Genomic DNA, 72,089 nt, shown 5'->3' with positions numbered 1-72,089 from the left:
AAGTCATTCATGAATAATCATTTCTTTTTTTCTCTCTTGCCATTTCTTTTTTTCATAAAATTTCTAAGAGGAATATCAATGTCCTCATCATCTCCCTCCTATACTAGTTCTAACACATGTCTCCTCCTCATCCGTTCAGGAACATCATGAGGCCATTGCACCAAAGGGGGGTCCACTGCAATAACAAGTACTCCATGAGTTAAATTCCCACCATTTTATATTAGTGAATTACGAGTTTTTATTTAAGTAAAAGAGCTATAAATCAATAAATTAATTTAAAAGAACAAAACATAGATTTTCTTTACCTGAATGTGTGACATGATCTACCTGCTGATCAGTCTAAACATCCTCCGGCACTTGTTCAGCATGATATGATTCTATATCCTCAACACAAAAAGGTTACACCAAGTTCAATTAAAGATGTTAAATTGTATTAATAATTATATAATTAGTTTTAAATAAAAAATGAGCACCTCCATCGATAGTACAATACACATCAGGGGCTTCATGATGCTGCATATGATCTGTGTCATGATTAACAGGTTGCATTGCAATGTCATGCACATTATTATCAAATAAATTGTTGCTCAAGAATTCAATTTCTAATATATATGTTGGCATATTTACCTGTGCACATGATGCAGGAGACTGTTCGATTGGGGGAATGGAAGTTTGTCGTAGGCATTCAGCCACCACTGCATAGCCTTGCTTGAAGGAAATTTTTTTGTGTTCTTCTATGGCCTCCAGATTAAAATCAGTGCCTTGCATTTTTTTATTAATTAACAAAATTATTTTCATTTTATAAATCATTTTTCTTTGCAATTCATTTATTGCTACTTACAATGTGTGCTATGATTTTCGAATATCCCCCAAAGCCAAGTCTATGCTACCCAACCCTTTCCAGCCTCACCTTTGTTTCCTTTGATGTGTCTTGAAACCTATGAAAAGTTTGAAATATGTTAGATGATATAGATATAAAGATTAGTACTAAATAGTGGATTATTATATGGTATGAAGGTTTCAGCATAAAGTAGCATGTTCAACCAAAAATATGAAAAAAGGGAAGAAATTATAGCATAATACCTTTAATTGACATGTGTAATCATGCTATTTATCCATGGAGTTCATGCTAAGTATTTATCCATATTCTGACATGCCTCTCCATAAAATTACACATCAATTTCGACAGTCTATATTATCCATTGTCACACAAAGTAAACGATAAGCTAAAAGTTGAAATAGCTAGTAGATTTTATAGATTAAATTTTTATCCCTACATTCCACACTCAAAGTTTTTTTAACCCCAAGGCTGCAACAGGTATAAACTTGAGGGTGAATGTCAGATTTTAGATTGTTTTAGTAGCATTCCTTTTTACCCGTAGCTGAAAAGTAAGTATTTTTTTGTTTTCAATTTAAAAGACATCACCTTTGTGCATCAAGTTCTTCTCTAGCCTCCACACTACATGGAACTGATTTTATAAATGGTGGTTGTAACTAAAAAAAAATCCCCACTGATTTGCTAAGATAACTAGCAACTAACAGGAACTACCTAGCATTGTTCCAGCAGAAGACTTGCGACTTAAGACTTGTCTTAATCTATGTTAATTTTGATTGCTTCTAACAATGGAGCACCATTCAGAATGTTTGAGAAGATTAGAAACATTACATCATAGTTTGGAGGATTTTTTGTATATTCTACATCCACAACAAATGATTTAAAAGCTGACACTTGGATAGAAAACTGTTTAGATAAGCTTCAACTATTCTTAAAAGTCACACAGTAAAAGAAGAATTAAGGATAGAAAAAAGTAAAAAGTCAACTTTAACACTTTTACTATAGAAATTAAGAAAATTAGTATGTGATCATGTTTAAACCATTTGCTTTAATAATGCCACATAATTTTGATCCTATAAATAAGGTATAAGAGTTTAAGAAATAGTAAATTCCATAGAGTGGAAAGAAATAGCAGAAATTATCAGCATTATTTATAAGAATGAAATTTGGGTTAGAGTTTTCCAAAAAGAAATTCCTAACTTTAAATGCTTGCAAACAAATGCTTTCATGTAGATTAAAATAACATAAATGCTTACACTTGTAGGGGACACAACCAATAATGGAGAATGCATGCACAACTCCTCCAAATAAGGAAAACATTGTAGAACTTTGACATTAGAAAAATCTTCATCATCAGAACAGGTGATTTTCCTGATCGATTTCACTTTTGCAAAATGTTCCAGAAGTTGAGTGTTAGTTTCCAAATAGAGACATTTAGGTAAACAGAAGCTCACCATTATCTTACTAGGCAAACTGTAATCAATAATTCTAATGATTTCTAAGAGTGGACAATTCACATCTAGTGTCATATATATACCATTGACATGTCAAAGGGGTGATACAATCAAAAGATCAAAACTAAGTGCTAATCAGAGCACTATCAATATCTCAAGTCTCAAAATGATACATCAAATATACAATGAATCTCATGATCAATATAAAGATACAAAAAGGAACAAAAGATAGCATGGACCTAACTACAGCCTTCCCCCTCATCACCAGAAGGAGGAGGAGGAGTAACATCTACATGTGCAGGAGGCACTACACCATCAGAAGCTCAAGCATAATCAAAGAACCTTGAGACATGTTGAGCTAGAGGTACTTCATTTTCATATACTACATAATAATGAGCAGGCCGAGAGGTATGATGACAGGTCTCATCTCGCTCTAACTACAGGTCTCAGGTATGATTACTATATTATATTACAATTATTATATATCATTATATATTACAATTACTGAATATCATTTATCACCTATACTGCTAACACATACAACTATGGTACATGTAGTTGAGCATTATTATATTTTTAAGACATAATATAGCTATATGTGAAGTTATATATCATTGACAATTCACATCTAGTGTCATATATGACTCTATGCCTAGCCATGGTCTATAGGTAACATACATAATGTCATCCAAATGAAGTCTCAAATAGTTTGTCTTACCTAGTGTAGGCTAGATCATCTCTCCACAATACCAATAAATATAAATCTACAAGTGTTGTTGACAGTCCTCAAAGATAGGAACGTGATTGTTGTCATTAACTTGTGTTTCTGGCATTGAACGTGATGCTTATTACTTTTAGGAGACTGGCCATTAGTAAAATTCTTGCAAAGTTTTTCAAAAAAATTGTACTTGTCATTACAATTACTGAATATCATTTATCACCTATATTGCTAACACATACAACTATGGTACATGTAGTTGAGCATTACTATATTTTCAAGACATAATATAGCTATATGTAAAGTTATAAGCGCACTATTTATATCTTATGTAGGATTTATGCCCAGATTGAGATATATACAGTTGTGTTAGCATTGAGATTGAGATTTATAAGCAATTATGTCAACATATGAATTTAGGATTTATAAGAAGTTGTGTCAATTATATCTTATGTAAGATTTATGCCCAGATTGAGATTGAGATTTATAAGCAATTGTGTCAGCATATGAATTACATACCTTTTATCAATAGATAGATTAAATTAAGCTAGTTGAAATTGTTGATACTGAAGTTGAACCCTAAATTTGCTCATTAATGTACTAGTAGTTAATACTTTTGCATACCTTTTCGGATTTGCTAGTGTACTTTCTTTTGGATGTTCCCTTTTCTCCTTTGCATCCAAAATGAACTCATTCCAGTCGCTCATTGAAACAAAGGGAGGATGCTCGTACTTCAGGTTTAGGATGAGGCTCTTTCTATATGTGTCCCTCACAACCTTAAGATGTCTGGAAGCTTTTTGTAACAATTTCTTATGATCAAAAATATTACTACCAAACTCATGCTCTATATCTTTGATGAGCTCATCTTTAAATTTTTTATCTTGGTAGTTCCACCTTTTAAGAAAATACACAAAATTGTTAGATATAGCTAGTATAAGAAAAGACCCAAATGAAAGGAAAAATGTTGCACCAATTAATGATATGAAGAAAAATAGTGGGATAAAATTAGTTCAATTATGATGTTCCACCTTTTACATATGGTGGGCCCGAATCTTCACAGTGTGAGGTCATAAAGCCTCCTATAAAATGTATCGTTTCCTGCAAAAAAATGTCATGAGATAATTAATAGTAAGAACTATTAAAATGAATCATGCAAAGAATACTCTTTATAGTGAATAAAAAATACATAAAATGAGATACATTTCATCTTTTTAGTGATCTATTTTAGGGTTGGAGGATCAACTTGACCAAAATTGACCAAAAAAGAAGTTTGGAAAAAATTTTAAAATGTCTAGAACTAGTCAAACTCTACCAGGGTTCTATTGCTGATGTTCTGAAACTAAAAAATATATTGTGACTATATTAATCAGTATACCTTGAAAAAAAAAATATAGTGCATAATACATATAACTTGCCATGACCTTCATCATTTTTTGTCATTCTTAATTGATGTTGTCACTAATCATACCTGGGATATTATGGAAAAAAAATATTGCTAAAATAGACAGTGACGCTGAAAGTGAGCACTCTAAAACTCTAACAGGCAATAGCAATGATGTGGGAAATCATTGAAAACTGAACATTGAATATGAAAGAAGACTCCCACTTTTGGTTCTCTATACAAAAATTGGTTAGTATCTTCTACTAAAAGGATGAAATTGCAATGTACCAAATTACTAAACTAAAGAATTACTGGTATAGACAAAAGGTCATTGATAATTCAGATGATCCTACCAAACCACTTCCTATCATGTTTACATCTTGCAAGAAAATCCTTATTACAATATAAAACAATATTATTTAAAGTACCTGGAATCTTAGGACATTTCAAAGGCATTGATTCATCATCGTCAATCAACAACGATGTCTGCATAGCTCCCATGCTAGAAATACAGGTAGCTCCAGGAAATGACGGTGAATTATCACCAATACATGCACTATGATCCGCATTTGGCAGAGTACTAGACGGTGCATCTCCTACCACAAAAAAAACAATACACTATGTGATGCACCCAAGATTAAATTACATATTATCAACTCATAATTAACACAAAACCAAATATAGAAAAAAAAAGGATTTACCAGCTAGACGTCCCCTTGTTGCCAACATTGCAATCGGCAATCTCATACAGGCGTCCGTCAACCTCTTAGGAGTCTCCTGCACTGGATGACTTGAACAATAAATTGTTAGCAAAGACATTCTGAAATAATAAAAGTAAGAGTTAAGAAGTTTTGAATGTTTGAAATAAAAAATTCCTTCTAACTTGTCAACTAAAAGATTATTTTACTAGTGGTATTCGGAGCTCTACTACTATCGACATCACCGCATTGTCCTTGACCAAGTTGTGGATCAGTTGCCAAAAATTCCTATATAACAAGAATTTAGTAGTTAAAGTTTCTTACAAATCTTTAAAAAATTTGCATCAATAAAGTATTTTTGCCAATATTACATATTTTACTTCACAACATAAAAGATTATAAAATACAAATCTTTATTAAACTTTTCTTATAACTAAATATTCACTGGAGCTTACTTCATAACGACAAGCTTGCGCTCTCAAATCTGATAGCCTCTTCATCATCTCCTCGGACTCCATATTTGCCTCATCCAAAATTTTCATTGCTTCTAAATTAATTTTTTAAATTTTTTCTTCAACATTTTTATGAAATCGGGGGTTTCAGCAATATCCTCATCAGAAGGCGTAGCTAGTGGCTCGACACTTACTGATACTGCTTTACCCTTATCCTGAACATCAAATTGTGAGAGAAATATCAGTAAAACTATCATAAAAACTAAAAATCTGTAAATAAAATAACGTAATAATATAACATTTTTCAACTATCTAATTTTTACAATTTCAAAAATGTTTACCCTCGCTGAAGAAGGGGCGGGAGTAGCATCCTGGTGACCTCTATCATCTGTCGGATCCATATCGTCCTGTCACAAAGATTAAACATAAAAAATTCAGCTAACTGAAAGCAATAGACAACAAAAAAAAACTTATTAACAAAATGGTAAATAGTACTTACACCGTAAATAAAATAACATAATAATATAACATTTTTCAACTATCTAATTTGTACAATTTCAAAAAGGTTTACCCTCGCTGAAGAAGGGGTGGGAGTAGCATCCTGGTGACCTCTATCATCTGTCGGATCCATATCGTCCTATCACAAAGATTAAACATAAAAAATTCAGCTAACTGAAAGCAATAACAACAAAAAAAAACTTATTAACAAAATGGTAAAGAGTACTTACAGCCCTCATGATAGTAACTTTGTTTGTATCTATGCGATTTAAATGGTAATCGATTAGCAATTCTTCCCCTACACTTATTGATTTTATTGCACAAACAAAAACTTCATTCCCCTCACACGCCTCAAATATGCAATTGGGTTGCCTACTAGTTGAAGAAGGCCGCGTACTATTTATAAAACCTACAATATTACCTATTGCTTTTGGTCTCCCATCAATGTACATAGCAAATCTTTTACTTTGATCATTTTTTTCTGTTGTATATAATTAGCTGATACCCCATATGTACGCATAATTTTTTTATACCGAACAATCCGCATCCAATCATTGTAATTGTAACATGGACCGACATACTTGAACAATTCGACAACTTTGTTGTAACCTACCTTTATCCCATCCATGGAAAAGAGGCCCAAACCATGTAATGAGGATGGAGCAATGTGATATATCCTCTCATTAACACAAAAATCTATGTTAATTGGAGGTAGCTCATTGGGTACCCATTCTTTCTCAATGTGTGAGTATCGAAAGGGCACCTTGATGTCGCCTTTGGTCTCATCATCATAAGAACATGACCCCCCATTAGCAAGGAAAAATTGCATGCGTTTATCAAATTTTTTTCTATTCTTTTGACCTCTAGTTGATTTCCCTATTTTAGCCGTACTACATGTAGAGCTTTCATCTACCAGTTCCTCATTTCCCTCATTCGATGTAGATAGATCTGACAAGTACCTATTTGGTGGGTCCTACAATCCATCAAATGGAAAGTGAAAGTGACAAATATAAAATGTAGTAAGTTGAAAGTGATTATACAATTATATTTCTATACGGACCTTCTTTGTCTATATATGCATTATATGATTATATAATATGTCTATTTATAACATACGTGCTCAATGATAAACAAGAAGAATATAAGAAAATTATGTCTATTTATTGATTATACTTGTTGATCCATGTCACTGTGCACAATCCACGCCAAACGGGTCAAATTTCCTTTAGTCAATTGATTGTTTGCAAAAAGGGTGACAATCAGACACAATATAAACATTGGTAATTATAAATAACATATGTTGTAATCATTAGAAATGAACACAATAAAAATATAATCAAATTTCCTGAATATGTTAATCATTTACTTTAAGGTAGCTAAAAATTACATGATACACATTTGCTACAAATAACTTAGAAGACAACATGAACAATAGGCAACATTGCAAACATGAAAAAATTTCCCTTATATATGGGATGCAAGATCATCAATAGAAGGGGTGATGATGTACTTGTAGTCAATTGACTGTTTGCAAAAAGGGTCATAATTAGACACAACATAAACATTGGTAACTATAAATAACATATGTTGTAATCATTAGAAATGAACACAATAAATATGTAATCAAATTTCCTGCATATGTTAATCATTTATCTTAAGTTAGCTAAAAATTACATGATACGTGTATGCTACAAATAACTTAGAAGACAACATGAACAAATTTACCTTAATATATGGAATGAAAGATCATCAATAGAAGGGGTGATGATGTTTTTAGTCATTGATTATCTTCTTCTTCTTCTTCTTCATCATCATCATCATCGCCATCATCACCATCATCATCGCCATCATCACCATTTCCATCATCATCATCATCACCATCATCTTGATCTTCATCATTTGCTTCTTCATCATCTTCAATATCTTCTTCTTCCATAACATTATACTTTATCGGCCTTCCTCTTGGATCATGTCTAACAAAAACTGACCAACCCTATTTATTTGGAACCTCTGAGTAAAACACTTGCTCACATTGGCTTGGAAGAACATAGGGCTCATCTCCAACTAGCTCAAATGACCTTGTATTGATCATTGTAAATTCATTATCATGTTGAATAACTATTCTATCTGGATCATTTTGATTTAGTCGTAACTTGTACCATTTGAAGATGAATAGAACTACTTTTAAAGTGTTAAATTTACACTCAATTATATCATCCAAGATGCCATAGTATTGATTTTGAGATTTTTGAGGATGTATGTCATTTCTAGATGATATATTGGTGACCTTGAAAACTATAGTTATCCCACAATCACAAGTTTTCTTTGTGTCATCCAACCTTTTTTTGCAGGATTTGTGGCCATGATAGTACATATCTTTGTGGTGCTTGACCTACAATCTTTGAAGTGTGTGTAAATTATTTTCATCGTGATTTGATACGAAACATACATCGAGTTATGATCATTAATAAATTTCTCCGTACCTCTCCACCTCTTAAACCCTTTACTAGAATCAACTACCATCGGCATAACATTGGAATCTCCACTACGATGAGCTTCTATAACCAATGAAGCAAAACCTTCCCATGTTAATGAGCAACCATTTTGTTGACATCGTTCAATCCATTCCATCATCCAATCAAGATTATTCGCAATATACAAATGTATTGCATCCCACTCTTGACCACCTGTTTCAGAAAACTACACCAATTAAAAATAACTTATATTGAAGATTTATATGAATTAATTAACTACAATAAAATCTTAGATTTACCTCTCACTTTCCTTGATCTACCTTTTCCCATCAAGTACTCCCCTTCAAATTTGTTAATTGAGTTGGGATCCCAAATACAATCTACATGGATGTTTGCTGCAAACTTAGGAAGATATTCAGTAATGTACACCATGGTCTAGTATACCATATATCCCTCCACCATAGAACCCTCGAGATGTGCTCTCTGTTGAACCAAGCCTTTCAAAAATTTCAAGTGCCTCTCAACCATCCACATTGACCTGGATGGTACAGGTCCACACAATTCAATCTCCTCAACTTGATGTATGAGGTAGTGTTCTTATGCATTGAAAACACTTGGAGGTAGACACTTTTGCATTTCACACATCAGAAGAGGAATTTTTCTCTTCCAATATTTTATATCTTCTTTATTGATTTATTTAGATGAAAACCACCTCATGTATTTTCCAAGATCATATATAACCTATTTGACATTGTTGGCAAAGTGGTGTGGGAGAGATAGAGGTAGAACGTACTGCAATATTTGTAAAATGATCTTGTCAATATTTTATAAAAGAATGCAATTGAAACTACATGCAGTATATAAATATATAGTGAATACAAAATAACATGAATTACCCTAATAAATGTATGCCAATCGTGTTTTTTCAACCATGGCCCAAATTCACTTTTATTTGATATGACATTGTCTATGTTCCCAGCAAATCCTGTGGGAAATCGTATTTTTTTTATGACTTCTTTTATAGCATTGCTTTGCTGCTCTGACAATAACCAACTAAGGGCACTTGTATCAATCTGGTCTCCATTTTTATTTGGTTGAATACCATTTTTCATTGCATGGTTGGATTTTTCAATGTCACTACAAGTTTTGATAATTTGATCTTTGTCATGCCTTCCATCCAAGATTTTTCATAATGTCTCTACTACATTCTTTCCAATATGCATAGGATCAAACAAATGCACAATTGGGAGTTTCTTGTAGTACAGAAACCTAGTAAATTACGTAGGATAAATTTTTAAGTCCTTTTGGAAGTTGGACATTGATGTCTTGACAACCTTCACAACCATCAATCACATCATCAGTAAACAAAACACAATATTGAAAGATCAATTTGAAACAAAAAGCATCAAATGGAATGAAATTACCTCTACAATTTATTTTATTGTATGCCAACTTCCATAGGTAAGGTGTCATTCTCTATGGCTTTGATGTAGTCTCTTCTAGACCATTGAAAAGATGTTTTTCAGTAATTCGATACTTATGATTTTTGTGCAAAAAGTGTCTATTCTCATCAAACACCTGCTTTCTTAAACTTTTTGAATGACGAGATTTCATCTTTGGACCACAAACTGGACATGCAAATTTACCCTTTGTCTGAAGACCTAAAAGATTGTGTATAATTAGATTAAATGTGTTAACTTTGACATACCAAAAAAGAGGTGTCAAGAAGAGAACATACCACAAAAATGTGTTAGCCCAGGGGCATCGTGTATTGTCCATACAAGCATTGCATGAAATTGAAATTGTCTTTGTTGTATTGGTCTACATATGTCATACATAGTAACCCCATTCCATAACACCACCAACTCATTGATAAGGGGTTCAATATATATGTTGATATCTTTGACTTGGTACTTACCTAGTTGAATGAGCAAAAACATTACATAATTATTTTGACCATTTCATGGATTAGTAATAATAAATTAATTTAGATGACCACTAAATCAAAAAAATACCTGGAATAATCAGTGTCAACATTATGTGCTCTCTCTTTATGGACAACCAAGGAGGTATGTTATTGTTGATAACAAAAATAGGCCACACTGAGTAAGTAGATCTCATCTCTCCATAAGGATTAACACTGTCTGCTGCCAATGAAAGCTTGAGATTACGAGGTTCTTCTTTAAAGTGTGGCCTTTTTTCCTCTATTTCCTTAAATTTTGAACCATCTGCAGGCATTCGCATAATTTCATCTTGACTTCTATTGTGTGCATGGTAATCCATAAATTGTGCCAAGCTATTGCACTTGAATAATCGTTGTAGACGTGGAATAAAGGGAATATGCCAAAGAACCTTGCGAGGCACCTTTTTTGTTAATCGATCTGATTGATATCTACTGATATGACAAGTAGGGCATTGTGTTGCAAATTCATGCTATTTATGATATATAATATGATCCTTTAGACATGCATCTATTGTTTGATACTCCATTCCAATATCTGTCATGATGGTAGATAATTCTCGATACGAGCAAGGTAGAATGTTTGATGGTGGTAAAAAACACTCACCTATCAACCTACGACCAAAAATATAATTTCTTAATTTAAAGAATATTAATTGCTACACAAACCCAATGTTAATTATAAGGGAACTACGAGTAAAATAATGAAAGAAGATGGCATACCTTAACATACGTATCATTGCTACATTGGATAAACCATTCATAACCTTCAAGTTCACCAATAGCAATATAGCGGCAAGAAGAGTTGTTTTGGAGCCTTCATATAGGGACTGGTGTGCCTTCTCAAGTAAAGGTACATCAAACTCTGCATCATCATCACCATCATCATCATCATCATTATCATCTTGATCATCGTGATCTTCATCATCCTAATCTTCTTCCATGGTATCATTACCTTCTACTTTAATATTCACACCTCCATGTTCCGTCGTTTGGAAATCTGCATTCTCCGAATTGCCATGGTCCATAACATGAAACTCAAGGATGTTGACCTATATGAAAATGATGACCTTATATTAACCATGACCATGATATCATCATCAAATCATGTCTTATGTAATTTATAAACTATTAAAATACATACCAATGGATGATACGCGTTTCCCCCTTCAATGTGACCATGTTGCCTACAATGTTGCTCAACTGTTGTTATTAGATATCTTCGAGTCTTTAAGCCCTTACACATTTTGCAAGGACAATAACATTTTCCATCACCTTATCTTTTTAAGTTAAACCATAGTCTAGCAATTGTCTCCCTATTTTTGTGCATGTTGATATCGTCAGACATTGTCTTTCTTGAATGGAATGACTCGTTGGTGGAAGAAGGATGATTTGTTTGCAACCTGCAGATGGAGTAGTAAGAGGAAGACACATATAAAATGGAGTTAGGTCTCTAAACCAAGTAGGATTTAGGACATGTTGGAGTGGGGTCAGCCCAAGATATTTTGGAATCTTGAAGAACTTGGTAAAGGGTATCTGGAAAGGTGAAAATAAACAAGTATTTTTACAGCTACAAAGGAGGAATCGAGAGCATTATAAATAATGAAGAAGAAACTTAAATCCATACAACTTCACCTCTATTTATAATTTGACCTTTCTGCAAGTGAAATATGACAATATACAAAATTTCCAATCACATTTTCACTTTAAAAAGACACCAAATATAACTTTGCTACAATATCTTCTTCAAATTCTTCGCTATCAAATTCTTCAAAACTACAAGCTCCTGTGCAAAAAAAAGATGAGATGTACTAAGTAATTTTTGATGGGCAATATTTAAACAAATCAACTATCCAAAAAACAATTTATGAAATTTAGTTGCTTTATTATGTACTGAAGACTTGGCAAGATGTTCCCAAGTCTATCTATAGAATGCCTATCTACATGGTTGTTTGAAAATAGTCTAGTATGGTGCCACTTTTGAACAACAACAAATGTCACTGGGGCTGGTAATTTGGCTCAAGAGATGTACAAGCCTGTTGACACCACAGAACTTTTAGTTCATCATATAGCATTCAACTGTCTTCTTTAACAAAATCCAAAGAGAATACAAACAAACTAATGAGTCGTGTCTATCTCAATTGAATAGCAAGTACTATAGTGAGTATTAGGAAACTGACCTTGTGAATAGCATCCAGTTCATAAAGTATTAGGAAAGTGACCTTGCTAATTAGTTTAACATAGATTGGTGAACAAAAAATTCATAATAAAAATCTGATTTTTTTTCACACTTGTTCAAACCATATAATGAAACGACAAAAAATGAATTGTATACAAAGACCATATTGTAGGCTATCCAAGTTGAAAGTGAATAGATGACCTTTATGGGGTGTTGTACCAAGTGGAGCAAGTATGTGAGAGCTTGAAGATGGGATTAAATGAAATTGGGAGATCTTAAGAGTTCTCTCTCAAATTTTGAAAAGGTTCTCGAGGTTCACCCTGAGAATTGTGAGAGATTGAAAGCTGTAGGCCATATATATGCTCAACAAGGGCAGCGAGAGAAGGCTTTGGAAATTCTAAGAAAGGTAACTCGCATAGATCCACGTGATGCTCATTCCTTTATTAAGACGGGTGAGTTATTGATATCATCAGACCCCAGTGCAGCCTTAGATTCTCTTAACACAACAAAGTCTCTTCTGAAGAAGAGCAGAGAAGATGTACCCATTGAATTGTTAAACAACATTGGGGTTCTTCATTTTGAGCATGATGAACTAGAGTTGGCTCAACAAACTTTCATGGAGGCATTAGGAAATGGCATTTGGGTTGAATTCATCAATAAACGCCCTAGTATCAATTCTGAAGTTTTTCTTGTGTATTTAAAGGATATGGAATTCTTCCATCGACTAGAAGAAGAAGGTGTTTCACTTGAGTTGCTGTGGGATAAAGTGACAACACTATTTAAATTGAGTTGCTTTTTAAATACTATTTAAATATAATTTAAAATATGAATTTATCCATGAGAAATCCAATGAATAGGTGCTCTTGTATCATAGACAGAGATGTTGATGCAAGGTATGATGTTACTAACTTCCCTCTTAGCGCCCTAGTCCACCAACTCATACATGAAACCATGGGACAAAAAAGAAAAAATGTTGGATTTGAAAGCTTTTTCGATTGGTTATTAGGAGTATGAATGAGGTATGCATGTCAGATTTGAATGAAGCCCTAAGATTCATTCAAATCCCCCACACCAATATCGGCATGGAGGCTTCGAGTGAAGCCCCTTGGGACCTTCATTCAAAGATTTGTCTTCATTTGAAGCCCCAAAAATTTAGCTTCCCCACTTTCCAAATAATTTCTTCATTATGGAAAGTGGGAACCATTATTGTGGCCCTACCCAGGAACAAAATTTAATCACCTAATTTTCCTTTTGTTGACTTCATGATCTTTCTATGAAGCAAATAAAATAATAACTAACATTTTCTATGTTTCAAACTTCTATGTTGACTAAAAAATATCTGTTGAAATAACTTTATTTGACAAATTCCATTAAAAAATTATAACCTTTTTCAACCTAGACTTATATTAGACATTTTATAAGTTACACTAGATTAACATGTTTAAAAGTAACTACACATATCTAAATGTGTGCACTACATAAGTGTGCGATAAAAATATATATGTATATTTCAATCTATCTTGACATATGTTCATAATCACTCATATGAAAAGGAATGTATTCAAATATTTTGAGCTCATCTTTGTCATTTGACTCCCCAAAAATGTGCATACAAGTAACAAAATATTATAGAAAGTCAAGTATTCAAACTATTTGCTAAATGTTACAAGAGAACGATAGATCGTTCATTGTTGAATATATAAAATATTTCATATACCACAGAATAACTATTTTATAAATGAAAACTTTCATACATGGGATGAAGCATTCTGGTTGTTTGAAAGTCTATTGGACATTGTGAGCTTGCATAAAAAATATCACAATAGTCCTTGAATGCTTGAATGTTCTTTTTTCACCTATAAGTAGTGGTGAATATAGAAATAATGAGACATTTTATTTAATCTACTATATGGATTTGAAGCAAACAAAATTATTATAGCAACTCAATGCAAAGGAAAATCAATATATTTAATTTAAAATAGTCTAAATGTGTTCATACAAAAACTATAAATGATTATCCCTATTTAATTGATCTTTATATATTCCTAGTTTTTCAGCTAATGACCAGCCAAATGAAGCCCATAAAGACAACAAGACACAATTTATACCCAAATTAGCAATTTAGAATATTATGAGTGAACCACTTTTCTTTCTTTGTAGCCTATTTTATCTTGGAAATAGGATACCAAATCATGTTGTTATCCTTGATTTATAATCTTATCCTAGTTGATATTTTCTAACAAAAAATTCAATAATCTATTTAGATAACGTGTCTTTTATAGTGTTAACCATTCTCCAAAAATACATATTTTTTTTCTAAAAATATCTTCGAACTCAATGGAAAGCTCATGATTCAACTACCTCTTGTCTCCTATTGAGGTATTTTGGGGATGATATAATCAATAATTCATTCCATCCTACATTGGTAATACTTCTTATTTGGTGAATACATCATTTCATCAAAAAGACTCTTTGTGTGGTGAACCTTTAGTATTTTACCTATACAGTAGATAGATCAGAAGCAACAACATATTTAAATAAACTAAATATCTCTAGAAACATATATGTATATATGTAATAATGTAAATCAAATCAATCTGGAATATTTTCAAGATATAAGTTAAATTCTCATGGATCATTTAGAGGTCATATGTCACAAAAATCTTCAAGTGGGTTACAATTTCTTATTTTTGAAAAATAAATCAAATATTGAATAAATTTGAACCTAAGATTTATTTAAAATAATTTTAAGATATATATTCAATAAAAAAATTTAAAAAAAAAGATAATAGAACTATATCATTGAACATAAGAGGAACAAAATTTCATCACTTGATTTTCCTTTTGTTGACTTCAAAATCTTTCTATGAAACAAATAAAAAACAAATAACATTTTCTATGTTTCAAACTTCTATATTGACTACAAAACATCTTCTCAAATAACTTTATTTGGTGAATTCAATTTAAAAGATTAGAACCATTTTCAGCATAAACTTATACTAGATTTTCAACAATTTTCAAACTTCTATTTTGACTACAAAAGATCTCTTGGAATATAGATTATCCATTGTTGAATATGTAAAATATTTCATATACCATACTATTTAATCTTGCCAGGCTGTTTGAACAACTACATGACACTAAAAAAGCAAATCTTTTGTACAGGCTAATATTGTTCAAGTTTCCTGATTATGTGGATGCATATCTACGACTTGCAGCCATGGCCCAGGCTCGAGATGAGATCCAACTAAGCCTAGAATTGACTGGGGAGGAACTTAAGGTGGATAAAACCTCAGTAAATGCGATTACCATGCTTGGCAACCTAGAACTCAAAACAGATGACTGGCTTAAAGCAAAAGAAACAATTAAAACTGCACAAAATGTATCAGATTGTAAGGATGCTTATGCTAACATTTCTCTTGGAAACTAGAATTATTTTGCAACTTCATGCAATGAGAAGAAGGATCTAGATGTGGAGGGAATACATCTTGATAAGGCTAGGGAACTATATTGTAAAGTGTTGGCTCAGAGACCTAGAAATGTCTATGCTGCAAATGGGGCAGGCATTGTGCTAGCCAAAAGGGGTCATTTTGATATTGCAAAGGAAATTTTCACACAAGTTCAAGAAGCTGCAATAGGAAACATCTTTGTTCAGATGCCTGATGTGTGGGTAAATCTAGCACGTGTTTACTTTGCACAAGGACAGTTTGGGCTTGCAGTGAAAATGTATCAAAATTGTTTGAGGAAATTCTATTTTGGCACTGACACCCAAATTTTATTATATTTACCTCAATCACATTATGAATCAGAACAATGGCAAGATTGTAAAAGAATAGAATCATCAATGTTATAAATTTCAATAATAATAAAATCATCAATATCAAAATGCACCTTATCCTATTATGTAAAATGATGTGGGTGGCTCTCCTAGAATTTCATATTTTGCATGTGATCTATTAGGTAGTTGATTGTACCAATTTCTTCTTTATAAAATATATAAATATCCTTATTTAGGAAATCATATTTCCAATATTAAATAAAAATGACATAATACTTCCACTATTAAATCAAAATGACATACAAATAGCTACAAATAATAACTATTATTTTTCCCATTATCCTTGAGCAGTAATAAAAAATTACTTCAAATTATATGAGAACTCTATGAGGGTGGAATGTATGGTCTCTATAGCAACTGAGAACTTTGGACGGTTTGGTCTGCACTAAGTCATATTCATAGTGGAACAAGAATGTCCATGACATATGAAAGAAATCCAGTTTTGGAAAGTATACTTTATGTGGCTCTATATGGGATGCATTGCATGGAATTACTCAAGGATTTCATAGAAAACAAGAAAGGAACATAATGTTCGAAGATAACTCGAGAATTATATCATTTGAGTTAAAATGATAGTGAATCATCTGATTATAAGGGAAGAGCAATTAATATTACAAAGACGCTAAATTAATTAACAAACATCTGCAATTTTATCTTATTAAAGAGTCAAAATTTGGTAGTATGAATAAGACAAAAGACGAATAGGGAAAATGGGGTATATATATATATATATATATATATATATATATATATATGGGGTAATGTACTCACTATCATGGTCAAATATTAGTTATGCTATAATATGGTAAATCATCAGACCTAATATGGTCACCTTAATAAAAATCTTAGAAACATAATATTTGTGCAAGGTAAACTCTGAACTGATGGTTATTATATCCAATACTAAAGAACATGCATGATTATGCATGATTATTACATCAAATAGTTCTATCTATGAATAATGATAGGGATATTTTAAATGTCATTACATGAACACTTGAATATTCCTGTTAAACCTAAATCAATCTTAAATGACAACAATTTTATCTTTGTCAAATCTATATAAGACTTTGATGATAGAAATATAATCTCTGTCAGCAAGGTATATAATATTCCCATTGTTGGAGAAATTTCTAGAAAAAATAGTAGGATGTTTACTACATGGAAAGACTGCAAAATCTTTGAATTGGCTTTGATGAACCAAATATTATAAGGGTCTTTCCCCTTAGATGAAATAGATAAATTGACCAGTAAGAGGCAAGCATAAAGATGAGTTCAAAGTTATTGAAGATTCCATAATCCCCATTTGGTGCTACAGAATTAGGACCCATCTAAAAAAATAGATGGATAATTAAAGGTGTTGTAGAGACTCGTACAATAATCAAGCATTTTAAAGCTAAGTGCAAATATCTCTGAAGTGGAAGAGAGAAATCACATCCTCTATGTCGAGGAATGAAATAGACCCCATAAATTTCATAATAGGGGTTGAAAAAAAGTAATTTCTTAGCATCTTGAGTGAAACCACAAAAATCACAATCCGTGAGTGTTGCTTTGCCCACATGATTTTGATTAACTCACAATGTCACCTACATCCCATCTCAGAAGACTGTGCAAAGAGGGTCGCTTGAAAGATGTGTTGCACATTTTGTTTACTCTAAATAACACTTGTGTAGACTCTTCTACATATATTCATCTATTATAGGCTTGCATTGGCAACAAAGCCCTTGTAGAGGGTAAGAAAATCCATTCTCATATCAATGTCAAGGGACCTTTATTTTCCAGAAACACATTTTTACAAAATGTGATTATCAACATGTATGAAAAGTGTGGAATTTTAGTGAATGCTTGAAACATTTTTGAATTCATGGGTAAACCTGACATCTTCTCTTAGAATGTTATAATTTCAACTTATAGAAAACATGGGTTTCCTAAAGAGGCATTCACCCTGTTTTACCAAATGTGGAGAACAATTGTCCAGCATGATCACTTCACCTTCTCACAACTCTCCCTATACGTCCCTGTATGGGTTCTCTAAAACATGGTTTATAGATCCACAACAGATTACTTAGATGTGGATTTCAATATAATGTTGTTGTGATGATTACCCGAATGGACATATATGTGAAATGTGGAAACATGCACAATGCACACAAAGTGTTTGAAGAAATGCATCAAAGAGATGTGGTAGCATGGAATGCGATTATTGCTTGCTGAAAATGAGGGTTTTAGTAAATCATTGAATCAAATGCACCTGTCAATCTGTAGCAAACATGGCCTTGTATTAAGTCTTGAGTGTTTATCATGATTTTGTGATTTTGAATTCCATTTGTTGCATTCTGATTTTGTGGTTCCAATTTAAAAAAAATTTGCTAACACAATTGATGGATAGGTATCCAATAACACCATCCTAATTTAGTACCAAGGGTTTTGAAACCCCTTAGAATAATAGGGGTCTATTGTTTCACCCACAATGGTCGACCTGAAACCAAGAGAGGTAAAGGCACCACCAGAAACATTTGAACTGGTCACAACTTATGGTCGATCTGTTGAAACACAAGGTCAAAAGGGAGACCCTCTTCTGGATCATATAAAAAAGGTTGCTTCCAATATCTTTAATAGTAAGATGTCTTGGCCAAAGAAAATTCATTTTGGGGCCAAGCCTAATAAGTTTCAAAGCTTTAGAGTAAATCTTGTTTGAGGTTTCAAGCAAATGGGGATTAAACGAACACATGATTAATGGATTCTTCAGGCTTTTCACATTAAATGCACATGTTATCATGAGAAAATTTTCTCTAATTTAGATTTTTAACTATAATGATTTTACCTTGGCAAGTGGTTAACCCTTGAAAATTTGATGGAGACTAGACTCGCAGCCCTCACTCCAATGTTGTTGGAACTAAAGGAAGTGGTGGGATGGAGATCAGACTCGCAGCCCCTCGTGCCAATGTTGCAATGTTTCGATGGAGACCGAACTCACAACTTCCCTTGCACCAAATGAAATGTTACATTTTTGCCCTTTTTTTTGGTTTTATGCTGTGGTGTGTGCCACAATTTTGACAAAACTAATTTGTCGCAATTGCGACCAACACGGGCATGTTATTAAAGAAAAACAAAAATTTTCTTTATAACGTGACCAACCAACCCATTTAAAAAACTTGGTTGCAATTTTTGGTCGCAATTTAGGGTAAAATGCACTAGTGGGGCTTGATCTTAGTATCGCTATGAATCAGGTAATTCCTTATTTTCACCAATTTCTCCCAAAACCCATACAAGTAAATTATAGTTACAAATACTACTATTGGAGTATGACAACATATAGCAATCTCATTTGTAGTTCCTTTGGACCAACTATTTGATCCAGCACTATGGATTCAACAAAATAGGCCTAATTACCCTTCACTTACAAAGAAACTCTCAATATTTCTAACCCAAGGCCCTATACGGGCTATGGTAATATTCTATCATGATCTAAAACAACATATTTTCACACCCATCTACCTAGCCATGGGCATTCGATAGGCTAACTACCAAACCCTCAGTCTTATGCCCTTAAAACTAGGGCTTTCTCAAAGTACCTTCTCCAACCACTTCCAAATTCAAGAAAAGGTTACTTCACCTTACATGACATATTATAAGGGAAAATATCACCTACAAACCAACAATTTCCATTTTGAAGAAAGAAAGCATTTCCCCTTTATCCCTAGTCATCTTAGTTTCTTGCACCAAAATCACATCCTATTTATGCTACCAAACCACATTTCGCAAAATATCCTTCTTATGAGGAGCATTCAATCCTCTAATATTCTATGATATGATATTCCTTTATAGCTTTTGTTACAACTCTCCTAGATGGTGAATTGTCTCCCATTTACTATATCAACTTTACTTGCCAATTCTTTTATTTCTTTATTATTCTTCCTATCCAAACAATAATTCTTACCTTCCACATTAGGTTTGTACTTTCTCTTAGTAACCCTATTAAAAAGGGGCTAGTAGTCGAGAACTTCTTCTTCCTACTATTGACTTCTACCCATTCGCTTTGAACTTTGTTGGTGCAAGAGCACCTAGGAAATATGCAAAGTTTCCTAAATCATTTTTGGCTTGTAGTGGTATTGGTTTGACCACATGAATAAGGGCTATGGGATAAAGCCCCAAGTGTGTGAGTTGTGTTTGTAAATAGGTTTTTGTTGTGTTTGAGTTCCCAAGTTGCTTCTATGTTGGCAAAATTGCTTAAATTGCTTGTTAGAGCCTAGAATGGTCAAACATTGACCAAGACCCTAGGAGGATGGGAAAGATGGAAAAAATGTTAAAAGTTGTAATTACATGGAAATAGGTTCATTTAACCAAGTTTGAGGTCATGGAGCCATTAAATGCACAATAGTGAAAAAGTTGCTTGACAACATTAACAAAAAGTGCTAAATCTTTATAAGGGCTTCAAGAATCAGTTGGAAACCTATGAGATCTATTGATTCATGTGGGTAAGAGGTATTTAAGACCAAGCCAAGTCAGTTTGAGGGTTGGCACATGCTTTTGTATGAATTTGGCATTGGAATGAAGAGCAAACTAAGCATTTTGATGACAGTTTTCTAATTTCACCCTTCATCCACACCTTTAATGGATTGATAGGGTTGTTCTTTCCATGTGGTTTGATAGTGTATGGAATGTAGATGCTTTGGTAAAGATTAGGATTTTTTTTTATCAGTTCCTTTACTAGTTTGAAAAATCTTTTTAAAGTTGCCAGTTCGCTAGTCTATACAAAGCAATCAGCAAAGAAACCTCTATAACTTGAATTCTAATGGTGGAACCATGATGGCCTTTTGGAATCAAGTAATAGACTGTATAAAAAATGTAAATATGTATTTTGGTCTTGTCTTGCAGAGGTTTTGTTTTTTTTTTCCAAGAGGCCCTAGGCGAGTTTGCATACCCAGCTAGGCAATGAAATCAGCAAATAAGTGTTTGAAAGGAGCATAGAATATAGCCAAGAATGCACTCTTAGAAGCCAGTTGTGAAGAACGGTGCAATGAGAGCACTAGGGAGACCCCATGGTGAAATAGAGTTTTGAGTTGATTGGTGAGGATTAGTGTAATAAGGGAATAGAGAGAAGATTCCCTTGGAATAGGGTATAGGAAAAATACCCTGAGAGGCTAGGAGAAAGCCTGGAGTGAGTTCTAGTAGTTAAGGCTAGAACCTTGTTCAAGATCATTTGTCCTCCAACTCCAAACGATTTCCAATACCAAACTGAAATTGATTTACTAGAACAATCAAAACTGACAACACCAAAAGGCTAGATTACCATGCACCATCCACCTAGTACATACCAACTATTATAAAGACTCAAAACTGGCTATTTTAGTCTGCCTTCTAGGCCTAGTTTAAGGCCATTTACAAAGTAACTCACAATCCCTTGACTTTTGGAACTTCGATGACCCAAAACAGTCTTAAGAGATGACTCAAATGCAATGATTCTTCTATTTTTTTGGTCGCATGATCAACTTTACAATGGTTTTTACAAAACCCTCCTTTCTAGCCCCCTTACCCTAGGTCTTTCTAGAAATCTTACTTTGCAACGTCTCTAGAATCCCAAAATGGTTCAAACACCTTCACTTTGGTTATATTAGACTACTTCCAATGTAAAATGAAACTCTTGTTTAGAGAAAACACTAAATCCACCTTCGGAGCAATCAATTTTGACTACCCAAACTTGTCTCCTGCATGTGGGAATGAGGTTTTAAACTCATTTAGACTCTCAAAACCAAATGAAACCTCCCTTTGGACCCTTTACATGACTTGATTAAGCCCATTTTGGCTTATATTGCCAATGTTGGCAATTTTACAAAATATTGCACTTTTAGTGCCTTTTACATCTTTTAGAGGCTTTGATAGCCTTATTACATTATTTAATACCTTTATAGGTCTTTTCTATCCACCCCTAACCTAGGATCAATCCTGATGCAGAGGATAGGGTGATGGACCCAAGTAACAACCCAAAATGAGAAAAATTGTAACAATGTGCCAAGTGGCCCTTCTAGGTCTTGATGGGAAAATCCTACAAACAGTCAACTCTAAGATGTTTTTAGGCTTTAATAGGTTTTTTCTACCCTATCTAGCATGTTTCCATCAACACCCTTCAGTTTCCATACCCTCCAAGCCAAAATGCATAATTCAACCAAATGTTGTCAATGCAAAAATTGCAAAGTTGCATTAGCAACTTTTGCAACAATTTAGCAACTTTTAGGAAATAACCATAAAACTATCTATATTCCTATATTCCTTTGAGGTTTTACTATTTCTGAACCTTTTCTAAGTCATAGAATTGGAATCAAGTGAAAAATGTAAAAATTGCACTTTTTGTGCAAAGTTGCATTGTTGAAAGTTATAAAAGTTGCTCAAATTTACAACTTAGTGGAAAAAAGGTCATAGGATCGAACTTTCTGCTTCATTAGCTCCGAGTGGCTAGGTAAACCCTATCCTCAACCTCTTCATGTCCCCTTTAGTGCTCGAACATTCTCGAGCATGCCGAACCGGAATGTACCCAAGGGTTACTAAATCCCATAGGGCTGCAAAATTTGACGGGGCATATCTCAAAGCTCGTGTGAGGTATGGATGCGATTCTAGTTCGTATAGGACCATGTTGCAGAGACCTATAATAACCTCTCTCACTTTTTGGAGATCACATTCCATTTTCATTTTACAATGCCATCTCGAGTGATGTTGAAACTTATAGTGTTGGCTAGTACAAAGTTGCCAACTGCCAAATCTCTCTCACCTTTCGTCGTGGGATTGAACTATCTACTCTGTTAGCTCTAGGTGGCCGAGTAAACCCTATCCTCAACCTTTTCATGTCCCCTTCAATGCTCAAAAATTCTTGGGCATGCCAAACCGGAATGTCCCCAAGGGTCACTAAATCCCACACGGCTGCAATCTTTGACGGGGCATATCTTGAAGCTCGTGTGAGGTATAGATGCGATTCTAGTTCCTAAAATACCATATTGTAGAGACCTACAATAAGCTCTCTCACTTTTTGGAGATCACATTTCATTTTTATTTTACAATGCCATCTCAAGTGATGCTGAAACTTGCAGTGTTGGCTAGTACAAAGTTGCGAACTGCCAAATCTCTCTCACCTTTCATCGTGGGATCGAACTGTCTACTCTATTAGCTTCAAGTGGCTAGGTAAACCCTATCCTCAACCTCATCATATCCCCTTCAGTGCTTGAACATTCTCGGGCACACCGAACCGGAATGTCCCCAAGGGTCACTAAATCCCACAGGGTTGCGATCTTTGACGGGGTATATCTTGGAGCTCGTGTGAGGTATAGATGTGATTCCAATTCCTATAGGACAATGTTGTAGAGACTTAAAATAATCTCTCTCACTTTTTGGATATCACATTCCATTTTCATTTTACAAGACCATCTCGGGTGATGCTAAAACTTGCAGTGTTGGCTAGTACAAAGTTGCCATCTACCAAATCTCTCTCACCTTTTGTCGTGGGATCAAATTGTCTACTCCGTTAGCTCCAGGTGGCTGGGTAAACCCTTTCCTCAACCTCATCATGTCCCCTTCAGTGCTCAAATATTCTTGGGCATGTCGAATCGGAATGTCCCCAAGGGTCACTAAATCCCATAGGGTTGTGATCTTTGACAGGGCATATCTCAGAGCTTGTATGAGGTATGGATGTGATTCTAGTTCCTACAAGACCATGTTGCAGAGACCTATAATAACCTATCTCACTTTTTGGAGATCACATTCCATTTTCATTTTACAATGCCATCTTGGGTGATGTTGAAACTTGCAGTGTTGGCTAGTACAAAGTTGCCAACTGCCAAATATCTCTCACCTTTCGTCATGGGATTGAACTGTCTGCTTCATTAGCTCTGAGTGGCCTGGTAAACCCTATCCTCAACCTTGTCATGTCCCCTTCAGTGCTTGAACATTCTCAAGCACGCCAAACCAGAATGTCCCCAAGGGTCACTAAACCCCACAAGGCTGTGATCTTTGATGGGGCATATCTCAAAGCTCGTGTGAGGTATGCATACGATTCTAGTTCTTACAAGACCGTGTTGTAGATACCTACAATAACCTCTCTCTCTTTTTGGAGATCACATTCAATTTTCATTTTACAATGCTATCTCGGGTCATGCTAAAACTTGTAGTGTTGGCTAGTACAAAGTTGCTAACTACCAAATCTCTCTTGCCTTTCGTCGTGGGATCAAACTATCTACTCTGTTAGCTCTGGGTGGCTGGGTAAACCCTATCCTCAACCTCATCATGTCACCTTCAGCGTTCAAACATTCTCGGGCATGCCAAACTGGAATGTCCCCAAGGGTCACTAAATCCCATAGGGCTGCAATCTTTGACAGGGCATATCTCGAAGCTTGTGTGAGGTATGGATGCGATTCTAGTTCCTACAAGACCATGTTGTAGAGACCTACAATAACCTCTCTCACTTTTTGGAGATCACATTCCATTTTCATTTTACAATGCCATCTCGGGTGATGCTGAAACTTGTAGTGTTGGCTAGTACAAAGTTGCCAACTGCCAAATCTCTCTCACCTTTTGTTGTGGGATTGAACTGTATGCTCCGTTAGCTCCGAGTGGCTGAGTAAACCCTATCCTCAACCTATTAAAAAAATATTTGTAGACCACTATTAAGTCTATCTCTCTAATGACTTGTTGAATGTTTTTTGTTGCATGAAAATGATCACCAATTGAACCATTGTTAATTACAAAAAATCTTGCACCCTCTAAAAAAGACATATTCCATTTACATCATTTCTTAACGAAACCAAATTTTATCATAACTTTATGCCAGAAATCCATTTGAAGCCTATCATAAGCTTTCATCATAGTCAGGTTAATGACACATGAGGGAAAGGAGTTTTTTTTAATGGAATGCAATACTTCATGAAAAACTAATGCACCATTCATAGTTTCTCTTCCAAAAATAAACCCCCTTCTATTTAGAAACAATCAAAGGGGGAATATACCTTCAATTTTCTCATCGTAAGATAGAATGCCATTGACATCCCCAGGCAAAATAAATTTATCATCTTCAATGTTGGAAATAGCCTAAGAATAGGAATCCAAAACTTTTGTATTATCATCACATGTAGAAGTAGGGCCATATATATTGAGCACTGTAAATGACATACCAAAATTAGTAACAACTACTTACCACTAGTTAGGAAAAGATTGAATATATAGTAGTGCAAGATTTATGGTTCCAAAGAATACATGAACCACCCGAAGCACGTGCAACATGAACATGAAATGAGTTCCGCTTAGTCAACTTTGCAATAATAGAAGAATATGATTATTGAGAAAATTTTGTTTTTTGAAGCAAAATTACATTAGCACCACCAGCATCAAGTTAGATTAGAGAGCAGATCTTTTTTTTGACATTTCATGAAAGGTCCCTCATTCTTCTAAGGAGTGCCTTTTGCACTCCTTTTCCTTTTGCTATCTATCAAATTTTTATCCAGAGTAGCTTGAATACCAAGGTCAATTTTCTCCTTAATCTTTTAAGCATTAGGTTTTCTTTGTTGTCTCTTACAAGTAGACACTTGAATTGAATCAGGCATGGGAGTTTGATGTGGAGAATAGCTTTTCAAAGGATCAAAATACTTCTTAGAGTCCTTATTTGCAAAATATGACTTACTAATAGGCACCTTATGTGCAACCAAGTCAGAATTAGTTAAATCCTTATAGAAATTATCAACCATTATAGGATAGCAATGAATAAAAGGAAACATTATTGGGGTTACATGGATTAGTAACTATCATTATTCCCTTAAATAATAATGAACACTATTGTATACTCATAGCCTAAACTAAACAAAATTGTTGTTTCAAATGGTGTTATAGGGACACTAGCTAAATAGCCTAATATTTGCACAACAAAAAGTGGGTAAAGTAAGACAAACCTTTAATTGATGAGAAAAATAAGAAATCTAAGGAGGAGATGGCTTTAGTGCAACCAATTATATCACCAAGCACAAGATCAATCACATTACAAGACAAGAAAAAGATGAAAAAGAGTAGAAGAGATTAGGTAATATTAGATGAAGCTATCATACTTTCAACCTATGATCATACAAAATTGGATTCTGATGCTATGATAAATTATGGAGAATTGTGAAGGGGAAAGATGCAAAAGTGAAAGATAGGAAGTGAAGTACAAACAAGTATTATAAGATGTAAAGGACATCTTATTACAAATTGTTCTAGATGCACTAGCCAATGACAAACCTCCAATGATTGATCAGTTAAGTTTACTTGTAAAATAGGTAAATGCACTTGATGTTGATGTTAATGAAAATTTGATACAATTAGAAGAGAAAAGAATATTGAAGAAGATTATGGAGAAACTAAATGAGTCCATTACTGCTCAACAAGTTGAACTTGGTGGTATTACAACCAAGCTAGAAAATATTCTTAAGGAGATAATCGACCTACTCCAATAGTTATGTGATGTAATACATTTGAAACAATATATTTTAAAGAAAGTTGAAAAATATTGATGAGGATTTAAAGAATAGTATTTCTAAGTTAACTAAGGTACCTTAGTTAATCCAGGTTGATTTAAGTAAAGACATGGACAAGATGAGAAGACAAAGTCTTGAATTTCAAACACTCTTGATACCTTACTTGGAACTCATACAAAAGAATGTTAATAAGGTTAGATAACTTATTCTTACTCCTAAAATTTCTATTATTTAACATGTGATTGAACTTTGAATGGAGATACATCCACAACACTTGGCATTGGATGGCCACTTGGTAAATATTAAGTCTATCTCTCTAATATTTGTAGACCACTATTTTGTTGGATAGAGTAATTTCAAACTACTGATTTCTTTAATGGAGTTCCTAATAAATCTCAAGGTTCTCATTTAGGTGACCAATTGCCAGGAGGTCCACAAATATTGCTCGATAAAGTCTATTGCCAATCAATATTGTATCAAAAATTCAAACTAATTAGTTATTGAATTAAACTTAATAAACAAATGATAGAGAAGGAAAACTTTAAACATGAACAAGATCATAAATCATATGACGATGACATATTGCAAATGATTAACTTATGCTTAAACAATGATAAAGTTTATTGTTAATCAATATTCTATCAAAGTTTTTAATAGATTAGGTATTGAATTTAATTTCATACATTCACATATCTAATTTAATGTCATACATGAACAAACATGAACAAACATATCATATATTAACCAATAATGTCATAAGTCGAATAATGTCATGCATCAAATATAGAATATCATATACATCAAATGTGTATCGAATATGTCCACTGATGCCTATATATATACATGTCTAGATCAACTACATCTTTTCCTTCCCACGAGGGGAAGGAAATAAGTCTCTCGATGTCCTTTTCCATCGTGTGGAGGGAGACGGTGGAGATGATGGGGCCCTCCTGATACGCTCACTCGACCTCTTGTTGAGGCTCTTCTCTAGCTCCAACTGATACAAAGAAAGTAGATATGAATCAATATTTGTTATATGTTGAAATCAAATATATGTACACACAAAATCAATTATTTTCTTACTATTGACAAAATAGTCACTCAGTAAGTTCACCTCAAATGCTCGTGGACGATCAGGCGTGACGAGACCCTACAACAATTCAATAAATATAATCACTTATAAATACACATATCACCAACAAAAATATTGTACCCAAGTAAATATCACCAAAGTCATCTTATACCCACCAATTCCAACCCAAGTTTTGATTGTGGGTCCAATATATTTAGAGCGTGTGAAATTTGATCTAACAACTTACTTTTGGGTTTAGAGAGAAAATACATGTCATAAATGGTAAGATAAGGTCCAATAAATGAAAGAAATTATTTGATTGAAGTTGAAATAGAGAAGCACACTTATAGATAAAGGTAACCTTGATTTTTTAAAGAAAATGTATCAATATAGGACTTAAATAATAATTTGAAGGTCCAATGAGTGTTAGGAGAGTGTGAAATCAATGTAGGAACCCATAATGTATATTAAAATGGGGCTAAAATTAATACCAAATAAGTGTTCTTACTTTTTCAAATGATACATGTAGTCCCCACTTTATTGGAAGCATGTGTCCACCTCATGCACACAATAAAGTAGAAGAAAAAAAGAGAAAGAGGGAAGGATTTTGGGAAAACTAAAAGGAGATTAAATATCACCAAGCTAAAGGACAAAAGCTCCCAAACCCAGAATATTAACTATTACATTCATTTTCAAGAATACATAAAAGAACAACAAAATCCTAAAGCTTACTAAGATTCCAAGTCAACTAGTTGAAGAGACCTCACTCAAGAAAATGTCTCAATCTCAAGCATTGTGTTGAAAAGGCTATAGAAAAAGCTCAAGTGGTCACTTGAGAAAAGAAAGAGCAAAAATAAAAGATAATAAAATACTCAATGATTTATCCCACTAGCATAGCTATAAGAGTATGAAAAGAAGAGAGAAGGGCCATGAATCCAAAAGTCTAATAAGTTATCTTATCCAAGTTTATTTTGTATGAGAGGAGGACGACGACGAGAATGAAAGAATGTAGAATTTTTTTATGCTAGTTCCATTCATCCCAAAGAAATAGTGAAGGAGATTTGATGGTGTTGATTCCAAAAACTATAGTTTCTTTGAATCCTAAGGATATTCCTAGTTATATTATCAAGTTCAACATTTGACTTTGGCCTATGAATAATATTAGTTTAAAACACAAATTTTCCTGCACTTATGACTCTACTAGACCAAGGTGAGTATATCTAATCACCAATTACATCTTTAAACTTGACTATTATTTATAGAAAACATATAACTTACATCTTGTAGGTCCTACTCCTAGTTGCAATCAACTTGAAATACAACTAATCTTCTATTCCTATCTTTACTTTAAATTTCATTATCTCCTACGCTTAGTCCTCATACATTTATTTGATTTTCCTACTTCTTCTCTACTTCTAACTTCAATATGTGCTCCTAGTTCTTCTTTATCTAATTCTTTCACTACCACTTCTACCTTCACTCCTAGTTTTTGAATTAAAAATAGCCAAAACTAGGGGGCTTACCCTTTAACAACAAACTGAGCTACTATCAGTAGATAACCATTAAACAAAACTACCCCTTACCACTTACTAAAACAAAAACAAGGTTTCGATCCATAATTAAAAGAGTATCAGTAGGCCTAACATACATACTGCTTCTGTAAAAACCATAAAAGCTATAGTAATATATAAAGAAAGGTTAACATTAGAAATTTTGAGATTAACTATTATAAACAATAACTAAAACAAAGAAAATTCTTTCATACCTCCGTCAGTGGCTATGAGCTAGCCACAGCTGCGGCCACTCCACTATCAATAGACTGTCGCAGATGAGGAGGTGTGTCTGACATCATGAGCTACATGTCATACAATACACGTTACATCTAACATTAAACATAAAATAAATATAATCAAATGAATTAAATTAACATGAAATAATTGTACCTGTGTGAAGCTCGTATGATGTCCATGCTCCGAGTCTATGGTAAAGGTTGAGGGTCTTGTGGAGAACTATGCACATGCATAATTTTTTTGTCAATCCTTAATATGATTACGTAATAAATATATGTATTAATTAAAATGATTAAATTGATACATACCTCAAGACATGTGGAAGGGACAAAAAATGGGCTTGGAGGATCACTGCTAGGCCCAACAACACTCTAACCCTGAATTTTGAACAATGTCAATAGATGCTAATTAATTAATCATTCACTATATATATGAAATGTGATCAAATTAGTAAATTATAATTGTAATTTACCTATGTGTCAATGCCAAATGTGTCATTCAAGAACTGATTGGTGACAAGCCCATCATCTGCACCATCTCCAGCATGAGTGCCAAATGTGCATAGGGATCCGCATGAAGTGCACATGTAACCACGATGCACAGAAGGCTCCCCCTCAACTAATGGGTTCATGGAATGGATGAGGGTCTGCATCAAAGCGTTAATGGTCCCTAGAGTGCTGGCCTCTACATTTTCCTTCACAACTGAAGGAATAGTCACATGCTTGCATTGTGGCTTGACCATAGGTGAGCTAACTACATTAGGGTCACAACGTGCTCTTGGCCTCTCAAATGATGACCTCCCACCTCTACCCTGGGAGTCTAATATATCAAAATAATTGGGGATCTCCCCAAGGACAAACTCACAATATAATTTCTTCAAAAAATACATGGGGACCTCATGATTGTTGCAAGGAGGGGCATCAAAAACCATCCACCATCTATCCCAAAAATTATTTCTAATAGAATCATGTATGCACCAATGGATGGCGAATCATTTAGTACCCTCTCTAATATTATTTTTCTCACCGAGTTTTCTAAATAATGCACATATACTACCTTTTGGTATTTCTTTTTTTTTAACATCTTCATATGACAATTTATTTGCATAAAATCTTTTATGTTCATCCCTCTTAACTTGCCAAATATCTAACTGACCACTAACTAAGGCTATCTGGGTGTTAATGGATTCGAGGGATGATGTCAATTCAACCCTCATTGGATTGGTTTGTCCAGATTCTTTCAACCGAGCAATGAGTCTTTCTAATTTAATTTTGCCTCTCACTATTTCATTTATTATATTTTCTTGTGTCCCTGGCGGAGGTCTTGCAATTCGTTCGGGTTGTGGAATTTGTTGTTCTTCTTAAGGAGGGTTTTGGTTTTGAGATTCTTGAGGGTTTTGACGTTCTTGTGGATTTTTCAGTTGATTATGGACATTTTCTAATAAAAAATCAATTGAAATCCAAATAAATAAACAAATCTAAATGAAATTTGTGAAAACCCTACAAAACAATATTAAAAACCTACAAAACAATATGAAAAACATATCAAACAATGAAAAGTTAGGTTTGTATTACTTATGGCATCATCGTGGGTGCGCTTGTGGTCTTGGATTTCAACGACAAGGAGGCATTTTGGCAAATGGTGGTGAAAATGTTATGTTTCCAACTCGCATACGCGTTGCTCACTATAGGAGTAGAAGAAAATACTAATGAAAATGATGGGCTACAGGTCTCCAACCCATCATATACACTTTTTATGTTTTGGTAATAGTGCGTACGCACTATAGGCGCATGCACTATAGGCGCACGCACTATAGTGCGTGTGTGCTATTTAAAATAGGGAAAAAAAAACTACTTGTCACCTTTCTGGCACCACAAGTTGGTGCATGCACCCTCATATCTATTTTGCATTTATTATGCAAGTATGCAACACTATAATGTTGAATCTTTTAACCAAAGAAATTATCTCTTTTTGCACACTCACATATGAGCTTGGAAATTCACCCACACTTAACCATAGCTTATCTCATCCATCTTAAACCATCATTAACTACACATGCCTTAATTTAACTTATCGGGGGTTAAATATTTTTTTGATTTCATTTCCTCTTGTTTCCTTTAATGAAAATATTGCTTAGATAGATAAAATTTTGTCAGCTACTACAATTGAACTCAACTTGTTTTTAGATGTATCACTTGTTCTTTTCTACCCAAATTTGTGTTCTTGTAGGTGTCTTAACTTTAACAAATCATTCTTTTAATTTCTCTACATGCCCTTTCACATTTTCTTTCTATTTATCACTACTATTTTCATTCTGTCTTCTATAGTTGTTTCTATTCCTTCTATAATTCATGTTCTGTAGAATTATATTATTTATTATACAAAATATTTTTGTATGTCCCAAATTATTACAATTCTGACATGCTATCACATTGTTTGCATATCTAGATTTTGTTTGGTTAATCTTTAATATGCAATCTATACAAATATGTCCAAAATTGTTGCACTTATAATACAATAATTCATTAGTTGTACCAATAGGTCTACTAGCTTTAGGGTTAGTACTACTAAAAAAAATTGTTCAATTATATATTGTCTTTGATGTTACACAAAATATCAAGTCTTTACCAATCAGTGTGTGCTGAGCTCACTCGAGCAATGAAGAAAGTTTCCAATATCTTCCAAGAATTCTAGTGAGAATCAAGTCTAGAGATAGCATCTACAGAGTTCACTCGAGTTCCAAAGGAAGTTTTCAGGAAGACAATGTCTATCAACTTCAGTCGGGCACCAAAAAGAAGTTGGCATAGAGCTTGTGTTAACCGATCTCACCTGGTTACCAAAAGGAATTTAGTTTAGGATGTAGTGTCAACTGAGTTCACTTGATTATCAAAGGAAGTATGAAGAAATTCTTCTATCTTTTAGTGTTGATAGAGCTAGCTTGGCTAATAAAGGATTTTCTTAAGTCAACATTTTTAGAAATATAAGAGGTGTAGCTGAGAGGGGAGGGGTGAATCAGTTACCACTAAAATAAATCCTAAATCCCTTAGATTGCAATATATAACATAAAATTCACTGAAAATATTGATGCTCAGTTAATACACAATCATTTAGTTTATAATAGTAAATGTTGTAACTTGGCAAATGCTAAAATAGCACCAATAACTTGGAAAATGAAAATCTTAAGATATTATTAGTGATTAACCTTATTAACTTAGTTGCATACACATCAAATAAATAACATGAACACAAGTGACATCAAGATTTAACATGGAAACCCAATTTGGGAAAAACCACCAATTGCAACTAGTTATTGATTTTTCCTCTTTTGAAGTGAGTCCTATTAGGAGCCAACCCTGTTAAAGGTTACAAAGCACATTGTTAGGTGTGACCCTATTAGAGGATTTAATCACCCTATAAGGAGTGGCCTTGTTAGAGGTCTTTAGACACTTCAAAAGAAATGTCACCTTGTTAGAGGATTTACAAATAGCTATTAAGCCAACTATGTTAAGAGATTTTAGATCACTGCTATAATGGTTAGAAAGTAACAATGAGATGGCCTAATTTTTTATGCAATTAAATCATAGATTACATATCTCTATTTTTCCTTATAATTTCTCTTTCCTAATCAAATATATCTTTGTAGCTCAACAAGGATATTCTGCTTATCCTTCTAATTTGCTTCCTCTAAGCATCTTCAAATCTTCTATTACTTGCACACATTCAATCCATAGCTTGACCTTATATTTATATCTTCCACATTTTTAGGTTGGCTTGAATACAACTTAGAATACTTAATATTCATCTCTTTGGTTGGCTAGAACCAAAAAACAAATCAATTGAACTCAATATGGAAAAACAAGAAAATCTTTTGTTAGTTGACCCTACTCGGTAGGCACTAACTAAGAAACAAGTTTCCTATGTTAACCAAGTGAACTTGGTTAAGACTTCATATACACAAAGTTCCTTTAGTAACCAAGTGAGCTTAGTTAACACCAGTTCCATCCAACATTTCCTTCATAAACTGAGTGATCTCAGTTAACTCTCAACTTCTTCTAGCTTTCCTATGTCTAGCTTTCCTATGTCGCTCACATGAACTTAGTAGCCATTGTCTTCTAAACTAGGCAAGCTCTGTAATTCTCATAAGTCATAGGAAACTATCTTCATCACTTGAGTGAGCTTAGAAAACATTAACTAGAAATGATATGACATTTTGTGTAAAATCAAAGGAAATACACAATTAACCAATTATTTTCAACAATCTCCCTCTTTGGCATTGATGGCAACACAACATGTCATAATACAATGAAATTTTAGAGAGAGAATAAAGTAAAGAATACATCTTTAGTTTGATTCTAATTCTCATCCATGAGAACTCCCTCTACCTTTATTTTTTCCCTATGTCAGCAAAACTCTATCTTTAATAACTTGTTCTGATTACAAACTCATCCTTTTGATATCAGATCAATTTCTCCCTCTTTCATATCTTTTTAGAAAATTTTTGGGATATGACAACAAACTTTCCCTCTTTGACATTTCATGCCAAAGACAATATTTAGAGAATATTAGTGTACCTTATGTACTAATTCATATGCAATGTACCCTTTTCAATATTGCATCAACTAACTAATCTTCAACATGCTCTGGTTGATGCATCACTAGACTTCATTTAGTGAGCTTCAGATAGGGGAATGACCCCTAACTTACCCCTTAGATACAAAAAGGCATCCTTAGGTAATGGCTTAGTGAATATATCTACAATTTGTTCTTTAGTATTCACATATTCCAATCTTACCTCTTTATCGTGTACCAATTCTCTCAAAAAATGATATTTTATAGCAATGTGCTTGGTTATGGTATGCATCATAGGATTCTTTGATATATTAACTACACTAGTGTTATCACAGAATATAACCATTGGATCCTTGATTTCTATCTTCATACCTACCAACAATTACTTGAACCAAACAACATTGGAATAATTAACTACTACTGCTAGATTGTTTGCCTCTATTGTACATTGAGAAATACAATTATTCTTCTTGCTTGTACTAGACACTAGTCTTATACCAAGAAAGAATGTTCCACCACTGGTACTCTTCTTGTCACCAACACTTCCTTCCCAATCAACATCTATAAAGGCTTTCAAATCCAGATTGCCTCCTTTTTTGTACCATAATCCAAGTCTTCAGTACCCTTCAAATACCTCATGATTCTTTTAATTTCCATCATATGATTTTCTTTGGGATTTTTTGAGAATCTTTCCACCATACCAACTACTAATGCAATATCAAGCCTTACGTGTACTACATATTGAAATTTTTCAATAATTGATCTATATGTGGTCTAATCTACCTCTTTGAAATCATCATGTTTGGAAAGCTTATGTCCAGTAGAAATAGGTGTTCTAACTAGTCTTGAATCTTCCATTCCAAACTTCTTTAGTATCTCCTTAATATATTTAGATTGAGTAATATAGATACCATCTTTCTTTTGTTGGATCTGCAATCCAAAAAATAATTTTATTTCTCCAAACATGGACATCTAAAACTCTTTACTCATCTCTTCTAAAAATGCCTTGCATAAATCATCATTTCCTATAAATAAAGTGTCATCCATAAAGATTTCTACCAATACAATTTTCTTGTCTGATCCTTCTTTGATATATAGGCTACTGTTAGCATATGTTCTTTGAAAACCAATCTTTATCAAGTAGTTATGAAGTCTTCCATACCAAGCTTTGGGAGCTTTCTTCAGACCATACAATGCTTTGTACAATTTGTAGACCACATCCCTTTTTATAGGATCCACAAAACCTTTAGGTTGTTCTATGTAGACTTCCTATTAAAGAATACCATTTAAGAATGCAGATTCTACATCCATTTGATAAACTTTAAATCCTTTGTGTGTGGCATAAGAAAGTAAAGTTAGAAAACCTTTTAATATAGCAGCAAGAGAAAAAGTTTCACCATAATCAATACCTTCTTCTTGAGAATAACCTCTGCATACTGACCTTGCTTTGTTTTTGAAAACTTCTCCATCTTCATTCAACTTGTTTTTGAAGACCCACTTTATGCAAATCACATTTTTATCCTTGGATCTAGAAACAATGTTCCAAGTATTATTCCTTTCTATTTTTTCTATCTCTTCATTCATTTCTTCAATCCAAAGCATCTTTAACATTTCTAGGTTCAAATTCAATAAGAAAATATGTACCTTTCAATGTGTTTCTTGTCATTGTACCATCATATTTGTTTCCAATGATCTATTTGTGCATGGTGCCTTATGACATATCTTGCTAATACAAGTACTTTGGATTTATAACTTGTTTCACATTGCTCAACATGATCTTCAAGCTTGGGTTCCACCATCTATAACTCAAATCCATCTAATCACTCAAGTTGCACTAGCTACAACTCAATAGCTTCTGATTGTGACTCGGGTCCTTCAGATTGTGACTCAAGTTGTATTGGTTGCAACTTGTTAGATTTTGGAGATTTTGGGGACTTGGGAGGTGAAATTTTTTGACTTCCAATTTGATTTGGAAATGCATCAGGCTCATAGTGAATAAACCTTCTGTAGTCCTCAGGTTCTTTGCTGCTCTCTTCTTCAATCCTTTCTATAAACTCATCAATTCTAACATGTACACTTTCTATGATCTTATGAGTTGCCAAATTTAGACATTTATATGTTTTACTTCTATAGTAGTATCCTAGGAATATTCCTTCATCACCTTTGACATCAAATTTACCTTTCCTAGATTCTTTTAAGATATAACATTTTCTCCCAAATACTTTCAAGTAACTTACATTAGGTGTGTAGCCATACCATAGTTCATAAGGAGTTTGATTTGAGTCTTTCTTCAACTGTACTATGTTTAAGGCATGCACTACAATACTGATTTCTTCCTTCTAGTATTTGATTGCAACATTCTTCTCTATCATTAAGGTTCTTGCACAAACCATGATGGATTTGTTCCTTCTTTCAGCTATGTCATTTTTTTGTGATGTACCGGGGACTGATACTTGTCTCCTAATTCCTCTTTCAATGCAAAAATTCATTGAACTCATTGGAAATGAATTCACTACCTTTTTCATGATCTTAAACACTTCATCTTCTTTCTAGTTTCCTTCTCTACTCTTGCCAAATACTACTTAAATTTTTAAAAAGATTCAGACTTTTATTTTAAATACATTACGGTCATTATTCTAGAATAATCATCAACAAAAAGAAAAAAAATCTTATCTCCATTATAGCTCTCTATTCCAATAGGTCTAAAAAGCTTAGTATGAACTAGCTCAAAGAATTCTTTTGAATGATAGTTTTTTCTTTTGAAACTAGTCTTTCCCATCTTTCCAATTTGACAATTTTTGCATAGACCCATATCAGGTTTCCTCAAACTAGGAATACCTCTTGCTCTTTTTCTTTCCTTATCTTGACTAGATTATCAAATTTCAAATGACACAACATTTTATGCCATAACCAAATTTCTTCTATTTGAGCAATGAAACATGAAGTATCACTAAGATCTAGGTAGAATAGGTTACCTTTTATTTGTTTACCAGACCAAACTAGATTTCCTTTTCCATCTGGCATCTCATCCTTCCCATTCATGAATTCTACCTTGAATCCAATGTTATTCAACTGTACCGCACTTAATAGATTATGATTTAGTCCTTCCACCCAATAGGATTTGTCACATATAAGTTCATTGGTTAGTAAAATGCAACCTTTTCCTTTTATGCAACAAAGTTAATTATTTCCAAATCTCACACTTCCACCATCATAATGTTCCATATGTTCAAACTTTGTTTTTTCACCAGTCATATGATGTGAGGAACCACTATCAATAATCCATGTATCATTTTTACTAACATGAGAAATAAGTGTCATCTTATCTGATTCATCTTTTACAACTATATTGACCATTTCATCATTATCATTGGTATTATAATCTTTAGCCATAAAACAAGATTCCTTACCTTATCCTTGTAGTTCTTGTAACTCTTGAATTCCTTCTTGCCTTTGAACTTACTATTTTTCTTTTCATCTTTCCCTTCTCTATTTGGACACCTAGCAACAATGTAACCAACTTCTTCACATGAAAAATAGAATAGAGGAATTTTACCTTTGTACTTTCCTCTACCTTTGAGATATTTCTTAGCAAGTAGAGCTTTAATAATTTCAAATCACTATTAGAACTTTCTTCCTCCTCTTCCCTTTCTGATTGCTTGGCTTTTTATTTTCCACCTTTCTTCTTGAGTGAAATATTGGCTTCAAATGTAGACTCAATACCTTTGGAACAAGGAACATAGTTATCATAGTTATCTAATTCAAAAGCTATCAATCTTCCCACTAGAGCATCCAAACTAATCTTATTATTTGGATCAAATCTCATTTCTTGAATAGAAGATAATCTAATTGCATAGATAGGAAGAACGGTTCTAAGTACCTTTCTTACAACTATTTTATCATCAATATATCCTCTAGAGGCTTTGATTGCACTTACGCTTTCTTTGATTGGCTCAACATATGCTACAATGTTTTCATCGTCTCTCATCTTCATCTAATCAAACTAGCCTCTAAAACTTTCTTCTTTGGCTCTTCTTACATTATCATCACCTACATAGATATCATTTATTTTGGTCCACATTTCATGAGTAGTACTATTGTTGGCCTATTTTCTTGTATGTGCCTTATGATTGCCCCATGAAAGAAAAACCAAGGTCCTTTGCATTGATCTAGTAGTCCTAAATCAAAACCCTAGTTTAATTTCCTAAAGGATAGGTTAGAACCCTCATTTTGTGCCCTAGTTTTCAAAAGGGTTAGTGTTTTCAAATTGGCATGGGAGTGCATTATATCCTAAGATTTTCTTTTGTCATAAAAGATAACTTTATTTTATTTTCCATAATAAACCCTTTAATTTCTAAGCAATCATTGATTAGGGTTGTATTTCATATGTTTCAAAGGACAATCTTTGTCAGCTATTGATCTAAAGCAAGATCAATGAATAATGCTTGCCCACATTATGGAGATGCAAGAGACTTAAGTAAAGTAGGGAAGTGTCATTGCGACACATGTCCCTTAATGATGTCATAACCCTGTCATGTCACAATGTCCTGACATCCTCTACTTTTATGCTTTCTCATTGGTTGTTTCCTACAACATGGGTGAGTCTTTTCATAGTTCTCTACACTGTTGAACTGTGCTAGATCAATGATCAGTGCTTTACCTTTAATGAAGTTGATAAAATCTTAAACAATGTAGGGAAGCACCTTATTGAAACCTATCTGAGATGACGATAGTTGATATACTGTGAGCAGACCTTGATGTGTTTTCTATCCACCGTTAATCTTTTAGAGATCTATGGTTGGCACTTTCCTACTTGATCAAGATGCAAAGGTTTTAAACAATGTAGGGAAGCACCTTGTGGATACGTGTCCACAATGAAAAGTTTCTATAATGATGTCATCATTTCTATTTCATACTATCAAAAAAGTTTGGATTGTGCCACTGTTGATCTTTCAAAGATCAATGGTTGGACTTGCCTACATTGTGAAGATGATCGACAGATAAGTAAAGTGGGGAAGTGCCTATCTGACACATGGTAAAGGATGACATTCTAGACCAACTTTTCAAAAGGTAGTAAGGAGGTTGCTTGTGTGGTAGTTTTTAGAGTGTACTATTCTATGTGGAGATTTTATATTGGTTGGAGAAGCTAACTGGGTGTTAAAGCAAGACAAAGTTATTTGATCGTTGATCTTACCAAGATCAAGGGTTGGCACTTGCCCACATTATGAATATGCAAGAAATTTAAGAAATGTGAGGAAGTGCTAACTTGACACGTGGCAAGTGGGACCAACTAAAACCAAGGTGTGCCAACATGTGATAGGTTGGAAGAATTATTACACCAGTTGGATTACACTTTTTAACATGTTACTGCAAAGATGTTTTATTTTCCTTACCATTGATCTGAGGGAAGATCAATGGTCAGCGCTTGCCTTCATTATGGAGATGCAAGAGATTTAAAAAATGTAGGGAAGCACCTATTTGACATGTGGCTGGATCTTTAAAGCCATAAAGCAATTTTGTGTTTTGAAATTGGGTCATCCGATGTTATGAGACCGACAGATAAAATTCAAATTTGAGTGTGACATGCAAATAATGGCTAATGGAAGTTAATGTCACTCATAGCTCATTCATCTGATCTTAATGCATGAATATAATTCATGAACCCACCATTATTGAATCACCAAATCATGAAAGGTTATCAGAGCACAAGGATTTTCTAGAGCTAGGGCACAAAATTTTACCAGGTGCTCAGTGAATTACAACAAATTTTAATAGGAAAGAGACATAATTTAGTGGGTAAGTGACTTACATCCCCCTAAAGTCAAGAAATTGGTGTTGTGTGAAATTTAGAGTTTTCAAAAATGCCTCCGTGAAAGGAATTCTCTAGACATACCAACTATCTCAAGAGGTTTGTCCATGATGATTTTCTTGAGCAATTCCCCCCATTTGTGCATGAAATAACAATGGGAAGGGAGTTCATTCCAAAGAAACCTAGGTTGATAGTTGTAGAGTGTTTCTATGATAAGGAAAATAATTTGAGAGATGCTTAGATTTCCATGGGAGGAATAGAATTGTTCAAGAAATGATTTTTTGAAAGAAACCTAGATACCCCTTTAAGTAATGTCTGGGAGTTCGACATTGGAAAATTAGTAGTCCCTGGGGTTTTCTTTGATAGTGATCTACTGGTTGACCTAGCTAAGAAATATGATCAAATTACCAGGTTTGTGAAGAATTATACTGGTGCCAATTTATTTAGGGTTTTTCCTAAACTTATTCATGAAGTTTTCAACCTCAACCCTAACCATGCTGTGCACAAGATCATTGACATGGATGACCTTCAAGCAAGGTATGATGCACAGAGAGTGTACCTGAGAATAGGGCTTTTGCAACAACATTTCACCAAGATTGGAACATTAATTTTAGTTACACCCTCTACCCCGGAGCCATTGATGAGGAAAGTTTTCATTCCTAGTGCTCAAGCTTTTTACTTTTCCCTATGCCAAGTCTTTGGGATGGATGAAGGGGAACACATCCCAAGCTCTATGGTCTTTATTATGGCTCAAACATTATAGTTTGGAATGAGCAATATTTTAGATTTTGCCTCTTTTCTAGTAGAAGAAATTCACAATGGTTTGGTAGGAATATCAAAAGGGGAGGTAAATGGACCCTTTTGCTAGTACTCCTTGCTCATGCATATATGTCTTTTCAAGGGAGATACCTTTTTCTCTAAAGGTATGGAATTGGACTTGCCTAGAGAAGGTGAAAAGTTACCAGTCCAATTGTGGAGAGTTGATATGACTAGGGAAGCTAGAAATGCCAGTTTTGTAAGGTTTGACAAGTATTTTGCATCTAGGCTTAGATTACTTTTGAGAGGGGATACCCCTAGAATCCCATAGTCACTGTTAGAATTGGTCAGAACCAAGGACCATGCAAAGGGTCTTTTGGTTAGTCACAATTAGGGGGATATAATCCCATATAATATTTCTATAGTGATTAGAGTTTATGGTTTTTTGGGGAAGCCTCATGTTTAACCTTTCCATGTGCCATTGAAGATAGGGATAGTAGAATTGTTGTGGTAGATCGAAACTATTGAGGAGAGAGACATGATTGGTAAGGATAAAGGCACTTTCTTCCCAATTGCTACTCTAGCGAATGATTTTGTTTTTGTGAGGAAGGGATGGAGACATCTCAATTTATTTTTGAATAAGTACAATATGGAAAAATCCCACGCAAGGTACATTGACCCAGAGGGATTCTTTGATCTTTTGAGAGAAAGGACAAAAGACACCTGTATCATATAGCAAGTGTATTTCCTTGAAGATGTTATTAGGAATATCTTCTCATTACAAGAACAAGAGGTGAGGAAAGAAAAATGGATAGTATTCAGAAAAGTTTTGGAATTCATTAATGCATTTGACTCTGATTATGATCCTTCAAAAGCTAAAAAATATTGGGGAGCCAAAATGCATGTATTGATAAATAATTTTACAACAATAATGCAAACCATGAATAAGAAGAAGGCTACATATGTCAAAGCATATCTTGATAGAGTAGTAAAGGTATAGAAAAGAATAAATAGCAGAATGATAGTTTCTCCTAGTGAGTATACATTGTAGAAGAGGGTAGGGTATGTAATAGTTCAAAACATACAACAAGTTCCCCCTCATAGAAGACCAAGGCAAGAGAGCCCACCTACAGCTAGTGCTTCAAAGAGGTAGAAACTGGAACAAGGATCCCTTTCTTGTGCAGAAGAGTATTCCTTGAGTCAAACCCCAATCAGAATAGAGGATGAAGCATCCTTAAGAGAATAGCTTGTTGGGTGATGCGACGCGCTCCCCTACCCACAGGTGTTTAATTATGTGGTGTTCCATGTTCACTAATAGTCATGGCTTTTGGTGCAATGGAAAATGGGCCCTACAATTGGTATCAGAGCCTGGTTTTGGCCTGGTCATGGGTTCAAATCTCCCCGGTGCCTTCCCGACCCGCGTAAGCACCTAGTATGCACATAGAGGGAGAGATTGTTGGGTGATGCGACGTGCTCCCCTACCCATAGGTGGTTAATTATGTGGTGTTCCATGTTCACTAATAGTCATGGATTTTGGTGCAATGGCAAATGGGCCCTACACAACTGAGACAAATAGGTGGAGAAGGGGATGTAATTGTCACTTCTATAGACATGGAAAGAGGAGTACCTCAAGAGCCTCTTGTGCCCTCCTTAGACCTTACAATTGTTGAATATCAAGGTAAGGAGATAGACCCAATAATTGCTCAAGCTTCTTAGAAGTTTATAAATGATGAAAATTTTGTTAAGTCTAGAGCTTTTGCACAATTTTTATGGAGAAAGAATATAGGAAATTTTGATAAGGTATGCAAGAAAATAAAGGCAGAGTAGCCAAGTAAACCAGATTATGTCATTGAAGAGGAGGTAAAATCTAAGTTTTTGAGTGATTTTGCCCAGCTAACACCCGAGATCATGAGACAGTTAGTTAAGGAGTCAGGGGTCTTAATTTTTCCTGAGTGGGGCATAGCTAATGCTATGATCTTTCACTCAATTAGAAAAGAGAAGAATGTACAATATAAAATAGAGGAGGAAATACTGCAGACACACAAGGGAATCAAATTCAATGATGACCACCAAGCCCTAGTAATTTGGTCAATTGAAAAAAGAGATAAAACTAGAATGCAAGACATTTCTAGTGCAGAGTATACTAGTACTCTTATAGTATATAGGGCTGATGAAGTGACCAGCCAACAAATTTTTGGAATGACTTCAGAAATGGTAAAATTTGGGAATGTAGTGTTTGGAAAAGAACAAAACAAGTTATTAGAACTGAATGCTAAATTTTAAGAAGTTCTAAAGGCCTATGAGGATAGGGGAAAACATATACAATTATTGGAAAATCAAGTGTCTCAGATGGACAAGCAACTTGGGAAGAGAAAGGTGGGAGAATCCAGCAGGCCAAGAATTGTATACCCCTAGCCACTAGTTGAACAATTCAAGTCAACCCCAATTGTATAAATACTAGACACCCCATAGAGGCCTAAGTTCTATACTATAGAGAAATATGAAGAAGAAATGGAGAAATTAAGGGAAATGCATATAGAACTAAATAATTAGTATGAAGAAAAACTCAAGCAAGCCATTATGTACTTAGTAGATAGAATTGAGTGGCAAACATTTTATGATCAGTTGACAAGAATTGTGGCTATTTGGGATGATATAAAAGGAGATGAAGATAAATTGAGACTCATTGTATAGAAGCAGAGTGAGAGAAATAATGACATTATTGCTATGTGCATATATGTCATCCAATTGCCATGTCATCAAATAGAAAAGTTTTTTTATCTACTTAATAGGTTGGAGGATTTTGATAGTAAATGGGTTTCTATTCAAGAAAGAATAAAAATTTTCCTCTTCAAGTATATAGCTGAGAAGTTTGACCTTTTTCCTAGTGCTCTCAAAAAGGTTGATAGAATAAAAGAAAAGGAAGAATGGAAAAAGGAGTTAGATGAGATACTGTGCCAAAGAATAAACAATGTTGTAAATGAAAAGGGGCATATAATATGGGAAACCAATGAGGAGCTAGTTAAAGTGTGGTTATTTTATAAAGACATCAGAAAGGACCTCATTGAAATAGAAGTAGTTGAAAAGTTTGTAAAATGGTACAAAGAGAAACTCTAAGCTTTGATTGGCTAGATGACACTACTTTCAATGAGCAAAAAGAACATTTTTTGTCTGCAGAATAGATGGCAAAAAATGATGGGGAAGAGGAAGATGTAGAGGTAACTGTTACTTTACTAGTTAATGATGAAGACAATGAGAACCCCCGAGTTGAGGTGAGCTTACAGGTAACAGAATAGGACACATCACTTTCAAGCCTAATAGCCATGTACTCAGAATAATTAGAGTGATATGAGAACAAATCATTGATTTAACAGTTTTTGATGTATAACAAAAAAGTAGCCCACCTAAAAGGAATATTATGATGTAAAGACTTTTCTATTACAAATTTTTTTTTTCCTTTTGTGGTTGTTTGTAAAGTGTAAATATCTTTGTCAAAGGGACAACTATCAGTTCTCTATGCCTGAAGCTTGTTGCATTTCACACTATATAAGTGAGATCCTAGGGCTAGAGAAGGGGTCTAAAATCTTGTATAATTTTTTATTTTTCAAGAAAAGTACAATTGGTCCATTTGTGTGTAGTTTTTTGGAGTTTTCTTTCAATTGTGTACTCTCTGATGATATATAGAAATGACAGAATCAGCAAGATATTCTGGGCTTTTCATTGAGTTTTTATTGGTCATTGTATCAATCTTCTAAAAGGATCATACAAAGGGGTACTTACACTATATCTTTTTCACCAATTTCTATCTCCATTTTATGATTTTGTCTACTTTGAGGTCATTTGAATAAGCTTTAATTGATTGAATGTAGTTTGGATGGGTTGTATACTGGTTCTATTGTTGCTTTTAATTCAAGGAGTTATGGAAATGCTTTAGTAAATCAGTAGAGTTTATGAGTTTATGAAAGGGATATTTCATAAGAATGGAAATGGGTGATTACAATTGATAGATTAATCTACAAGTTATTTGAATTAGATCTCCTATCAATAGTTGACCTTTTTCCCAATGGATAAGGCACCAGTCACATAAATTAGAAGTGAGTGAGAGTAAATTCTACCATTACATATCCAATCCATTATAAAATCAAAATCAATTTTATTTCATTTTGATTCAAGGTTGTAAATGCTATTTAGCACTCATTTATATCTAATTTTTGAGTCTTAGGTAGCTACTATTTCAAAAAATAGTTGTAAACCCAAGGAGAATTGTGACAAAATTTTCTTATGAGGGATGTATATGAATCAAAAATTATCAAGAATTGCATAAACTATGTATATGTTAGGGATAGAAGATGAGAATCAGAATGAAACTAATATAATTATCATACAATAGTATTCATTTGAATCATCCCCTAGGTATACTCACCTTGGTTCTATAGAGCCTAAAGAGTAGAAAACCATTCTTGGTTTTGTTGAAGTTGGATCCAAGCGGTTTACACACATAATTGTTAATAGGAAGTAGCTAATCCTTAGATTATGTGAGTATTATCACTTTGGTATTGAGCATTTTGTTGTTCAAGAGTTTTAAACACCAATAACTACAAACTTTAACCTCATCAAATTCAGCATAGTTAAGAGAAGAAGAAATATCAATCATCATGATGTTATGATTTTTCTTTTCAGTAATCTCTTCAACTGGCAATGTTCTAGTAGGATTTTTGTAAGCATTTTTCAAGTATTTTAAACTTGAATCACTAATGGTTTCGAAATGCAACTTTATAAGTTCCTAACATGCTGCAATGTTTCCTATGTTTAACTTGGGAATCTCTCTTTTGTAAGACATCTTGATCCTTAGCTTAGGTCCTTGAAACCATCACTGTAAGCACCAAAAGCTCTGATACCAATTTTTGGAAATATAAGAGGAGTAGCTGATAGGGGAGGGGTGAATTAGTTACTACTAAAATAATTCCAGATCTCTTAGATACCAATATATAACATAAACTTCAAAGAAAATACTTATGCTCGATTAAGACATAGGCACTCGATTTATACTAGTAAATGTTGTAATTTGAAAACACTAAAATAGCACCAGTAACTTGGAAAATGCAAATCTTAAGATATAATTAGTGATTAACCTTATTAACTTAGTTTCATACATAAAAAATAAATAGCATGAACATATAAGTGACACCAAGATTTAATGTGGAAACCCAATTTGGAAAAACCACCAATTGCAAGTAGTTACTGATTTTCACTCTTCTAAAGTGAGCCCTATTAAGATCCAACCTTGTTAAAGGTTACAAAACACACTGTTAGGTGTGACCTTGTTAGAGGATTTAATCACCTTGTTAGGAGTAGCCTTGTTAGAGATCTTTAAACACTTCAATAAAAATGTCACCTTGTTAGAGGATTTACAAATACCTATTATGCAAACTTTGTTAAGAGATTTTAGATCACTGGTACAATTATTAGAAAGTAACAATGAGATGACTTGATTTTTGATGCAACTAAATTTTTTACTATAGATCTCTATTCTAGCTTGTAAATTATCCTTCCTAATGGAATGTATCTTTGCAGCTCAACAAGGATATTCTTCTTATCCTTCTAGTTTGCTTCCTCAAAGAATTTTCAAATCTTCTATTACTTGCACACATTCAATCCATAACTTAACCTTATATTTATATATTACATAGTGTCAAGTCGGCTTGAATACAACTTAAAATACTTTATATTCATCTCCTTAGTCGGCTAGAACCATAAAACAAATGAATTGAACTCAATATGCCAAAACAAGAAAATCCTTTATTAGTCAACCTTGCTCGGTAGACATTAACTATAAAAGATTTTCTTGTGTTAACCAAGTGAACTTGTCTAACACTGCACATTTGCAAAGTTCCTTTGGTAACCAAGTGATCTTGGTTAACACTGGTTCTATCCAAAATTTCCTTCACTAATATCTAGTAAGCTCGATTAACATTCAACTTCTACTAACTTTCCTTTGTCGCCCGAGTGAACTCGGTAGACACTGTCTTCTGAACTAGGCAAGCTCTATAATGCTCGACAGGCACAGAAAACTATCTTCATTACCTGAGTGAGCTCATAAAACATTGACTAGAAATGATATGACATTTTGTGTAAAATCAAAGACAATACACAATTAACCAATTGTTTTCAATATGAATATTTAGTTTGATAAATTTATTTGTTAAGTCTAGCCTACTTAAGGGATGAATATTGAATATTTGTAAGTGTATTCAAGCCTACTTGATAATGTAAATGATATAAGTATAAGGTCAAGTTGTCGGATTGAAAAGATAAACCAAGGAAGTGAATTGGATCGATAACAGAGTATCCTAAGTTGACAGAGCTAAAAAGTTTTATCTAATAAAAAAAGGATCAAGTATTCAAGCTAGAATAGAGATCTAAAATCAGAAATATAGTTGCATCAGTAATCAGGTTGTATTAGTGTTATTCTCTAATAATTGTAATAGTGTATTGAATCTATTAGCAAAGTTAGCTTAACAACTATTTTCCAAATCCTCTAACAAGGTGGCATTTCCAGATTGAAGTATCTAAAGACCTCTGTTAGAAATGGAAAAAGAAATATGTAAGTAAGCAATACCAGGAAAGAATCTAAGTGAGTAAATGCATGAAAAGATATTACCATAAAATAGGAGAGAGAAAGCTTCAAGCTCCAACACCATGAGACAAGATATTTGGAAAGGGGAAAGCAAAGAAAACCAAGAAAACCCCTTGTGACATTATGAATGAGGCATGAAAAGCCTAAGAAGAAAAAGAGAGAGATAGAGAGCAATGCTCATACAATAATTGAGAAGAGGAAGAAACCTCACTGTTAAATGAGATAGGAGGGTCATCTCTTAAATAGAGATGAGAGAGAGGAGTTAGAATGTAACTCCCATGTCTATGAATGCCACCATTCATATGTGTGTGAGGCCAAGTGTGAGATTCCTCTTAAGGAGGAATAATCTAAAATTAGAAATTACATTACATATTTATCCTCGCATATTCCACTAGATGACAAAATAAGATGTAGTGGAAAAAGGACAAAAAAGAAATATATTAGGATACCTTGGCTTATATCCTAATATATTATAATAATAAATAAAGGAGGTCTAATCTTGGTTTATAAATACACCAAGGAAAGATTACAACTTCTAACACCCCCCTTTAATCTTTACTTGGGGTAATTACATCAAAGGGTATTAAACCCATAATTTACAAAAATCTGAAACTTAATCTTCAATATGAAGTAATTTGATTGTCTTCAAGCCATATGGAACATTTATAGATCCAAGAGAAGCACATGAGTCCTTTGAATGTGATCAAGTGGAAGCATAGACACATCCTCATATGTGAAAAATCGAGAAGGTTCCTTGATGGATCACCTGAAAAAAGAACAACACGACAAATATCCACAAGTAGAATGCCATCATATATGCAAATTCGAAATCCTTTTGAATAAGGATAATAAGGCTCTCATAGAGAAACAATGAGTAAAACATGTTACCACAAAACAATGGAGATAACCTGATATCAAGATAAATTATATGCTCAAAAAATTGTCAACAAGGACAAATTGAGTAAAAAGTTTGATCAATGCTCTCATGAAAAGAATATTATACTAATGCACAAATGACCACAGACAAGGCCAACTAATGATACGTGCATCAACATTGCATCAATCACGTGGATATAGACAGTCCACTTAATGAATCATCCCACTGCAAGTTAATGGGGACGTCCCTCCATAACATGCATGACTCATGATCTAAGCAATAATGTATGCAGATCATTATCACATTAATATATGGAAATAACATAAAGGAGAGACATGCTGATCAAAATAGAATTATCATGATTTGTTAAGATAATCAAAAGAATGGATTATGAGGATATAACAACATATTGCCTTCAAATTGGATCAAATCATCTGAATTTGGAGAGAAAACTCCAATAATAACATCCTCTTCATTGAGGAACAAAAATGGAACAACATGGAGGGAAACTCCATAAAAATATTATCCTATCAAAATGGAACAGATAGGATCAAATCGAGGGAAACTCCATATAAAATGAGTGCATACTAATATAGGATGGAGGAATACTCCATGGGCCAGATAAGGAAACTATATATCAGTTATACTGAGAGGACCTACATAGTTATCCTTGAAAAAAATTGGCTCCCTATGCAACTCAAAAAAAAATATCATATAAATCATGTATATCAATGGTATAACACCATAAAGTGCCAACATGGGCATAGAAAAATGCTATAAAAGCATAAAAGTGCAACTATGGGCACATCAAAATATCAAAATGAAGGCAAATGTGTAAGATTACTCATAATCCAATCAAAATTAAGTAAAATGAAGAGATTTATAGATATTAGGTATAAAAATCCATTAAGGGTAAACATGGGTACTCAATTCATTTGTAAATTTGAACAAGTTCATTTGAAATAAGCATATACAAGAGACTTTAATAATCATTGTAGTCATAATAGTTTGTATATTTATCTAGGTATATATGTGTGCACCCATATATACTTGAATAAATATACTTAAAATATCATAGTATGAAATCACACAAGTACAATTATTAAATGATAGCTTGATGCTAGAAAAATGATTACCCCCCCTTTTTTTTTTATATATATAGAATAATTAGCTTGATGTTGAATACCTTGGTTCAAAATATAATCTCAAAGTAATAAAAACATAAAGTCATGGGGCTAGAAAAGATCTCCCCATATTCCTCATACATATGCCTCCAGGATTGGAATAAAACATTAAGAAAGATATAACTATGTTCATATAGATCAATTAACTCAAATCATTAAATAATGAAGGCAATAGAGTACAAAAAAAAGTAGAAATAGTTAAACTTTAATTAGTTTTAATATTAAATTCTAAGAAAACTTTTCAAAAAAAACTTAACTTCTCGTTTTTTATTTAAAATCACGTAAAGGAGTAAGAGAGATTTTGAAAAAAATATTGCACTTGTCTGACAATGAATGATTACATGCCAAAAATAGGTTGACAAGAGGCAATAATAAAAGTAAATGATGATTACATGCCAAAAATAGGTGGACAAAAGGCAATGACAAAAGAAAAAGATGCCTCTGTCAAGAACTAAAAAAAAGAAGAAAGAATCTTGCAAAAAAAGACAAGCAAAAAAGTTACTAGAAATAGTAGAGATATGTTATAGCACACTGACAAAGGGGGAGAGAGCAGCAATCAGTCTAATTCTGCTTTTAAAAATTCTCACCATAACAAGAAATCATCTAAAAAAAACTGAAAAGAAGCAGAGAAACACATCTTAAATTGAGGAGAAGGAAAGACAAGGGTTCATTGCGAACCCAAAAAGAATGGCAAAAATTCATTTCAAAGGCATCTGAAATGCCCAATTGTTGATCTTCACCCATAGAGAGATCTGCCAGGCACCCGATGTCAACAGCGGAATTTTATCATATATTACAGCGAGCGAAGAGACCTTTAGGCCAAGAAAGAAGAATCAAACAACAATTTCTGATATTGGGAGATGGAAGGGGAAAAGTAAACGTGCTTGTGAGCACTAAGGATAGTAATTAATGAACATGAATGGCCAAGATCCTGTGTCATCAAAAATGATGTAGAATTCCCAGAATACTTTTCGTACTTAAAACCAAACAAAAAAAACTTGGTTGCAAGTTATACGAAAATGCAAACTATGTGGATATCACATAGTGGCATCACCTCCATCATCAACAATCAGATATGGGCTGCCACCGGGACCCCAGTCCAAAGCCCTCTCTCTACACCACCAGTATTCCTGGAGTGTCTCTCCCTTCTAGGCAAACATAGCTTTAGTAATAATATACTAATCATTCAAAAACCACTTTATCTCAAGCTGGAATTGAAGCTTACTTCTGTGCTCCTTTCTTGACATCCAGGCCATAGATTTTACGATGATGTTCCATTACTGCAGAGACCATTGCCAGCAAGCCTTGTCACAACATTTGGCCTAAAAATAACTTCAAAGGTTCAAGAAAACATTGGTAGGTGCTGGAAAAATTCACCAATTACACCAAACAATTCATCGATTCAAGATACTACATCTGGAAAGTATTTTGAAGAGGATGCACTAGCATCCAACAACAGCCAAATAGGAAAAATGGAGGTTAATGAGGGTTTAGATCATGTAAGGGGGTCATTTCAATGTGGAGAGGTTGAAAATCCAATGTTTATCCTTTCCTCTCTTGGTCAAAGGAATCTGGGAAGAAATGTAGGCTATGTTAGTGATAAAGTCTGCCCTGTTTCCGCATCTGGGGAAATGCGTCAAATTGGTTCCCTAAAAAACTTTACAGGTAGAAACACAAAAAAAGTTGAGGAAAGAAGCCAATGCCTAACATCTAATTTCCATGGAATCATAGGTACTCTTGCAAAAATGACAGAAAGAAAGTGTTTGACAAGCACGAGTTTTCAGAACAATGATAATTCAGCCACATCAGGAAGTACTGATTCCTTGGAGCTCACTAATGGTTTACTGCAAGAACTGGACATAGTTGATGGGTCGATTGGCTGGTAGGAAGCATGTCCTAATTCTCTAGGAACAGGGAATTCCTCTCCAAACTACAGTTCTTCGACATTGTTATCAGGCGAATCAGTTTCTCCTATGAGGAATGTAGTTGATAGTTCAAGAAGAGGAAGGCAGATGCAAGATGAGGGTTCAAGTGTAGGAATAAAAGCAACAGATGAAGAAAAATGCACAAGCCCCGTCATAAAGGAAAATTATTCACACTTAATCGAGCAGTATATATGGTGGACAAACAGTAAAGATGATTGAAAACCAACTGTTCCAAGCATTAAGAAGAAGCTGTAACATACACAAGCCATGTACCCAAAGAAGAATGACACTTGCATGAATCCAGTCATATCTGATCGTGCAAAGTAATAGTAAAAGCAATATCCAAAGATAAACAAACCAGTTGATCCTCCACATAGAACAGACCTCCACCACCATTCATGGTCCTCTGCTGCAAGCTGGAAGAATGATAATGCAATGGTGATAAATGCAGTGACAATTATAAGGATGATGAAGACAATGAAGAGAATGTTGTATATTGTGTAAATCTTGTGACCCCATACACTAGCAAAAATATAATAGAGCTCAATGTAAATGGCACTAAATGGCAAAAAGCCTACCATGGCCATCTGAGGAACAGCCTTTCTGTACCATGGCAAAGGAGGAATCTCCCGGGGATACTTTGTGGTATGGCATGGAGCATGAAACTCTGTTTTGTTGTTTTTCTGGTTGGGGAACATGGCAATCTAAGAAGCCATGAGAATTTTTTTAAAAATTGCAACGACAAATGCCATCCTCATACAAAAAAAAGAAGGGAGGATAGGCAAGACAGATATCAAGAGAGCACAGAGTGGCTAAAAAGGAAAACCCTTTGGCGGCAAGCCTTCCAAAGGGGGTTAGATGAAAACTATTAGAAAATAGGAAGTAACCTACACAAATTAGAGCAAACAGAAGTTAATCAAGTTTGGCGGTAAACCAGCGAAACCCAAAAAAAAAAAAAAATTCAATTTCTTCCATCTTAAGACGATTGAAATCTCTCTCAAGAGTCTCCTTCGAATCGTACCTTCATGCAAACACTCAAAACAAAAATTAAACTGCTTTGATACCATGTTAGAAATGGAAAAAGAAATATGTAAATAAGCAATACCAGGAAATAATCTAAGTGAGTAAATGCATGAAAAGATATTACCATAAAATAGGAGAGAGAAAGCTTCAAGCTCCAACACCATGAGACAAGATATTTGGAAAGGGGAAAGCAAAGAAAACCAAGAAAACCCCTTGTGACATTATGAATGAGGCATGAAAAGCCTAAGAAGAAAAAGAGAGAGATAGAGAGAAATGCTCATACAATAATTGAGAAGAGGAAGAAACCTCATTGTTAAATGAGATAGGAGGGTCATCTCTTAAATAGAGATGAGAGAGAGGAGTTAGAATGTAACTCCCATGTCTATGAATGCCACCATTCATATGTGTGTGAGGCCAAGCGTGAGATTCCTCTTAAGGAGGAATAATCTAAAATTAGAAATTACAATACATATTTATCCTCACATATTCCACTAGATGACAAATAAGATGTAGTGGAAAAAGGACAAAAAAGAAATATATTAGGATACCTTGGCTTATATCCTAATATATTATAATAATAAATAAAGGAGGTCTAACCTTGGTTTATAAATACACCAAGGAAAGATTACAACTTCTAACAACCTCTAACAATACCACTCCTAACACGGTAATTTAAATCCTTTTACAAGGTCACACCTAATAGTTATTTTGTAATATTTTATAGGGTTGGCTCCTAACAAGGCTCACTTCAAAAGAGTGAAAATAGTAACTAGTTGCAAGTGGTGGTTCTTCCCATATTGGGTTTCCATGTATAATCATGGTGTCATATGTGTTCATTTTATTTTTTTTATGTTTCCAAAACTAAGTTAATTATTTTTAATAACACTAAAAATATTAAGAAGTAAATATTTCAATAATTATCGAGTGTCAGAGATTCCTAGTGTTAACTGATTCATTCTAGTGCTAACTGAGTTACAACAGTATTTCATTTTAGTTAAGTTTTGATTTTGATTTGTATTGACATCTAAGGGATATGGGATTTATTTTTATGGTAACTGGTTCACCCTTCCCCTCTTAGTTGCTCCCCTTATATTTCCAAGAATTAGTATCAAAGCTTTTGTTTCTTGTGAGAAGGTCTCAAGGACCTAAGCTAAAAATCAATATGGACTATAGAAGGGAGATCCCTAAGCTAAACAAAGATAAATTCAAAGCATGCAAGGACCTCATGAGATTTCATTTGGCAACCATTGGAGACTCAGGTCTAAATTACCTAAACACCAAGCATGTGACACCTATTGGAACTATGATTATTGAAGAGATTACAGAAAATAAGAATCGTAACATTATGATGATTGATATTTCCTCAACTCTCAACTATTCTAAATTCGATGTGGATCAAGATGAAATCCATCTATGGAGGAGATGAAAATGTGAGAAGAGCTAAGGTAGAAAGTCTCAGAGGTTAATTTGATCAGATGAAGATGAAAGAGGATGAGAAGATTGCAAAATGCAGTGAAAGAATCAAAACTAGTGTATGTGCAATAAGAGCCTCAAGAGGACAGATAGAAGATGAAATCGTGGTAAGAAAGTTTCTCATAACACTTCTTTTGTAAGGCCCCTTCCCTAGTACCCTATTATGAATCTTAATAACCCAAATATGGTCAAAAATAGGAAGCATGAGGAGATGAGATGTCTGATTTTTTCTCTAGTGTATTGAATGTGAATTGTATAATATTAGCATACACCTTAAGATAGAGAAATGGTAAGAAGGTTTCAGGATCTAACTATGCCATGGTTAGCATTTTGCTTATAAAAATGAACCAGAGATCTTATTGAGACTAATATAGTTATTGTGGTGCTAGATACCTTATTCAAAATTACATTAGGTTGATAAGCTGAGACCCTATGGAATAAAAAGCTCGAGATGTCATAACATAAAACTATGTTGATGGGCTCATGATATTTTATGGCCTATTCAGATAATTAAATTAGATGGCTAGTATGGAAAAATGAATCGACACCCACTCTTGTGAATAATATTAATAGTCATATGATTAATTTTTTTATCAAAATTGGATAAAGGTCTACATGTAGAACTCAATATGATGCAATGTGATAAGTTAATTAGGTGGATACCTTGGTATTTATAAGGAAATATTTAATGAACCAATAAAATATAATTGATTTATTCTATGTTCGATTCTAAAACTATGTGACATGACATGCAAACATCCTGTTTATCTGACATAATTGATACACTTTATAATTATCTCATTAGGATAATAGGATATTGTTAGCAACCAAATTATATTTAACTGAATCAAATGACATTAGTTGAGATGTTTACATTTTGATGATTTTGACCTAAAATATGTATTTGGAACTAATTTTCATGTTGGTTGATTTAATAGTATAGATTCAACGTTTCATCAATATGGTCAGAGATGGAATATGATGTGGTTCAAAATGTTAGTTGGATCATTTGATTAGATAGTAATATTGATAGCCAAATTTTGACATTTTAATGTTTTAGATCCTTTATATGAAAATGATTAGAAAATAAAGTTGATTAGGATAATTGATTATGTTAATGTGAATTATTCAATATGAAATTTGGCATGCACCTATATACATGCATTTTCATTGGGCTATTGATGTTTGAGTTTAGTGTGCAGGTAATTGAACCATGGAATTTTATTGGGGAAACAAGGCCCAAACTTATGTGAACACTGTATAGCCAAGGCGAATCATTGGAAGATTCAAAGCCTCATTGTGATGTGTTTATTTTGTAAATGTAAGTCGCGTGTGTGTAATAAATATATATTTATGAATGAATTAGAGACATGTCATTATGATGTGTAATATATTTTAATGTGTCACTTGACACTTGTAAATTTTTTATGTGTTGATGGCATGTCACCTAGGGTTTTGGTCATGGCAACACTTAACCTTAAACTAATAACCTTTCATAAGATTAAGTAAAACCACTTGGAGAAAGGATAGGATGGGTCACCATCAAAGGAAATCCGAATTCAAACTTTACAAGGATTTTAAAGGGTCAATATGTGGTCCCAAAGTGTCATTTTTGTGAAAATAAGTTGCCCATATGTTAGCATAACATGTTAGGGTCCTAAATTTGACCATTTCAGTGCTTAGCCAACTTAGGGGACCCTTTAACCAATGCATTATTCCACCAATTCGAAATTGGAGTTCTCAAATGACTTTAACCTTTTCTTTACACTTGGTCAAGGTCCTATGTTTAGAAGGGATAATAGTGTAAGAGAAAGTGGACTTCATGTTTTGCCAAAAAGAGATAGTGGGAGAGTCTTTTTAGGGGACTTGGACAAACTAGTGCGGTGTTCACCTACTCTCTATGTTTTAGAGACAATTAGGGTTTGGAAGGAGAAAGGACTAAGGAAAAAGGAGATCTGCAAAAAAATTCATTCTTTTCTTTATCTTGAACCAAGGTTGGTGCCCATGCCATAACTCTCATTGCATTTTCTCAATGATATTGTTCTTGTTCATTTTGTGATAAAATCCATGCAAAGTGTTTGAGTTGAGATTGTGGGTATGTGCCATTGTTTGTGATGGATTTCTCTTGGAATTTTTCTTTGTTTTTGAGTGTTGATTGTAAATGGGTGTGAAGGCTTCACTCACCCTTGGGAGGGAAGAGATTCCTTGGGTGAAGGGGTTAGTTGGGATCAACATTGAAGTTGAGAGATTTTCCTCTTGGATTTTGCTATTCATGGAGTATGGGCTCCATTGAAGCCATATGCCTTGTTTGTTATTATGGGAGGTATAAGTGTATTGATGTGATGAGGAGGATGTATTTTGAAAGCCTTGAAGAGGCATTATACAATTGCGAGTGTATATGTGTATATGGATATGGCATTATCCTCTTTGGAGAGCCCACCTTCACCCATTGTTTCATGATTCCAATGGTGAATCATTGTGTTAAGCCTTGGAAGGGAGTTATATGTGTTGTAATGATAAGTTGAATGCATTGGTAATGCTTGAGTGTGACCCATTTGATTCTTGTTTCCCTTACTTGGTGGGTGACTTCTTAGAAGCCTAGGATGGGAGATGAGCCTCCATGATTCTTATGCAAATATATTTTGTAAGTTTTGTACTCATTGTATTCAAGGAAGAAGTTTGGAGTCTTTCGATGTGTTGAAGAAGCATGAAAGAGACCTTTTCTTTGGTGTATTGCATTTGTAATGGGAATCCCCCACCTTATTTGTACTGTTGTGAGGCATGGTTTAATGTTGGTAGTATGAGGTTGTGGAGATATGAATTGACTCATACTTAGAGATGTGCATTCATATGTATTGGAATGAAAGAAGAATGTCCTTGATTATATGGTTGGAATATAGAAGAACCTCTCTAAATCATATAGCTCCTTGTGCTTCATGTTCATAGTATTGTTTAGACATAAGTCAATCATGTTCATTATGAATCTAGCAACAAGATAAGGAAGGTGTATTAAAATATGTTGAATATGAAAAATATTTCAATAATGGATCTTTTTCTAACAATGCTACTCATTTCAAAGTTTCATCATAGGGATCGAATTAATAGATGATGTAATTTATCTTGTTCAATGGAAAGGTATAAAATTTGATGTAGTAAAGAAAGTGACTTGCATGAACTAATTAATAAGTTTCAAGTGGTATATTTCTATGTTTTCTAGTGTTTCAGGAGATTTAACATTTCAAATATATTCATTACCACATTAATACTATAATCAAATCAATTATCTCCCAAGGTTCATGACATAAAACATCAAAGTAAGGGAGCTAAACCTAATAGAAGTCATAGTACAAAGGTAGAGAATATGTCAAAAAACAAACCAGTACATGCATAATAACTTGTGTGGAATTTGTATGGGAGGGTAAATAATTCCCCTCCCAATTACAGACCAATATTTTAATCCAAAAGATATTCTTTGGAACCTCCTCTTGAATTACCACAAAATAAATCCCCTAAACCAAGTTAAATATAGGGTAGGAATAACCAAAGCACACCTAGACAAAGAAAAGTGACACAAAATAATATGTGACACTCCTTTTTAAAAATAAAAATAAACCAGACCTATGAAACAAAGGGGAACTATGTACGACATTATAAAACTAAATAAATAAACCATTAAAAAATAGCATGCATTTAACCTATCATCTTTTTCCCTAAGTGAGCGGCAAACACACTACCAACACACTCATAAAAAACCTAGAAAATAGACAAAGCAAAAATAAGGAAGCACTTACCAAGGCCGACCAGTGTCAACTCACGTCACCTCACACATGGGTAGGACTTCCCCACTTGGAAATCATGCCACATTCCCCAAGATGCATGACTTTGGGAGTAATAAAAAATAAATGTGGGGGGAACATCAGTTGGAGGAAAAAGGTAACCCCAAGTAAAACCATGATAGGCCCTTTTTGGAAGCATGGGGATAGGTGCCCAAAAGGACCACTTGAGAAGAGGCACCCCTCTCACATGTCACACATGAGTTTGGGGGAGGCCACGCCTTGGAATGAACATGGGGTTAGGCGAGTAAATAGGAAGTTAGGGCCCATTTGGTTGCTGGAATACAACCGGAATAGGAATAGGAAATTAGAATATGATTTGTATTCTTTGTTTGGTGTGTGGAATAGGAATAGGGAATAGGAATACGTATTCTGATTTTAGCCCCAAAATGAGCTTTTGTCCATTCCAAAAAATACCTGTAATTGGAATTGCTATTCTTGCATTCATTTTCACTTTCTCAAATTTGATTAAATTTTCAAATCTGCTTTGACTTGGGGTGAGCGCGAGAACTTTGTTTTCAATATTTTCAAATATTTCAGCGATTTTCCAATGGCGCCGATTGCATCTTCAAAATATTTTCAAATGGCGCCGATTGCAAGTTAACCCTATTCCAATTTAAGATTGCATAACCAAACAAGGGATAAACCAGATTGGATTGCATTTTTCCATTCCTATTCTTCATTTTCCATTCTTGTTCAAATTTTCTATTCTAATTCTCAATTCCTATGCTCACAACCAAATGAACCCTTACGAAAGAAGGAGAAAACAAATCTAGGTTATAAATTAGATATTTTATGGCATGCTAAATGATTGGTTAGAGTATAGATTTCAATGTAATAGGGATGCTTAATAATGGAAAAAGGATAGAGGTTAACACTAATTATTAGTGTATAGGTGGATGTGTCACTTTTATGGTATGGTTAGTTGTATGTTGTAGATGTAACTCAAGTATGGTATATTTATTATATCACAGCTTAGGATAAGTATATAAAAGAAGAGCTCTTTAAGAGCTTGAGTCCCTATCTTTTGGGGTTATAGGAAATATCTTGAAATATTTATGTCGAAGTCTAGTAGCAGGAGATGTAATGGTTGAAATTATTTTTTTACAAATATTATGTAAAGTTTTGAATTATGGGTATAGTTGCATTTAATGTTTTACATGCAAATTCACATCAAAAGTTATAATCATATTATTGTATTTATTATTTTTCCAAACTAAAAAATGTCATCTTATGAAATTTATAAATAAAAATAGAAATTTTGTATCAAAATGATCATAATCAATTGCATCGAAGTTAAATATATTTTTTATATTTTTATTATAATTTTATATTATTATTATTTTGAAATATTTTTCAAAACAATAATTATATTCCTTTTATCTAATTACATTAAAAGTATAATTTTAATATAACAAATGTAAAACTAATTTATCTTCTATGTATGATCTTAGTAAAAGAAAATTGATGCCTCCATAAAGCAAACAAATAAAATAAAAATTTAATTAAAAAAATAAAATCTCACTCAATTTTTATAACATATAACATAATTTCTTTTTATAATACCACCATTTTCTATTTTTAAGTAACAAAAGACTTACCAAATAAATTATAAATTATTAAGTGCAAAACTAAAATGCTAAACTATTAGACCCTAGCTCCGTCATTTGAGACAAGGAATTTTAAGAACTTAAATCATTGTTCTTGTTTGTGGCCATCACACCCAAAAAGAATGCCAAAATTAAAGGGGAATGGACTTGGCTCTATCTAAAAATACTTTGGAAATAACAAAGCTTATCAATTGAATAAGGTTTTAAAGGTGAAGACAGGGAGAGCTTCAGATGCATTATTTTCCATGAACATTGAGATTTTTAAGCATGGTGAATTAAGAATGGACTGAAACTACAAAGAAAGAGTATTAGTCCACAAAACCTATTACAATTGAGTTCAGATTATATGTATTGATAGAAATTTGCAATAGAGTGACGGATCCAGACAAAGGCATTTCTCTAACGTGGTTTTGGATTAGACCATGTCCATTCCATCAAAAAATTCATAGATGGTAAAAGGGTACAAAATAACAAAAAAAAATCACTTTTATATATGTTAATTAAATATTTTTATAGTACTCCATACAATATAATGTATACATTATAGTGTATGACAAAGCATGAACATAACTGTTGATGAAAACATGGTCAAATTGTGAAATCTCATTTCAGAGCATGACCTACTGGGCAGTCGCTCATCTCATCAACATCATCATTTTCTTCTAACATGTCCAGCCCTCCACGCATGTCCATTCTCAATTTGTGCTTAGATCTAATTTTCTTCTTATCCACCTGTTTTGAAATATTTGTATTTGGATCGACAAATGTCACAAGAATATTAATCACATTAATTTCATTCTTTATCTCTTGCATTTTAATTTTGACATAAGCATTAATTTGATTCTTCTCTTTATACTTTTCTTATATTTTTCAACTTAGAAAAATAGATTTTATCCCCAGGAAAATAGTTCTTAACCAATGACAAAAAAGATTTTTCCTTCTGTTAAATGAATTTTAAAATATACAGTCTCAAACTTTAGTCTAAACCTTCAAAAAACTAATGTTTTCTAGGGAAAAAAAAAATAGGAGGGGGTAAAGAAAAACATTAGTACCATGCCTATAAGGAAGGGACTAACAAATTAGTAGATAACCACCATTTTGGATTAAGTATCTTGTATTAGGTGTTAGTAAATTAGGTTATTAAAAGGAGTTTTAAAAATAAAATATTAAAAAAAATTATAATAAAGAAATATAATGGTGGGTAGATAGGAATAAAGTATTAATCAGATGGTATATATGATTTTTATTATTAATATTGCATATTACATGTTATATTTGCATACATCAATACTATATCATAGAATGTTAGTGAGGATTGTTATTCAAATAGAATACACACATTAGATTAAATGGTATAATCATAAGATATATGTTGCCAGTATATAATAAGTTATATCTTGTGATTTATCATCATATAAATTTAACATATAAAATATATGCTATTGGAGCGTACATTAAATGTGAATGTATGTAAAATAGAATTCATTTATTTATTTGTTTAATTATCCATCTTTACTAATCATCTGGAGTTAGGTGCATGGACTTACTTTCGGAAGAGAAATCAACTATGTTAACACCATTAATGCAATTTATTCTTCTTAGGGTATTCACCCAGTCCATACTCAACCCTTAGGTACCTCGATCACAATAGTACTAAGATCTTGGTTGATAATGTGAATGCATACACATAAACAACTAGAAAATTACTAACTTTTCACCTATCAAGAGTTGTTCATAGAGATACCTAAGTAGGTGATTGAACTCAAATACTTACACAATTTTATTAAAGTACCACCCAAGTAAACTAAAACACGATCTCATAAAATGAGAAATTATGTGGGAATGACATATTCATATTTAATTTAGATCCATACATAACACAGTTAGGAAGAAAGTCAATAGTTCTATAAAAGCTCATCAACTATTTAGAAGTGCCTTAAACTGAGAACATGGCCTTTTAATCGAGTAAATTATGCTTCCACCACCCTCATAAAAAAAAAATATTAAATTTATCAAATTCATATGTATATTCAACCTAGAAGTAAGACTCAAACCTCCACTACACTATTAAGGATCAATTTGCTTAAAGAATTGAGGCTAGGTTGAAACCCTAGAATCATAACCAGTAAGTATCTTGAAGTTTTAGTCTTCTATAATTTCATATAGCAGTGTTTAGTTCTCTATGTTGCATCCTAGCTATTACCAAAAAAACAAAAGACTTTGTAGTTGTGTTTTGCCTAGTAAAATTTGGGCATGACATATTCCTATATACACAATTAGAGTTTCAGCAATTCAAGAGATGAGATGTAGTCCCAAGAATGATATAACATTAGATGCACTAGTGGGAAGGCTGACAACATTTGAGTTAGATAACTATGATAACTATGTTCCTAACTCTAGCAACCTTGAGTCTGCATTTCAAGCCAAGCTATCACTCAAGAAGAAAACTACAATAACTAAAAGGCAATCTAACAGTGAGGATGAAGATGGTTTTGGTGAATATCTTGAAGTCATTGAAGCATTACTTGCAAGAAGATTTCCCAAGGGAAAAGGAAATTACAAAGGTAAAATTCCTTTGATTTACTTTCTTGTGAAGAAGTTGGTCACATCGCTGCAAGGTGTCAAAATAGAGAAGGAAAAGAAGAAAAGAAAAATGAAAAATATTAGGGCAAGAAAGATTTCAAAAGCTACAAGGACTACAAAGACAAAGATAAGAAATCTTGTTACATTGATAAAGATTTTGATAGTAGTGAAGAAGATGAAATGGTCTATATTCCTATCAAGGATTAATCAAATGATGAAAATGATAAGATGGCACTTATCTCACATGTTAGTGAGAAAGATACATGGTTTATTGATAGTGGTTGTTCTCACCGTATGAGTGGTGACAAATCTAAATTTGAGAACTTGGTACACTATGATTTCAGAAGTGCTAGATTTGGAAATGATGAACCATGTTATGTGAAAGGAAAAGGTTTTATTGCACAAACCAATGATCTTAGATGTGATAATGCTTATTAGGTTGAAGGACTGAAGCATAATCTACTTAGTGTGGCTCAATTGAATAACAATAGATTCAAGGTAGAATTCATGAAGGACTAAATCATAATCTACTTAGTGTGGCTCAATAGAATAACAATAGATTCAAAGTAGAATTCATGAATGGAAAGGCCAATTTTCTGGATGGGAAAGGAAATTTGGTTGGGACTAGTAAGCAAACAAAAGATAACCTATTCTACCTAGATTTAAATGAAAGTTCACGTTTCCTAGCTCAAGTAGAAGAAAGTTAATTACAGAATAAAAGGTTGTGTCATGTAAATCTTGATAATCCGGTTAACATAAGAAAAAATAGAAGAGTGAGAGGCATTCCAAGCCTCAAGAAACCTGGCATGGGTATGTGGAAGAATTTTCAAATTGGTAATATGGGAAAGACAAGTTCTAAAAGAAAGAACTATCATTCTAAAGAAGTATTGGAGTTGGTTCATATAGACCTTTGTGGACCTATTGGCACAAAAAGCTACTATAGAGAAAAGTACTTTATTTTATTTTTTAATGATTATTCTAGAATGATGACAATTATGTATTTGACTGATAAATCAGAATCTTTTCAAAAGTTCAAATAGTATCTGGTTAGAGTAGAGAAAAAATAGGAAAGAAACTAAAATGTTTAAGATCAGATAGTGGAGAAGAATTCATTTCTAATAAATTCAATGATTTCTACAATAAAAGAGGAATCAAAAGACAAGTGTCTACACCTAGCACAACTCAGCAGAAAGACATTACTAAAAGAAGCAATAGATCAATCATAGATTGTGCAAGGACCCTGATTATAGAGAATAATGTTGTTGTCAAATAATGGATGGAAGTAATCAACATTGTAGTTCATGCCTTGAACCAAGTTCAGTTGAAGAAAGATTCAGAGAAAATATCTTATAAGTTATGGTATGACTATAAACCTAATGTGTGTTATTTCAAAGTATTTTGTAGAAAATGTTATATTCTTGAGTCAAGTAAAGAGAAATTTGATGTGAAAAGTGATGAAGGCATATTTCTATTGATATTGAGGTCAATTTGTCTATCAGTGACTCAACACTTAGTCAATTGGTTATGTTTCTACCAAGATTATCATTAGGTTTGTAGTGTTAACCAAGTGATTTAATTGTTCATGAGATAAGTACTCAGAATACAGTGTCTACAGAGAACCTAAGTCAGTTTTCAGCTTTTTCTGAGCTATATAGTGTTTACTGAGCTTTAGAGACAAAGTTCAATGCAAACTGAGCATAGTAGAGGCTACTGAGCTAGTCAGTGGAAGTGAAGAAGATCATAGTGTTAACCGAGCTCTATAGTGTTAACCAAGTCCAACAATGTCTACTGAGCTCACAAGGTTAATGAAGTGGATCTAGTGTTGACCGAGTCATATAGTGTCAACCAAGTGATCCAATTGCTACCAAGTTTCTCAATATTTACCAAGTCACACATTGTTGACCGAGTTCAAGCTACTTGGAAGTGATTAGTATGGACCAAGATTCATGTTCAACTGTATACCAATTTTTTTTTAGCATTGACAGTGTTTGCCATTTATTAGAACATCACCGAGTTTGTCTTCAAAACCTAAGCCACAACACTTGGGCCAACTTTTTGAATTATGATGAAATTTTTATTGTATCTAACTTGAGTAAGTTATGATTTGGATTGGTATAAATGTAATGCATTGTATCATATCCAAGGATGGAATGTGAAGAACATATGATGAGCATAAGTGCAAATTAAAGAAGGCTACAAAAAGTATAAGGGACAATAAAATTTTATCTATCACAAAGAAGTGATCATTGGAATGCAAGGAATCTCAACCAAAAAATTAGAGTTGTAGATCAGAGACCAACCATTGGTTCATCCTAACAGATACATTAGTCAAATCCTTTAATAGGGTAGACTTAACAATATTTACTAAATCTCTTAACCGAGTGCATACTTCATTGTATGTTTGTAAATCCTTTAACAAGGTGAACCTCATAGTCCTTATTTATCCTAATAGGGAAGATCACCAGACGTGGCAAATTATAAGCCTTAATAGGTTAACTTTATACAACAATAATATAGCTTGTGGGTATCATCCCCACCCTAGTTTTACTTTCTAATTGAAAGGTTTCTAGGTTACCATATCTTGTATCAAAATGTTTATGAATGTTTATTTACTTTTATTCGTTCATGCATACAATTTGATTACACTAGTGCATTTATCCCATTTTTAGATCAAAATTTTTGACCATCTATAAAATATTTTAGATTGCTCAGAATTTGCAAGGAGAAATAGCTTATTTTTAAAATCCATGCCCGTGTTGGTCAAAATTTTGAACAACATGGGCTTCATATGTTAAAATGTAAAAAGGTCAATTTCGTGCCCTACTTCATTGTTATGAAAAACCTGTACAAAAATGTGAGAGGGACACTCAAAACTTAGGAATCTATTGTGTATGGTCATTGTGAATGAGCCAAAATATGGTAAGGGTAGAGATGATGGTTTTCTTTGCTAATGCTAGGATCTCTTCTGGTTGTTTCAGCGCTGATTTTTGTGGCTATACTAGACATTGTTGTTTCATCTATTTTGCTTAGGGTTTTCAAATCATGCCATGGATTGAAGGTGGACTAGAATACCTACAGTTTTGTTCTTCTTTGGTTGACATTCCTTTCATTTTTTTGATTCGGTCCATCATTATAATCTATAAGTTTATCTCCACATTTCTCCTACAAGTCCTCACAATTGATTTCTTTTTGTATTCTGCTAAAAAAAACTAAACATTTTGGAGCCCATTTTGGGACTACAAAAGGCTTCAGATTTAATTTGCTAAAAATTTGTGAAAATTAATTTTTGGACAAGGTTTAATGATTATTGAGATACTCTAAATGATTTACAGCTTCGTCGAAGGGCTTGACTTCTTGACAAATTCAAATAAAACTAACAAAGCGCTGACTTTGGATTCTAAAACCTTCCAAATTCCTTTCAAGCTTCAACATTTTGTATGTAATCAAAACAGGGTTACAAAAATATCAAGATCTAAACATCAAAAATAGTCATGCCCAAAGATAAAGTAAGGGGTTATACACATTAAAAAAACCTACTTTGGAGATGTAAAACATATCCACTGACAATTCTACCATAATCGTAGGCATCACTGGTCATTTAAATATGTTAGACTCAAAATATTGCAATGGTCTGTGTGCTAGTCTTAGCCTGACATAATTAATATTCTAGAGCTACCATCATGCACTGTCACAAAGAACTAAAAAATAATTCTTTTGAATCCATGTCAACACATACGTGCATTCTGAAGGATGATCAAGGCTTAAGTTTGGGCTTAGCTTTGTCTTTTTGCTTGAAAATTCTTCATCTAGTTATTTATTTTATAGTGCTGCAGCATTGGTGTTTGGTATGAAAAGCATTTAGTTGGAGTTTCATGCAAGGTAATTCTTTTATTCTCTTTTCTTTGGTATCAAATCAGTTCTGAATGGCTTTGGCTGACTCCTTTAGGTGTTTAAGTTTGATATCTTCCACAATACTGTCTTCTTGAATAGCTCTAAGTTGATTCCTTATAAGAAGCTTGAATAGGCCCGAATACTTCCAGAATGCTATCAAATCAGTTAAGCCTTGCATTTCCTTAACTATTATTCCTCTTTGGGAGACAAGCTTATTGTGCCTTATCAGGTTGCTGCTCTGAGTTGATTTGGGCAGGCATTTTCTTCATAATCAATGTTCACATCCAATCTCCATTTGAATTATCTTGATAGTAAAGACCATTTCCAAATCTATATCAATAGCAGATATATGAATAGTTGGAACACCTAGTTTATTATTGAATTTTAAGGTAGTAATGTAATCCCCATGGCTCCATTTCTCATGATAGGCAACTTCTGTGAGTATTCACTTAATTAGAGAGGCAAGGGAGGACATGAAAGGGGCTATCTACTAAAGTGGGAACAAAATTGGTTGATTTCTCTTGGAATTTGAAGTAAGACACAAGTGTTTCTTGAATACATTTCTTGGTTGGTTCAACTAAATTCCTTATTTGAATACATAGAAAGAGAAATATTTTATTTGTTGCAATCAATCAATTGAAAATTGGAGGATCCTGTGTGCAACTTAATATAGGGAATAACCATCATTGATCCTATATTTCTTCAAGATTAGCTAACCCCCCCAATGGAACCACTAGTTAACACTACACACCAAAAGACACTGAAGCATTTCCAACTTGGACGATCTTGTGTGCAACTTAATACAGGGAATCACCATCATTGATCCTATATTTCTTCTAGATTAGCTAACCCCCCCAATGGAGCCAATAGTTAACACTGCACACTAAAAGACACTGAAGCATTTCCAACTTGGCCAAAAATAACTTTGTTACTATTGTCAGTCGAATCCAATTTTAGCCATATCTTGAGTGTCAATATGCTATTTCCTAGCAATAGAAAACAAAAAAATGTTTGATTACCTAATATGTCTTAAATCCTATTGAATATTTTAATTAAAGACACACTAATCCTAAAGACAATGAGTTTTTTGTAGAAGGAAAATCTACCCATATGTTATCTTTTTACATAGTAGAAGTGCAGCTGGGCAAGGATGTAATGCAACAAACTCATAGTAATGATTCAGAAAACTTCTTAAATAAGGTATGCTTTTGAAATTTTACTAAATTATCATAGTGTTGACAATTGCAATATATTAGGAAATCCAACTGCAACCAAACACATAGCATTGATCAGAACCACACCAAATAGATTTCAAGAAAAATATTTTTTTAAAATGTGCTACTAAGGATTCCTGTAAGAGTAAATATACAAAAGCAGCACCAAATTTTAGAAATCCAGGTTCTAATGGAAACCCTGGCCTTCGTTGAGTTAGTGACCCTAAAATTTTAATAACCATTTACTATCTATACAACATATATTCCCATCGTAAGGATAAAAGGAATTGGTACATTAGAAATGTTGAAAATGTATTTATGGATTTGTTACATTCAATAGAGGGCTAGATTGGTACACTTGAAGCAAATGCTATATTACAAAAATGATAGAAGCAGAGGGTTTTGCATATGAGTGAACAAATTTCAACCATTTGGCAGAACACCTTTCTAGAGTCCATGCAAGGTGCAGAGAAAGTGTTGTACTTTTAAGTCCATTTTACACTTTGTTGATGTAGAATAAAAATATTGTAGGGTCGTGGAACTTCAACATATGTGTGGCCATGCACAAAATCTTCAGTTGTTGCTGCCAAGAACATAATTTGATGCTACAAGTTCTCACTTATTCAAAACTGCGATATGGATGTTGCATTATGGGTGCACCACAGTTGCTGCTATTTTCCCATGTAATCTAGGTGAAGCACTTGTTGCAATTGCTCCAACTAAGGGAATAGGGGGTTGGTGGATAGACATTGGAGGCATTTGATTTGAATGCATAGCAGTTGAACTAACAAAAGAGGCTTTCAAATTTTTCCCAACACGGGCTAAAAAGGTTGATTTTTCCCTATTTCATTATTAGTCTGAGGTTCAGTGCATGAATACAAACATGTTACTTTTAGGGAAAATGGAAATGCACATCTCTTCTACAGAGGAATTGAGGGCATCCACGCTTCCTTAGCTGGTTCTGATAATCAAAAATTTGGATCTGTCAACAATGGCAAATCTTATTAAGTAAGTCTCAAACTCTTTTGATTGATCGATTGTTGATTCTAACACTAGTGATTGATATCTTCGCTAGTTTTATTCTTTTATAGTTGTTATCTTGGCTTGCATACCGGTATAAATTGAAGTAATTTTTTGCATACCCACAAAGTGTTAAACTCTGGTCTACATGGATCTAGAGGCCCTAATTTGGATATGAGATAATATTCACACTCAACTGCCCTATTTTATAGCCCTTATAATTGTCTAACCATGTGGCCAATTTGATCGCGTGTGAGAGTTGCATGTTGGTTGAATACACAAGCACAAGTGGGGGAATCAAGAATTGTGGGTTTTGCGCCAACTCCATGGCTTCAGAGCTTAAACTGGTAGATGTTTCTATATAACCCAATTTCATTTTGCACAAAAGCTTGATCATATATGTTTATGGGTACTTTCTCATGACGATTGATAGGTTTTTCAGCAGGACAAAGAATGAAATAGAGATTATAGGATCTTTTTATGATAAATAGAATTATTTACTACTTATATCCAGTTTACTCTGAGTTTTGGCTGGTTTCTCTGTTCAAAATGTATTTATCATTGTTTAGATCTTGTTCATATCAAAGCATAAGCTTAAAAAATATTAAATTTTTGTATTTGATAGTCCTAAAGTTGCTACTATTTTTATCTAAGTGGCCTCTAACCATAGGATGAAAGTACTAGCTTCAAGAATTCTAAGAAGTTGAGCAATACCTGAGAGCTCAATTTTAAAGAGCATATAAGGCTCGCCATTAGCACTAATTTGTTATAGTATAGGATAATTTGGAGGGACTCAGATATGGAAAAAATCAATTTCATAAACTATATGTAGGGAAAATAGCTCCCAAGTCATAACAAGTACGAGTAACTTTATTCTTGCAGCGGTTCCCCCTTTTTGATGCTAATGATATGACCAGGCTTTGATGTGTATCTTAAATGCTTTATGGCTGATGTCAAGAAATCTCTTGAAGTATGGAGAAACTTTGGAAATGTAAAAACTATTCAATTTATAAGTAATATACAAGAAAGATAGCTACAAGTCAAATAAAGCACGAGCAAGTTTGGTCTTGCAATAATCTTGCTTTAGAATGCTGATGACATTATTATTCTCTACATTTCAATGTAATGGTTTATGGCCCATGTCATGAAACCTCTTGAAGTATACAAATGATTAAAGTGAGAACATAAATTCTTGTATACATTGAATACAAGAGTATTATTTTTCTTATTACTATATGGTAGGTAGGCAAAGGAGAGGAATATGATTTCTAAGAAGAATCTTAATTTGATATTAATATTAAGAAAATATCAATTTCCAGAGTGTAATATTTTTCCAAGAATCCTAGAACCATCTTTGAGTGACTTTGAGCTCCTTTTATTTTCTTTTAAATATTGCAATGAACAAATTGTGCATAGCATGGTAGCCTTACTTTGAAAAAGACTAGAAATGAAAGTGTCCCCTCACTACATCTTAAAAGAAATATTTTATAAAGTAAATTCAGAAAAAGGGAAAAAATGGTGTAGATTTTCATAGAAGTGATATTGTTGTGAAGTATTGAATTGTATTTATTGAGACAAATCTCATGAGTAGAAGGGGTGAAGCACAAATGCTTCTTTGGAGGTCACTCATGCTAGCATTGCTATTTCTCGAATGTGCATATCCATTGAGTTTTCCTCTCAATCAAAACTACTTGGTTTGCTACCTTGTTTGTAGAAGGTTCAACAAGTGGTGTCTTGTGAACCATTCCTTGTAACTTCTTGGCATGTTACTACTTTGGCTAAAACATATTAAACCATTAAATTTTCCCTGCAGTAGAGCCCCCTTAGCTTGCTGCCTATTTGTAAAATGTTTAGTGAGGGTGTTATACCTATTTATATTAAGTGAAACCCAGTTGAAACCAAAAATGCCCATCATACATTTTCTATGGTCTTTGAGAATAAAATTTGTAATAAAGAGGGTCCCCAGTAAGTTTAAATATAAAATAAGAAAGTCTCTTATATTTAAAGTACATTTTAAATAATTTCTTTCAAGTACCAGTGAAGGGTCATGAGGTAAATAAAGAGTTGTCTTTTAGAGAGAAGCCCTATATAAGACAAGCCAAGCAGAGAAGAAGGTATATTGATTAACCATTCTATTTTATGGTTCTGCTCCTTGTTGGAGCATTGGACTTCAATAAACGTAAGGACGAAAATTCTTTAGGTCTGGAATTAGATGAATAAGATCCATAAATCCTTGGAGCGAGCTCACATGTGGACATCATCATAGTGTAGATTTGATTAATATAGCATACATGGCATTAGCTTTGGTGATTAAATTGGATTCTTATTTAACCGTGCCACATTAAAAAAAAATCATTATACAATATAGAAGAGGACTATTTGGTCAAAAAGAAGCTGCAGCCAATTTAATACACATTTTGTAACTTTCAACCCCACTGGTTTCCGTTCCAATGACTGCTATATATATTCTAATCTACCAAAAGTCTTGTAGGCATAAAATTAATTGGCACTAATGTTGTTTAGGGAACAAACCATGGACAGGCTCTTCAAGTTCCGTGAGACACATCCTTCCATTGTGTTGCTTATGTAGCAGCCAAGGTGTTGTTTGATTATATCCTCCTTGTTGAACTCCCTAGGTATCATTAGATTATACATTAGTTTGATAGGATCAACATTGGTCAACAGTACTCATATTATTGATTGATATTGTAGTATTATTAATTAAATATATTTGAGTAATATTACTGAGTAATATTATTTTTTATTAGTAACAGTAGTATTGATTAATATTAATTTCATGATTAATTTAAAATTATTGATCTCATTAATATTATTGACTGATATTATATTTTAATATATCAAATATATATATATATATATATATATATATATATATATATATATATATGAAATTAATACTTATATGATGAACACATTCAATAGTTATACTATATTGTCTATTCAATGTTCATGGACCAAGGGGCAAATATATGCTGTCAAAATTAGACGAATAATCTTTGCAGCATCATCCCTCTCACTACTAAATTAGGCTCGCTATATACTTTTATGAGGAATTTGAAAAGAGTCAAACTTCAATATGATGGTTTGGCAAAATTTGAAACACAAAAATCTGACAGCTATATGCATGTATATATATATTTGTGTGTGTGTGTGTGTGTGTGTGTGTGTGTGTGTGTGTGTGTGTGAATCATCTTGGATTTCATCTCTTAACTCCTCTATATTATATGGTAATTCTTCTACTAAATAATGCATCCCAATTTTGCAAGTTAATGCTCTCTTTTCTATATACCATGACAGAAGTTGTGATTAATATCAATTAAGGCTCTATGAGAAAATATGAAAAACAATCCCATGCAAATATATAACAACTTTTCTCATATTTTCTCACAGAGCCTTAATTGATACTAAAACTTTTGTGGTAGTAAATAAAAAAGGGAAAATCAACTTGAACCACTCTTATACACTATTTAGTAGCAGAGTTTATGTATCATAATATAGGGGAGGTTCGAATTGGAGGACAAGATGTCGTGGGCTTAAAAGGAGTTCAGTCACTCTAGAGAAATAGATCTTAAATACAAAATCTAATGCTTATATAGATATTAGATGTCTAAATGTTAACTCATTAGAAGAGAGTGTAAGAGGAAATTTGATAACATGGATTTGGGTGCTATTATTGAAAAATAGGATTGAGGTAAAACAGATGCAAACTTAAAGCCAGTTGGAGAATAGCTTGTTTATTTGATCAAGGGATCAATAGCCTTAGAAGAATTTGGTGGGAAAACTTCATTAGTGGTATATTGCATTAGAAGTCCACAAGTAAAAATACAT

General features: G+C 33.4%; 1 protein-coding gene across 1 annotated transcript; it reads left to right on the top strand.

The window, feature by feature from the left end:
• Positions 1-12,908: 12,908 nt before the first annotated feature.
• On the top strand, positions 12,909-51,554 carry LOC149529048 (protein CTR9 homolog). The gene is made up of 4 exons (XM_089808102.1): positions 12,909-13,405; positions 15,767-16,041; positions 16,168-16,386; positions 50,920-51,554. The coding sequence occupies exons 1-4, from the start codon at positions 12,909-12,911 to the stop codon at positions 51,552-51,554; spliced, it is 1,626 nt and encodes a 541-aa protein (XP_089664228.1).
• The last annotated feature ends 20,535 nt before the right edge of the window (positions 51,555-72,089 follow it).

This window comes from Cupressus sempervirens, chromosome 11 (assembly GCF_028749045.1).
Source record: "Cupressus sempervirens isolate cs-2001-9-10 chromosome 11, ASM2874904v1, whole genome shotgun sequence".
In the NCBI taxonomy this organism is placed as follows: Eukaryota; Viridiplantae; Streptophyta; class Pinopsida; order Cupressales; family Cupressaceae; genus Cupressus; species Cupressus sempervirens.
This window is presented reverse-complemented; position numbering and strand designations above follow the sequence as displayed.

Excerpts from the sequence above, each read along its gene's own strand:
- LOC149529048 (XM_089808102.1), top strand. The coding sequence starts at position 12,909 with ATGAAATTGGGAGATCTTAAGAGTTCTCTCTCAAATTTTGAAAAGGTT. Across the intron at positions 13,406-15,766 it reads GGTGTTTCACTTGAGTTGCT|GCTGTTTGAACAACTACATG; the intron begins GTGGGATAAAGT and ends TAATCTTGCCAG. Across the intron at positions 16,387-50,919 it reads AGTGAAAATGTATCAAAATT|GCCATAGATTTTACGATGAT; the intron begins GTTTGAGGAAAT and ends CTTGACATCCAG.